Raw genomic sequence first — 60,948 nt, forward strand, 5'->3', positions numbered from 1 at the left:
CTTTCAGAGCTCACAACCCCATGACAACTGAGAAAAAAACAACAACAACAGACTGAGTGCACACCATCTCACTTGACAGACGATACCGCAACCGCTCCCCAGTATGTCCTCCAAGTTAGCAGTGAAAGCCACCCACTGACGTTCAGCTCGCCCTCTTGGGGCAGCTGTGGGGGAGAAGGGGGTAATGTGGGGAGGCAGGGGCCACAGCAGGGTTACTCTCACCCAGCAGCTCTTTAAAAGGTCAGTGTTCTACGCTGTGCACTAGTTAGACATTTGCACAGGGGTTGATTTAGATGCAATATGGATGTGTGAGCATAGGTCAAACCGTTACTGAAAAAGGCAAGGCATCTCTTTACGTAGCTATATAGTATAGTAAATAACTCACTGTTTACATCAAGTGCTGTATGTGTTCTACATGTTTTATTCACTGTGCAAAGATGCTGTATGACTTCCATGACGATGTTTTTAATGAGACTTGAGTTTTAGTTTTTGGTTCAGCCGTATATATTGGTACTGAATAGATGAGAGAAAGTTTAAGTTTAAACCCTTAAACACCAATGCTTACTGAGACCAGCAGGAACCCATCTGGCCAAGACAAACCTCAATAAAGTGCTTCATATTTTCCAAATAAAAGCTAATATACAAGTTTTCAGAATCAATGGAAGGGGCTAATGCGCCCCTGTTCAGAACATGTGTGAAACTCCATCCCATAATGGCTTCTCCCTAAACATGGCATGAAACATCTCACATCACAGAGGGGGCTGATGGGAAGAAAACACACACAAATAATCCATCACATGATACAGACTAGTCTTGTCCTTACAACTTTTGAGTCGGCTTTTAAAAGGGCTTCTCATAAGACTTTGAAAAAGGATTTTTAGGGCAAAGAGACACTCATCTGGGTAACAAGATAGACATGCCATGCACAGACACATGAAAAAAACAGCAATCACTTGACATTTTCCCACAAGCACACAAACACACAACAGTCCTTTTGGTGTGAATCAGTGTTGCCTTGTGTGAAAGGTCACCCTGGGGCTGTTGATGGATTCCCCTGGACTGGTCCTAATGATCCCCAGCGGTCAATATCAGCATCAGGCCTCACTCACCTGTCTGTGCCTGGCGAGACCACAGAGAGACAGCATAAGGCCTCACTCACCTGTGCCTGACAAGACCACAGAGAGACAGCATAGGGGCTCATAGAAATAGAGAGAGTAACAAGAGTGAACATGAAGGGGAGGAGGGGAATGACAACAGACAAGGCAAAAGAGAAACAAACTGAAGAAGTCTATTTCATTTCAGGAGTTGCTTGATGAGCACCCACGGCTTTTGTTTACCTTAAACTCAGATCTCAGGCATGTTGTGCAAAAAGTTAAAGCAAAATATCAGTGGACATCGATGAAAAGAGAGAGGCACAAAAAAAATTGTGGCTTTCATTAACAGAAAAAATATTCCTCAGATTCCTCAGAGTTTGTAAATGTCGTGCCCAGACATAAGAATGCCCTAGCACATTTGGCGCTCTAGGCGAGCTTCACTCCTCAGCACCACAGGTGACTGAGGTAACCTTGGCAACTCAAGGTTTTACTGGATCCGAGCTCTGTAACCCTGCTGTTCCTGCCTCTCTCTTGCAGACCTCTAAACTGTTTTGAACTGTTCAGAGCATTTTGACCAAACAAGATTCAACCCGAAAAGTTGCTTCGCAACTGGAACCAAAGGAAAGTAGTTTTTTCTCCAGTGCAAATGATGATGGCACAGTTTGCTGTCAGGTAATTAACACGATCCGGCCTCTTGCTACTACTGTTTACTTCTGTTGTGCATTGTGCAACACCCTCCGCTATTGAAGCATCCTTGATTACAATGATTCCACTCAAAACTGTTAGAAATGCAGACTGGTATGCTAGATGGCACCAAAGTACAAAGAATCCTGCCCGGAACCTGTTCAAGAACCCGTTCCCTGTTGGTCGAAAAAAAGGGCTATTAGATCTCTGACTATTAGATCTCTTTTCAGCTTTGCCCAACACATGGTCGTCTGATGGTTAGACTGAGACCTGGAGAGGCCTACAAGCCACAGAGTCTTGCACCTACTGTGAAATTGGACTCATCAGAGAAGACGAACTTAGGGACCTCCAGTCAGCTTTGGTTCAATCCTTATGGTCTTTTACAAACCTCAGCCAGGCAAAGTACAACGTTGTCCCGGAAGAAAAACTTGCTTCCTTTTGCTCTGACAATGTTCCCCAACTCTGAGAAGTGTTTTTTCCAGCAGGGCAATGCTCCATGCCACACAGCCAGGCCAGTAAAGGTGTGGATGGAGTACCACCAGATCAGAACCCTGTCATTGCCAGCCCAATTTCGAGACCTGAATCCCATAAAAAAAACTCTGAAATGTGATCAAGAGGAAGATGGATGGTCACAAGCCATGAAAAGAAGCCGAGCTGCTTGAATTCTTGCGCCAGGAGTAGCATAAAGTCACCCAACGGCAATGTGAAAGACTGGTGGAGAGCATGCCAAGACACATGAAAGTTGTGATTTTAAATCAAGGTTATACCACCAAATATTGATTTCTGAACTCTTCCTAAGTTAAAGCATTAGTATTGTGTAGTTTAAAAATGAATATGAGCTTGTTTTCTTTGCATTATTCGAGATCTGAAGACACTGCATCTTTTTTGCTATTTTGACCAATTGTCATTTTTCTGCAAATAAATTATCTAAATGACAATATTTTTATTTGAAATTTGGTAGGAATGTTGCCAGTAGGTTATAGAATAAAACAAAAATGTACATTTTACTTTAACACATACCAATAAAAAGTAAAACCAGAGAAACTGATCATTTTGAAGTGGTCTCTTAATTTTTTCCGCGGCTGTATATTGTAGTGAACCCATGTCCCTTGTAGAAATTATTAATCTCGCCATGTACACATCTATATTGTTATAATAGACAGTTTATGCATTAATGCCACCAATAGCATATTCTTTATAATCGTGTTCTTTTAAACATCTCGCTGTAGGTGATGGAGGGCAGAACAACAATATAGCAGCGCACACATTGAATCAGGTTCAGTGATTGAGCGAACGTGAACAAATATCTCCACCTCGCTGAACCTTCATTTTCTCTTCCTAAATAAATACCATGGAAAATGCGCAAAAACACTGTGCGTTAATGTGCAACAGCAGTTTAAGCAGCGGTCGCAGTGTTAGTAAATCAGGCCCTATATAGGGCGGAGTAAGCACAGATTGCCCAGCGTGATCTGGTTTCATAAATACCAAGTAAAATGCACAAAAACACTGTGCGTTAATTTGCGAACGCAGATTAAGCAGCGCTCGCATATTAGTAAATCAGGCCCTAGTCTCAATTTTTTCCACGTCTGACGAAAATGAGCTTGACATCTTCCATTTCTCTTTTCTCTCTCTTCTCTCTTTTAGTTTAGTCCTGCTGTGCTCACCGCTAAAGCCAGTGAACGGCCTGTAAAAGGCCCCGGCTGCAGCAGCAGCTGCGATCTAAAAAAGCTCAAAAGCTACTCTGAGCACGAGGGGGATGAAAAGGCATAGCAAATGTGATGTGAGTACAGACAACATGAAAGGTGGATAACAGAGGAGGGAAAAAGTCAACAGCAAGCCCTGAATCTGAGTTCAGAGCCTGTGCAGAACAACAGTGGCTGTGCTGCCACTGTGTTTGTGAAGCTCTCTTCTAGAATTCATATGGACAGATCAATAGATCCATCTGCATTCCTGTTTTTCTTTTTCGTATGCCTCTGCTCATCTTGTGGGCTTAGGATTGCAGTAGCTTCTGTAGACTTTGGTAGGTCAGGCAGATGGGATTGCTGTTTGTGTGAAGTTGTTTTGGGGTTTTGTTGTTTCTAGTTCAGAGGATGTGACCATAAAGTTCAGCCTAACCTATTAAAGGTCTGCAGTTCTTTGCAAAAGTGTGTTGATATTTGATCTGATTCAACAGCCAATCAAATCAGACAGAGGTCTGTGTACAAAGAACAGATAGCAAGAGGACCATGAGGAGCAAATCACTGATCCTGGCAATATTGGATTTGAAAAACTGTGCCTTTAAGCAAGAACCCCAAAAGTTGCGTTACGATAAATATCTCTGATATTGTATATTATCTGTGGTAGTGGTGGAAACATGGTGGTGGATAGCCAGAATAAGTCATAAAATGCGCAACTGAGCCATCTGATCAGATTATGTGTCTCATTCGTGTGCAACTATAAGCACTACAGTGGGTTATAATCACATAGAACCTCAAAACTAAATTGAATATTTTCAATTTCTCTGAAGCTGATATGCTTTTGATGGTACACCATAGACCCTCATCAGGACTGCTCTAATTCACACCTGATTCTCATTTCACCTCACATCCGCATGTCATGTCTAAAGAACACTTTCCGTGGAAATCGGTGAAGGTTCAGTTGGAGGAAATAGACGGTGTGTTGGCTGGCCCTGAGAGGTGAATGAGACACTCACTAGTCCTCCTGCTTTCAGGGCAATGCCAAAGGAAATTAAATCAAAGAGGATCATTTGTTTAAAAAGAAATGTATCCCCCCTAACCAGCGTATATGGGTACTGATTTTCTGCCACTACACAGAAGTATTCGTCAAGCTCCCTAAAGCCTCGTCGGTAATCTGATTCTCATCAGCTCCGCAGCCGAGGAAGATGCAACACGAGCTAATGATGCAGAGCGCATTCAAGAAAGGCAGATGGTGTTTCTAAGCAACAGACAAACCTCCCTGTCAACACATTAAAGCTAGTTATTAGCGCACCCTGACAAATTGTTTTGTTTTCAACGTGTTCTTATGGACTTGAATGATTCCCCCCCCCAATCACCACAGACTTTATAGTTGCCCCCATTTCTCTACAGGCCTTCCAGTCTCCCGCCACAAGTGAGCCGGAAAGTTGGGCATTTGAAAGGATGGGTTTGCACTTGTAATCGTCTGTACATGAGCATGTACCACTTTCAGCCTCATTTGAAGCGAAGCGTGGCACTAGGAATGTCATGTTGAGTAAATCAGAACTGCGTGGGACGCAAGCTCCCTTCCTGCTCTTTTCATTTGAGGTGCTGAATGCTCTGTCCAATTGTCATATTCATGTCAAATACATCTTCCATTCAGATTAAAAACCACAATTCCAGTGTATTAGGCAGACTTGGCTAAAACAAATGCAGTTAAAAACAACACAATTGATACACTCATGGTTATAATAAGTATATTAGTATACAGGATGGTGGTAAGCTGCAGTTATAATCAGAAAAAAATGTGTATACATATTGTGTGTGTTTGTGTGTCTGTCTTTATAATACTATTAGTGGTTTCAGTTTTTTGCTTTGTGCAAATGTTAAATCCTGCTGCTCGTGACTCACAGCACTCTACACCACCATGCCTCATCTGCCTTTTAGGTAGAATAGAGCTGTCTTCAGGCCAATACGTGAGGGTGTGATATCCCATAGTATATGTTGCACCTCATTCCTCTCCTTAAGGGAACAGTGGTGTTATGCATAACAAGCCTAAAGTGCTGTAGGCATTCTAGCATATTATCTCATCAATAGTACATGTGTTTGAATGGGCTAAAATTAACCAAGTTCAATTGTGAAAGTTCCAATAACTAACTAAACACATAAATTAAATGGTTTCAGACCCATACTGATTCATGAAAACTTTCACAGTTCACATTTTATGAGTTTGACCCTCTCAAGTGCTCTAGTCATTCTTGCTTGGAAACTGATCAACTGTACATGTATTTGGATAGCGTCAAACTAATCAACCTGATTTGGGAAAGTCCAAATAAGTTTCATACACATACTGATTTGTGGAAATGTTCATGTACTTGTCATGGCCTATATGTATCATAGTATAGTTTTGTCCTCTACATTACAGTATGCTCTATAGTCAGCGTAGGTCTCACTGCAGCAAGTACACAACTAACACAAGAGCAATCCGAGATTTCTGACCTCCAGCAAGGAGGTACACAAATCCGGATCCAGAATCTGGGGATGTCCCAGGACCAAGATCCACCTCTTGTGAAAATTTCAGAAAGATCCGCCCAGTAGTTTCTGAGAAATCTTGTCCACAGACAGACAAACAGACAGACAAACAGACGGACAAATAAATTAACGGACCCGATCGCATAACCTCCTTGCTGGAGGTAAAATTTTCAGAAAGATCCGCCCAGTAGTTTCTGAGAAATCTTGTCCACAGACAGACAAACAGACAGACAAACAGACGGACAAATAAATGAACGGACCCGATCGCATAACCTCCTTGCTGGAGGTAATAACACATATTCCTTTTCAAGGTGAAAGTCAGTTTTGATGGTCTTCTGGAAATCTATAGGTCACAGGAGACAATCTGTGTTTATATTTTTTATTAATGAGGGAAAGGGACGTATGGATAAAGAGCAGTATGATTCCACACTCTGGGTAAACTGGAGGAGGTTTGTCTGTCTCCTGGTGATCTTTATCTCTTCCTGAAGCAGAAGGCCTTAGAGAGAGCTGCAGTCATGCGGGAGAAGAAAGATGGCCTCTGGGAGTTGGTCTTCAGAGAATCTGTAAAGAATGCCCAGAATAAATTATCAGTTGAGATTGTCTCCATTCATTGATTTATGACCTCTGATGTGCCTGTTAGTTCATTGTAGAGTATCTTGTGTATTGTTTTTGTGCAAAGTATTTGGGGAAGTTCTATATGAAACTAATACATTTGTAGTACCAGTCATAAGTTTGGACACACCAAGTTTTTTCTTTACTTTTAATATTTTCTACATAGATTAATACTGAAGACATTTAAATTACGAAAGAACACATATGGAATTATGTACTAAACAAAAAAAGTGTTATATCTACGATGTAGAAAATAATAAAAGTAAAGAAGAAACTTTTCAAAAAATGAGAAGGTGTGTCCAAACTTTTGACTGGTACTGTACATTAACTAAGAACACATACAGTCAACACATACTTTTCAACCATTTTGTTGACTTAAATGTCACTTACGGCATACAATGGAAGAAGAGACTCCATTTTGGCGCTGTGGAGAACCAAAATTTGAAGGAAAAAGGTTAGAGCCATGAAAATGTTCCTTACTTCAACTTCGGTTTTAGTATGTGAAAACAGTTGCTTTATATTTCCGGGCCTAGTTCATATCTGTGGCAATGCTTTAGGAAATTCAGATACAACACATGAAAAAACTTAACTAAAATTCATAGTAATCTTATAAGTATTTATATGTCTCTAGCAAGAGCTGTTCTCCTATTAATGTTAATAGGATGATAGGATTAAACAAATTAATCTAAATTCCTTTTTGTATTGGTCTCTTACTAAGTGATAACATATACCTTGGACGAGAAGAGCCGGAAGCGTTTGGTCCTGGGTACTTTAGGGGAGGAGGACTTCTTCACATCTTCCCTCAGTTTGCCCAACTCAGAGCACGGTTCAGAGAGAAGGAGCCCGTTCTGCTCGTCAGGACAAGAGGAGTTCTTCTTCACATCATCCATGGAGTCTGACACAACCTCATAAATGTGCTGAGTGCTGTCACTGCTCACTGGAATAGGTAAGGTATCCAGGGAGCTACTGGTCAACTTCTCTTCACATGGGGCAGAGACAAAATGGTGAGAGGAGACCTGAGAGTTTGTGACCAAGAGCACTTTCCCAGGACCAGAGGAAGCGTTCTCTACATGGTCACAGTCGGGCCTCTTTGACACAGAGGCTTGGCCTGTGAAGAGAAGGGGATTATATGAGGAAACTGTTCTTAGAGTAACTGTAAAATGTTTTACATTATTTAAATTAGGGTTTGAAGTACAGCATTAAATATGGAACAGTAAACCCTGTAAAAGCTTGTCGTTTATAACTGGACTGCTCACCCTTCTGGTGACTGTCACGGCGGGTGAGACTACGGGTCTGGTTTACCACCAAAGCAGTTAGGGCCTCCAGAGCTTCCAGTTCACTGGTCTGCAGGCTGGACTGGCACCAGAAAGAGGATTCCTCCAGAGCCCCATTGACAGACGACACCTGTCCTTCTCCATTGATCCACCCGTACACTTCATCCAGTTCCCCAGTGCGGTGAGGTGCGAGGGGCAGACCCAGGAACAGCTCCAAAGAGTTCTTCACTGCCCTCTCCATGAAGTTCTGGATCACTTCCGAGAGGAAGATCTTGTGAAGGTCTCGGTTGGTGGCCATTTTCTCCAGAATGGGCTTTGTCCTGCAGTCTGGGATAGATGAGATTCTCCCCAAAAAGGTGTCAAGGAGTTTCTGATAAACATGGCAGCTAAAAGCCTTGGGGAAAATGTAAGTAGGACCCTGCTGGACTGCCATATATATGCTGTCAGCTGTGATGGCCGCTTCCTCTGCAATACTTCTGGAGAGGAAGAGGAGACTCGTGTCACTGATAGGGCTGCTGCTACACCCATCCCTGCTGCTCTCAGTGGGACTCTCCAGTCTAAGTGAGCCTCTCCTGGTCCCCAAAGGTGCAGCTCCCTGAACCTCAAGGCGGAGGACGCGCTGAACAGGGGAAGGCTTCCTGTAGGAAGCAGCATCTTGCATCATAGGCTGCCCCCCTTTCCTAGCAGAGGAGACGATCTTGCTGGCGATTTTCAGAAGCTCCTCGTCCACTTTTCTGTTGGGGGTCTCCTCCAGCAGACTGTGCTCTGCAGCAAGAAGGCCAGCCATCTTCAGGATGTTGGGCTGTCCCCTGTTAAAGGGTTTTGGCTTCCTGGCAACCCCTTCCTGGGCATTTCTGCTTAGCAGAGCTACAGCCTCATACTTGGTGAAGGCAGGCAGAATCACCTCTTTGATGGCTGCCAACACCCAGCTGCTTATCCCATCACAGGTCTGGATCAGCTCGATCACGGTGAAGTGCTGAACAGAAACAGGTCAATTTATAGGCCAATTCCATCTCAATTGGACATTTCATAGATGTGTTAGGAACTCTATATTCATTGCCTAGTTTGTTGCTTACCTTCCTCTGCAGCAGTTTACCAAGGGTCTCTCTATGCCTGTAAAAATAATGATGTTTTATGGTTATGGTCATGGTAACAGTATTTAGCAGACGCTTTTGTCCAAATAGTGCATCATTTTAAACATCCATGTCAAGGTCTTTCATGATCCAATGAATAATCTACAGGAACTCACATGATAGAGAGTTGATCCATGGGTGCGAACGACTCATTAGGCAATGAACCCAAGTGAGACCATGGGGACAGCTGCAGTGAAGCATCACCTGCCCCAATATGACCCTCTGTGTAAACAAATACATTACATTGAGTGTTATCCCATGAGTATCTCCCGTCATTAATGTCTTCTGGGTAGGGATGGATTCAAGTATTCAACAGACTCACTCTTTTGGGTCTGGAGATGGGCTGAGCATTTCCTCTCAGCAGAAAGGATTTTAGTCTTCCCACTGGCACCAGTGGATGGAAGATCCAGACCCTGATGAACACCAGTTAAATGGAATATTTCACGCATATGTGAATGTTTTAATATACAAACTACAAAATAGCAACAGAGTAGCCATCAAAGTTGTTCTGTTATTGGGATACCAATATTGTAGGCTAGAATGTAGAATCGAATATTATAGGCAACAAACATTGTACTTGTTAGTGTTGCAGAAAAATAAACAGACTTTTTTCGCTGTTTAAAGTGCAGCAATTAACGACTTTTCAGTCAATAAAGTTTTGACGAGACCCTTAAATTCAGTAATTTTCAGAATATTTCATATAAGTAAGCTAGTTCTATCCTACCAGACTTACATGGCATGGGTACTTCACTTTCAGGTCTATTTTATCCATACTGTTAGCAAAAAGGTAATTAAAGTTGAGAGATCGTCGTGAGCTTTCGATACTTGAAGAGGTTTGGCAAATGAGCACATTTCCCTGGAAGATACAAACTGGAACATTAGCGTCTATGACATAGCAGTGTTCCATACTCATCCTACAAACAATGAAAATTCTATAAGGACCTCTGAATTACTAAATAATAGAGACAGCATTCTAAATGCAATTTTAGATCATTCTTTCTGTTATAGGCGGAACTCCACTTGGCGCCCAATGAATACTTATAATGTTAAATTGTATGAACTAAATGCCTAATTTGACCTACAGCAGCGGGAAAATAATATCTGAAAGCAATTCAAATTTAACTGGATTAGGAATCAAATAATCCTACTGTCAGGCATACAAAAATAAGTGGGCCTGCTGGAAATCCTTGTTATATAGAAATATAGCCATAAGGATATCATGTGAACAGGAGAACCGGAACCATAAAGCTCTCAAAAGCCAATAGCTGAGCAGAGATGAATAACAGCCTGAAAGTCAACTTTTTTTTTTAAGCACATTTTGTATTGGCATTGGTAGCCAGGTTAGGGAGGTACAGTATATCTACCTAGATATCACGATTAGTCCAACATGCGTGACAATAGAGTACTATTTTGTTTTATTTTTTATCTCAAAGCACACAAAGTATATGCGGTTTGTTGTAATAATACAGTTTCTCATGGTCAAGACTCATGTCAATAAAGCAAGTCAATGTGAACTTAATTGAATAGAGTGAGAAACCTTCACCTGGCAGACTTGGCCATCAGTTCACCGTAGGTTAATTGTGGAAGGACTTGTTTTGCTACACAAAACCAGAGCTTTTCATCTCTGCGTGCATCTTCGAACTTCGTGTGCACTGCGCAGCATATTTATATTTTACATTATGTACAACACTCTAAATTATATTTACAAACACATTCAGTAATACCCATGTTGAAGAAAATATTCTGACATTAAAACACAGTAACCTCACACTGATTCCATCAGCTGTCACACTATTCACAGATCTTAATAATAAATTCACTGGCAGAGAGGGTGTGTCAATGAAGAAAAATGTACCTTTAAGTAATGCTGCAGGAATAACTGGAATCGGCCCAAGACATCTCATCACAGGTACAAAGTAGGAAAGATTAGGGTGGCTGAAGAAACTGTGTTTTTTTGTTTTGTTGAAGTACCATCCTAGTGCTTAACAAGTCTCGTCAATCCCAGGAAGGGACATTTCCTAGTGCAAGTCTCTGAATCTTAACTTTAACATTTGCCACTATTTTCCTGTAATATCTTACAGGGATCTGCTGAATGTATGAAAGACACTTTTTAACAAAGACACTCTGCATTGTTAACAAATCCTCATGGTCAATCATTTTTCAACCTCTTTGGCAGTGTAAATGCTTTCAACATTTAATACATTTGCATTCAAAAGTGGCATTTCCCATGACCCTTTGGATGTTTGTATGCTTCAAATACAAACACTGATCTGCTGAATGTATGAAAGACACTTTTTAACAAAGACACTCTGCATTGTTAACAAATCCTCATGGTCAATAATTTTTCAACCTCTTTGGCAGTGTAAATGCTTTCAACATTTAATACATTTGCATTCAAAAGTGGCATTTCCCATGCCCCTTTAGATGTTTGTATGCTTCAAATACAAACACTGATCTGCTGAATGTATGAAAGACACTTTTTAACATAGACACTCTGCATTGTTAACAAATCCTCATGGTCAATCATTTTTCAACCTCTTTGGCAGTGTAAATGCTTTCAACAATACATTTGCATTCAAAAGTGGCATTTCCCATGACCCTTTGGATGTTTGTATGCTTCAAATACAAACACTGAATGAGCCCAAAGTGGACCCCAATTTCTAACACTTCTAACACTGAAGACAGTGCATTGTTAGTCATATTGTCTCACCAAGTAAGAGAGCTAGACCGTGGACAAGCTTCGACCAATGAAGGAGACGTTGTCAGGCAGCATGTCCTTCAACACTGGGATGCTATAGCATAGCAAACACATCCACCACTCATGAGCTTTCCAAAGTGTTCGGTCTTTTAACGAACAAGGACTCTTTGAGACAGTGCATGGAGGTCTGATGTTCAGAAGCCTATCATCAAACATGTGATTTAATTATCACTGTTTAACCACAGCCTGGTCATTGTCATGGCAATACCTAAAGGGGACACCCCATGTTATCTGGAACACACGACTCAAGTAAATAAAATTGTGGCATACGTAGTAAAAATGCTCAGTCCTTTTACACTTTTAACTGGCATGCCAGTTTGTAGAGCTGGTTCAATGCACCATCACAAAGCAATAGCGCTTAGGGCATCCTAATGGCATAAGTGGTTCTTTCTCCCCAGGCATCAGAGCTCAGGGCCAGGGTGCTGCCGACCCAGGGAGGCGCTGACTGCATCACACCAGCTTTCTTCTCATTAAAATCTGCTGGCAGTCGAAGATCAAACGGAGTAGATACACCGTCATGTGGGGCCTAGGCCTTACCTTGGCTCCCCCTGAAGTTGCACCCAGAGGACGGGCACAGATGGTGGGGCAGGACACGGAGCAGGGGCCCCTGAGGCTGAAGCCCCTTGGTTGAGCAGAACTAGAAAGTGAAGACGAACGTGTGCTGGACAATGACGCTCAATGACCAGTTCCAAATCGCTTGACATGTTGGTATGGCAGTAAGTTTCTTTTTGAAACCTGGTGAACGACTGAGGTGTTCAAATGTTTTTAAGTTTCATGGAATTTAGTTTTATATGAGCGTTGACTCTCTCTATGCCTCTTGTATATGGGATATAGTTCTACAAGGTCCTCAGAATCATATCCAATACACGAAGACTTCTCCTGGGTTAGGTAATGCACTCAGTGGCTTGTTGTCCTAGGCACACAGATATGGTTCCGCCTTATAGAACACATTCCGTGTGAGTAAGGGTAAGATCCATGTTCTCAGCCTTTGATGTAAAAACCCTCTGGTCATCTGAGTGGCTTCATGAAAACATTCACACAGAAGTTTAAAAAACCACCATAAATGGTCCACGTAAGGATAGCATTTATGTATTAATTTAACGGTCAAGTGACTGAAGACTTTCAGAGAGCCTCTTTGCTAACCAACCGAAGCACACTATTAGTCTTTACCATGTATGGGATTGAGAACCCAGAGAGGGAGAGCAGGCTTGCTGGATTGTCATGGGAACAGTGGTGAATCCCTCCATCAGCACCACTCACGTGAAACAAAGTCATCAGTTCACCCACTGTCTCGCCTGCCCAGAAATTGCTCCCTTGTTTTTGTCAGTTATGAAGAAGGGGCCACCACTGATGCGAAGATGGGGAGCAGCTGTGGGTCCATGGATGCTCATCAGAGGGTGGTGTCAGCGTAAAGAGGGGGACAGAGAGGGTGGGTGAGAGACACAGAGTACATCCGTGTGAGTTGGATTTGTGTAAAAGAGCCTGTATGAATAATAATAATGAATTGCATTTATATAGCACACTTTTAACAAACAAAGAAGTCTCAAGGTGCTATGCAAAACAATCAATCAGTGTCACAAATCATAATAAATCGAAGACAGTTAATCAGAAAACAACACAAGCTTATTTCAGAGAGTAGATGTTTATTCACATATGCATGTGAGTTCATGTGTATGTAGAATAGAATAGCAATAAAAAAGCCTTTATTGTCATTGTATTTGCACACAACGGAATTGGGACTGCTGCCCCTGCTGGTGTGACAAGGGACAACATATAACACAACAATATTACAACTAGCTAAAAACAGTACAAGCAGTATATGTGCGTGTGTATGTGTATATGACTGCATGTGCCTCAAATCACGACTGAAGTAGCCCCTTATATCACTGTTTCAATCCCCTGAGCCCACGAAAAGAGCCACACTGTAGCCAGATCACACACTCCCCAGTCCCCTGAGCCCACGAAGAGCCACACTGTAGCCAGATCACACACTCCCCAGTCCCCTGACACAGAGCTTATCCTCCCTCACGTGTCTCCATGAGGCGCAGGGACAGACAGGGGAAGCCATGAGCCGTTTGCGGCCCAGAGGGAGCAGTCCTCTGGATGAGAAGAATAGAAAGCGCCCTGCCACCCACACCCAAGAAGAGATAGAGTCAGGGTGCCCCACATGCACGAGCGAGCAGTCGGTCTGCTGGAATGGAGACGTGGGACGACGCAGGAGAGAGGTATGGATGTGTGCGAGTATGAGAGTAGGCTGATCCACTCAGCTCGTTTGATGCATTTGTCATCTAACTTGGCAGGCCAATGCAATGGTGCGCAAGGCCACTCCCTGAATAAAGCCCTTCCATAGAGCTGATGGAACAGGCCTCATTAGGCTACTGTGTGCCCACATACAGACCCAAGTGTTTGTGTTGTCAGTTTGAAATGTAATCCACCATGAACAACAATAATGGTTGGACATTCTGCATACATGTTTTAAGGAGCAAATCAAAGGGAAATGTTTGCTTGCTTAAATGTGCAGATGGAGTTAGTTGTTTATGTTCTGTTCACACTCTATAGACATAAACGGAGCAAGGAGATATGGCTGCTCCAGTTCCATGGAAATGTACATGGCATATTCAGATGAAGATGTGGAAAAGGAGAGAAGAGGTGAGATGGGCTTTTGGGGAAGGGAGATGATGGGCTTTTAGGGAGGGGAAGGGGGGTTAGCCTACTTTAGAGGGAGTTAGCGTCTAGGTCACCTGGTAGGTAGTTAGAACGCGATGTGCAGCCCGTTGGGTTAGTTGTAAACTGAAGTGTTCAATACATTTGCACGCTTGTAAATCCAACTAAGCTCTGTGTACGTTTCATGTTACCCTTATATTTGAACCCTTGCATAGGCACTAACGGAAATGATAACAAGTCCAGGTAGCTGCATTCATTATGTTAAATATTTCATATTAATTGCAAAAATTAACTAAAAATTCTAATTAGAAATTCTTGGTTTTCCCTCAGAACATGTTTCATGTTTCACTTGGACCACTTACAACAATACAAACAGTAAACACTGAAAGTAGTCTTAGAGCAACTGGCAGACATTGTGGAGAGAGAGAAATCTACAGAGAGCTTCTATAAATCGAGACATCAGTGTCAATGTTTGCATGATAATAAAGACCTCTTTATGCTGGCTGCTTGTATTGGCTTTTAACATATACATTATTGAAAGTATTTCATGCAATATTTAACATACATGTATTCAAAAAGTTAGACTGCAATCAATATTACAGTTGACTGCATTTTTGCCATGTCTTTGTATAATGTATAAACTGCTCTTTGTAAAAACAATACACATTTTTGAATGTTCAAAAGGGTATTCACATGCATATTTAATGGCTTGCCCTTACATGCTGTCTTGTTCATACTCGACCAGAGAACATTAGGCCTCAGGATCTCTCGGACATAAAAGCATGCAGAGAATGTAGGTTGTCGTGGTGAATCACTCAGGAACAATTTGATGTTCATTGTTCCCAAGGCCTATAAAAAGCACCTGAGTACAATTTCCTACATTTCCCACCGCCCCAGCAGAGCTCTCCTGCAGTGGAATCCATTAACACAGGAGTACAGGAGCACAACACCACCTCAAAATGGAGTTTTTGTAGGAACTGAAACGCTAAATGAGATTGTTTTCGCCACACCTCCCTCATATCAATCAACTGCTTACTTTAAACTCATTACCACCAATTGTTCGAAGTGCTATCAAAAGGTTCCTTGATAAAGCAGCTTAGCTTGAGTATGTGACAGAGGCAGGCTAAGATATCAAACAATATGAGAGCTATTATGCTAATTATCCAAAATGGTCCATGCCATTGTTGTACCCATGCAAACTAACAAGCATGACTTCTAATGACAGGATTTGGCGTCTGCCATGACATATTCCACATAACACACCAGAGGTGAAAAAAAAGTATCATTGTGCAAACAAGTCAAGTCAAGTCAAACTTTATTTGTATAGCACATTTCATATTTACATAGACTCAATGCGCTTATCAGGTAAAAGAAACACAATAAAAAATAGTTAAAAACATTTAAAACCCAATAAAGTAAATAAAAATGCAAAAGATCAGTAAAAAAAGAGCGTAAAAGAGAAAAATCATGAATTATATGCTACAGAGAATAAAAAAGTTTTAAGACCCTTCTTAAAAGATGATACGGATTGAGGTGACCTTAGTTCTATCGGTAGATTATTCCAGAGGATTGGAGCACAGTAACTAAAAGCGCCATGATCGTTTTTTGTGTGAATTTTTGGGACATTAAGAAGATATTTATTGGAGGACCTTAAGTGACGGGTTGGGTTATGAAGAGATATTAGATCAGAAATATAGGGAGGGGCTAGATTATTTAATGATTTATGGACAAGAAGGAGTATTTTGAATTCAATTCTTTGTTTAACTGGGAGCCAGTGAAGATAAAAAAAAACAGGCTATGAAAAAATATGTCTTTGCTGTTTATCCTCTTGGTCTTCCACTGAAATTATTCATAAAAATCTTACCTTTTCATTGAGGTAAAATAAGTGGGAAAAAAATGTTGACATTAAATAAATATTATTCGCATAAACATGTGTGCCGCAATTATTGGCACCCCTTAATGTAATGTTTTGTGCAGCCACCCTTTGACAAGATAACAGCTCTGAGTCTTTTCCTACAATGCGTGATGAGGTTGGTGAACACATGGCACGGAATCTGAGACCATTCCTACATACAGTATCTCTCCAGATCCTTCAGATTCTGAGGTCAACGCGTGTAGACTCGGCTTCAGCTCATCCCACAGATTTTCTATGGGGTTAAGGTCGGGGGACTGTGATGGCCATGGCAAAACCTTTATTCTGCGGACGGTGAACCATTTTTGTGTTGATTTTGAGGTAATACTTCGGATCATTGTCCTGCTGGAAGGTCCAACCACGGCCCATTTTAAGCTTACTGGAGGGGGCTGTTCATTTAATATCTGCTGGTAATTGATGAAGTCCATGATACCATGTATCCTAACAACATGTCCAGGGCCTTTGGAAGAAAAACAGCCCCACAACATCAAAGATCCGCCACCATACTTCACAGTGGGTATGAGTTGCTTTTCTGTATGGCTATCTTTTTGTCTACGCCAAACACACCTTAGTTGTTCTTTGCCAAATAGCTTTACTTTGGTCTCATCTGACCATATAACTTCCATTGAAAGTCTGACCTACATTTGGCAAACTGTAGGCACTTTAGTTTGTTGCTGATTGACAGCGGAGGCTTTTTTTCTGGCAACCCTCCAAAACAACTTGTGGTGATGTAGGTGGCGTCTGATGTTAGTTTTGGAGACTTTCTGAACCCAAGACTCAACTAACCTCTACAATTCTCCAGCTGTGATTCTTCGAGATTATTTTGCCAGGTGAACCATCCTCCCCATGGTGCATGGGGTCAATGTACACACACGTCCTCTTCGAGGCTGATTCTTACGTCTCCTGTCACATTAAACTTCTTAATTATTTCCATGATAGTGGAAATGGGTATTTTCAACTACTTAGAGATTTTCTTGTGTCCATTTCTTGATTTGTGCAGCTCAACAACTTTTCATGGCACATAGTCACTGTGTTCTTGGGTCTTTCCCATAGTGATGAATGACTAATGGAATTTGGCCTGTGTTACCTCATATTTTTACGCCAGTGGAACAGAAGTCATGGTTGACCTCTTAAGAGTTCCTAATCAAACAGGTGAACTTAAAAATGTAAAACATGGCTAACGTCAACATTAATTTTCTTTCAATAATTTTACAAATAAGCTACGATTTTTGTGAATATCTTGAGTGAAAGACCAAGAGGATAAACAGCAAAGACATATTTTTTCATTGCCTGTTTGCTCATATTCACTAGGGGTGCCAATAATTGTGGAGGGCACTGTATCTTTTGTGACACAGTTTGTGACACAATCATGGCATCACCTTGCAGTGTGGCCCTCTGGAGCTGCTTCCTGCACAGCAGCAGCAGCCGGGGACCTCTGGGAGCCTTGGCTGCCCCTCCAGCGCTGCCCTCATCCGCTGGTGGCCTGCCCCAGGGCACACTTGACCGCCCATGGCAGCGTGAGGGTCTCGCCCGTGCTGTAAGGCCTGCCTCCTGGTCAGCACATGGAGCTGTGGATTCCCCTGAGTGGTGTGGTAATGCCCAATACGGCTTTCCTCTGCTCGCTCTACCGGTCCAGCTGTGTAGCCCATAGCTAGGGAAAAAAATGGAAACTGCTGGCAAGACAAGAGGGAAAGAGAAAGGGCTAGTGACCTTATATGTCTGGACACACCTCAGTGTCAAGCAGCTTGGGAATGTAAGTGTTTGTGATGCGAATATGATATCACATGAATGTGACTTTATGGATGGAATCTAAATAAGTCAAGATATTTTTCAGCCAGTAAAATAAAGGATGTAAGGTTTAAACTCTATTAAAAGCAGCTGTGAACAGCTGTTTGGATCCCTGGCCACTGTATCAATCTCTTTGTATTTCTCACTCCTTGAGGGTAGACAGATTGAGAGCTGAAATAAATGCACATTGTACTGGGGCCTGCCGTCTTAGCCTCTGAGGCTTCAGTGCTTCACAGCTGCAAGTCAAATAGTAAGCTTCAATTCTCAAACGCATACACACTTGTCAAATCAAATTGACTGTATCAAGAATAGTTTGGCCTGTTTCTGGTTGTCTGCTTTGTGATTTTAATGTTGGATAGTCAACTAGTAACAATCAGCAACTGCTTGTTTCAGTTGCCAATAAGTCATCTGAACCCTGATTTTGGTCATCAGTTAGCCCTGCACGCAACATTAAACAGTAACCCTGTGTACTGAAATCAGTGACTGTAAAAAAAAAGTCACTAACCCTCCATTTTCTGTTCCATTCTGTCATTTGAAACAATTTCCTTGGATACAAGCCACATGACATTCATTCATAGTTCTATATTGATGGTAGGAATGTTTTACTAATAAAACTTGACTACAGCATTCATTCAGTCAGTCATCATTCTTTCTACTTTTGAACAGACTCATCTGACATGGCTCTTTGGAAGTATCAGGATCCCTTCATCTCATTGGTCCCCTTGTCCACTCTGGGATGCCCAGAGAGTCAGCTCCACCACACTGGTCTTAAGACCACACAGACCCACAGGACACGGAATGGACTGGCAGACGTTGGAAATGGCCAGTGCCCGTAAAGTTTATCTATGGAATCAGAACAGAACACAATCATTAGATAAATTACATTCCCCTGAATTTCTCCCGTAGAACTAATATGACACTTTACAAAAGGGCATCTTTGAATCAACAGATCGAAGCTACCCCATGCAATCCCATGGTTGTGTTGTTTTGAGTTTCACATATGCCATATTTTCTAATTCATCCATGGTAAAGTGAAAGCAAAACTATAAATAAACAAACAGATTCAGTATGCCTCAAGCACTGAACCTCATAGAAAGCTGAAAAACAATAATCGAAATGTAATCACATAAGGCAGCAGAGAACATCTGCACATGTGCAGAGAATCGCCCCCCTGCACACATTTGACGGACACTGTCACACAGGACCATGACAGAGGGGACATTCAGGGGAGATACACACACTGCACAGCCAGTCTCCACGTATCACGATCTTCATTAGGGCAACGGGAGTCAGGCCAGGGAAATCAAACCTGCTCAGATTCAGCGTTCCGGGGAGCCTTCCCGCTCAGTCTGTACAAGCTCACATTCCCAAGCTAGTCACTGTTCTCTACAATGCTCCGACAGGAGAGAAAATAAAGAACGGAATTGATAGTTGGAGCACTGCTGTCTGTCCCGAAGCCGAAGGCCAAAACTAGCCCTGGGATTAGAGATGTGGAGTGGACTGAGGGCTGTGTAAGGAAACATTATGGTGATTATTAACGTAGGCTCCTCATCTCTGGGGGGTCCAGGTGAAAGGCAGAATCAAATGGCCAATTGGGTTAGCAGACAGCATTAGGATTCAGCTCTCTCTGCTTCCATATTCTCAAAGAAGGGTGGCGAGGGCTTGGACCTATTACATTACAGTCTACTGGCCTGTTAATAAGCACCCGAATAATGTGAGTGTATAAAACCTGCATTGTGCGGACAAGAACAGTACCGCACCAGAGTCAAACTCATAACCCTCAGGCACGGGACGTGGGCTTGCTAGCAATTAGGCTAAAACCCATGGGTGCTAGCGTCTGTTGCTAGCACGTCTCTTAAGGTGTCCCGGGGAGTGAGGTTTACTCTCAGCACTGTGCCCGCTGGCTACCGTTCCACCTGAATATCATGGCTTCACAGCAGGTGGCAGATCAGCATAGATTTAATGGTGGTTCAACCAAATCAAAATATATATATAATTAATCTACCTTTGTAAGAGACCACAACCATGGCAGCGCCCCCCCTAAAAACAGAGAGTTCTGTCAGCACACAGCCAAAAACACAGCAACAACCGTTCAATAATCCTCTGCTTTTTCCAGACTCGTTAAAGCCCTCTTAAGACTTTCAAAAGATTAAAAAACTCCCATCAGAACCGCATTCATAACATGGAGGAGCAATGAGGAGGGGTGTTCTTGAAGGCAGGAAGAGGAGGGAGGATTAACCTCCAGTCTCTCGGCTCTCCCTCAATAAAAGATTAGTGCCTCACCTTGACCACCTGTCAGACGGAGGGAGCGACAACCGTGGCTTTGGTAATTACACGCTGCGGCCAAATCTCCATGAAGTCAGCAGAGGGTCAGAAATGAGTTTGGGCACCTCCAGTTTTACCGCTGCCTCAGCTGCAGGCCTGGATTAGAAAGGAGAGGGTTTTTCTTTTTCTTTTTTGCACTTCATAGTAAGGCAAACAGGAAATATGCTCCGTGGAAAAGACTGCTTGTTCGAAAGAAAACGTAGCCTACTTCTACTGCCTCCGAAAGCCCTAAACGGTTCTCTGCTGGTTCTTTCTCTGTGGAATGCTTTTGGGAGTAAACAGCCACCCTCCTATACACTTGTGCTGTTTCACCAAACATGCTGGTGTGGGAATCAGAGCATGTGATGGATTATGCTACACTGCCCTTCCCTTTAGTAGCATCTCATCTGTAGGCCTACTTTACACATCAGTGTTTCCCCCATCACTGCGATCACTCACACAGGGGTCTGTCTCTATATCATTTGAGGAGGATCCCACTGCCCCCCATTCATTGTGAAGGGAGAGAGTAGCCTCCCATTACTGCCTCATATAATTCCTACTGTCTACAACAACTTTGTGAAAGAGCCTGGCAATCAGAGCATACAGTGCACTGTAATGAGAGTTCTTGACACACATTGATATACACATAATCACAGACCCACACTCACACTCATCCACCACCCGACATGTTCTACAAATCCAATGATCTCACTCCATCCTCCAACACTGTTTAGGTCTGAGCACAAGAACTTCCACTAGACCAAAGGCCACAGCTCAAAGAGAGCTCCTCCAATAGCTTCCCTTGTGAGTCCTCCCTTGATGCAAGAGGCACACACACTGTAACTCACACAGAGCATAAATGCGTTCAGATAATCTGTGGTCACAGGACAGCAGAGAGCCCAACCATTATTAATTATCTGGGCTTATCTAGTTTCATTCAGAGGTGGTGTTTTGCTTCTAATGAGCTGGACTACTGAAAGGGAATGGGTGGTAAGACTAAGATAATTGTTGATTTGAAGAGGTCAGGGGAAAGGTGATGAAGCTAATTTGAGCTGAGTACCTAAACTCAAATGTTTTCTGTTGCAACAACCATTGAAGAATGTATTACCATTGATAGAACCACAGACAAAGCAAGCACACATAGCAAAGATGTTAATGATTATGAATACATTACTAAATCTGCTAAATGACTAAATGTAAAGTAAAAGCCACAAAGTTACAGAAACATACACCCACACAGTTTTAGTCCGACCATCCTTCCAGCGAATCTATTTCCGATAATTCATGTTTTCACCCTTAATTGGCCATAAGTGGCTCAGGTGGATGTTTGTCTTTGTGGCCACATGCAGTGATGGGGACAATTGCTGCCTGAGTTGAGAAGCACCTGTTTCATCGCCAACTAGCTGTTCTCCACCTGCTGATGAATCTGTCCCAAGGGACACATCCCCGGGAGGATCCAAACACTCTCTGTGCCTATCAATATTATCTGACCTTTCATCCACTCTGATGCGTTTTTCTTATGTCTTTGATGTCCGTAGCCAAGACTGTAATTTAAGAATATCGAAATAGTTTTTTTTTTTTTTAATGAAATGCAAGACTGTTCTAAACCTTCACTCGAGCCTCTTATCTGGCAGGTGTCCAATAGCTGCTCTGGTAAAAGCCCAGTTTTGGGCAGAAAATGTTCCTGTGTAAAGTGACCTTGGAGGAACACCTCACGACCTGACGTCTCACTTGTTGCCTTAGAAAGAGGTTGCTTAAACAGCTCTAATCACCTTAGACGTCTCACTTGTTGCCTTAGACAGAGGTTGCTCAAACAGCTCTAATCACCTTAGACGTCTCACTTGTTGCCTTAGACAGAGGTTGCTCAAATAGCTCTAATCATCTAAACTTTGCAAACAATTAAAAGAAAAAATACTTACAGAAACAAATGAATGGATAAACGCATGGTGGTTGTTTTTTGTACACTTTTCAGAATGCCTAAACGGTACACACGACTTCAATGTGAGTTTAAGGCTCAGCTCAGGATCCAGTTTGTATCCTGCACTGAGTATTGTTCATGGATGAATATTTTGTTATATTTCGAAAAGTTACAAAAGTAACACTGTTTGTGTGCTAAACAAACAGTGCTTGCTTTTGCAGTTTAAAGCAGGAGACCATGTCGCTGTCTGTTGCGACAGGAAGTGAGCGAGAGTGTTTTGAGCTGTGACATACACAGATGTGCAGATGAGAGCAGTTCAAAACCCTATGAAAGCAACAACTGCCATGATCTCAGCATTCGTGCAGGTCATTTAGAGTAAGAGAGAATAATGCAACATTGGATTCTGGTACAATCATCACACATTGACAGTACTTGCGTCATTCATTTTCACGGGGAACTGCACATGGTTATTAATCCTGTCTTTTTATTTGCTTGACTGAAGAAACCTGATGAAAAAAAGACTCACGTGAACAAAATCATCTTGGAAGCAGCAGGTGCTTGGGGGGGGGGGGGGGGGGGGGGGGGGGGGGGGGGGGATAGACAAACCCATTTACAAAGTCCAAAAACGACTTCCATTCTAAAACACATTTCCACTGCCTCTGCCAATCAACCCTGGGCAGGATATGCTACAACTCTACCTGTGTTCAGCAGTGGAAGAGGACACAGACACACACAAACACATATGCAGAAAAAGACACACGCTCACCAACAAAGTAGCGGAAGCCTGACACCTTGAGGTATGTTGGTAAACTACACACTCAACAACAGATTCACTAATACAGAAACATTGGGAAATGGTTTTATCTGATGGTATATAATGGTTTTATCTAATGGTATATAATGGTTTTATCTTATGGTATATAATGATTTTATCTAGGCTAATGGTATATAATGGTTTTATCTAATAGTACTGTATATAATTGTTTTATAGTTGACTGGTTATGGAGATCCTCACAAATGTATAGACACTCGGGAGCACTCAGTCAGATGGTTCCATCAGGTTATTATTGCACATTCAATAAAAAGCCGTTCCGAGTGTAAGGACTATTTCCAATCCGGTACAACAGATGGCACATATAAACATACTGTACACATGTGTGACAAATGTAGCAAGATACACATATGTGATGTGTGCATTAGGGTAACTGACATGGTTACTAACTGGATCCAGTTTTAATACTGGCATTAGAATATAGAATTCCTTGTGCGATTGGTTGGGGACTTCCTACAGTGGCCAATCCTCTCAGGGTCACATGCAAGTACTCAAAGCCAGCAACCTAACCAATATACCAGCTGCTCAACCATAGATCCTGTGCAGCAGGACACAACAACAATGCCAAACTCATGCGCCCCACATTTTGTACCTGGCATCCGTAAAGGCACTCCTTCACAGTACAACATGTGCTGTCTGTAAACACAATAACATGTCTGCTCAACCAATAAAACCTGAGCAGCAGGATACAACAACATCAACAAAGCTGCTTTCGTGAGCATTTCTCTGGGGAACTCTAACAGGCATCTTCCTTCATCGGTGTTGTGAATTAGGCCCACAACACCTCCAAAAGGCCTCTACAATGGTGTCTGACGTCCCAGACCCATCCCCTTCCTTATACTCACGATGGGTTAGAACACATGCCACTACCAGAGACATCAACAGATACACCTGAAGATGCACCTTGACAAGATTTGACTTACCTCAGTTTAATTCACGACCCCAAGTAGGCTGTGAGCGCCTCAGCCACAACCACTGGCTCACTTTTTCAGTAGCCTCAGTCAACTCCTTTAAAGCTACTTTGAGTGACCGTCCTCAAAAACCAAAATCCAACAGAAATATTGTGGTTGATTTAGCTAGCAAGCCTCTACCATAAACTCCTCAAAAAAAGTTCGGAAACGTTTCTTCACTCGATTATCCCTCCCCTTTAATAATACCAATTGGTATTGTAATGTATATCGTTGGAAAGCCTGATTAGTCACCTTTACAACGAGGTACAACTTGTAAGGATTGTGCATTCGTGGAATGAGCAACACAGCTAACTGTGTGGGTAGCGGCCCACATTTTTTTGCCAAAATCCCCTGCAATATTCTTCTGTTGGTATTCACTCTTGTTTTGTGTTGTTTGGTGGATTGGATGATTCTCCCACAGTATTAAGGAAAAAACAACACATATTGACCATTTTTACACTTTATTAATTTTACACTGTCAGGGACCTCAGTAGCATGTGGAAGATCCATACGCAGCCACAACAGCTTGGCACCTCCTGTGGGATGGCATCCCATTCCTGAACCAGAATTTGTAGCAAGTCAGCCAACATGGTTGCGTTGGTCACTCTGGCACGTACTGCACGCCCAAGCAGATCCCACAAGTATTCAATTTGGTTTAGGTCTGGACTCACGGCAGGCCTTTCCATCCTCTCCACTCCCAAGTTCTTGAGGTACTCTGTGATGATCCTGCCTCTGTGGGGGCGAGCGTTGTCATCCTGGAGGATGGAGTTAAGTCCCAGATTCTGGAGATATGGGGTCGCCATTGGCTCCAGAATCTCATTCCGATATCTCACTAAATTCCAACAGAAGAATATTGCAGGGGATTTTGGCAAACATTTTTGGGATGCTACCCACACGGTTAGCTGTGTTGCTCATTCCACGAATGCACGATCCACATCCTACTGAGGTCCCTGACAGTGTAAAATGAATAAAGTGTAAAAATGGTCAATATGTGTTGTTTTTTTCTTAATACTGTGGGAGAATCATCAAATCCACCAAGCAACTCAAAACAAGAGTGAATACCAACAGAAGAATATTGCAGGAGGTTTTGGCACATTTTTTTGGGCCACTACCCACACGGTTAGCTGTGTTGCTCATTCCACGATTGCAAGATCCTTACAAGTTGTAACTCGTTGTAAAGGTGACTAATCAGGCTTTCCAATGATACACAATACAATATCAATTGGTATTACTAAAGGGGAGGGATAATCGACTGAAGAAATGTTTCCGAACTTTTTTTGAGGAGTTTATAACGTCACTGGTCTTGTATGTTTTAATGAGCAAACACCCAAACACATCTCGCAGCTTCTGTCTTCACCCACCCACTGACTGAGGTTCTGCAAAGTGGGGAGGACATCTTAAGTGGCTCCAACAATGAATGTGGCGAGCGTCCATAGCCCAAAGTTCTCTCCAGCTGATCTTCCTCGTCTCAACACCATGCCAGTTCATCCATTGCCAATGCTTTGCTTGAGAAGCTGCTGCTGCTAGTGTCGTTTCCACTTCTTGCTTGGGAACAATCTCACTTAGTCATTTAGCCCAAACTCTGATTCTTGACTACTCAGACCTTTTCCATACAAAGGTACAGTACTAAAGAAGATATGTTCTGGACTGATAGGTCTGAACTGCTCTATGTTGATTTTATTCTTCTCCTTTGGAATAATAATACCACCTGCAAGACACCACTTCCTTGGAATTGTTCCTATTTTCCATACAATCACCATGAGGGTCCATAGATATTTCAAAACATCATGCCCTCCTTTATAGGCACTATAAGGCACCCGTTTTGGCTGTGAGATGATGCAGCCCTTGCACAATGCACAATCTCTTGCACCTCTCTCCACCTGGGCGGGCCATAATCCATTGGTGGACCTATCTTACCAACTGGAGGAATGTCTGCCGGTAACACAAGATACACATGCCTCTGATTGTCTCTATGTTGAAGATAATCCCCTTCGCCCGTCCTTTCAACTCTCAAACTTCCAGTTTCCTCTTGAGTGAAAAGTATAAAATAGGCACCATGATGTGAAGTAACCTTGCTTCCATGTATTATGTATTAACCACACAAATTATGAATTGAGAAAATTTAATCTTGCCCCCATGTTTTTTACTAAAAATACACTTTTTCCGTAAATTAGTCATGTCATTCAAATCTACCCAAATAAGCTATGGTTAGCAAAGAGCTGTGCCTGACAATCCACAAAGTTTTACTCAGTAGGAGCCCTTGGCTTAGAGCAGTAGTTCCCAAACTCTTTAGGTCACGCGGCACCACCCCATGCCTGTCCCCGGTTAGGTTCAGTAACAGGTTCCATAGTAAGAGTTCAGTTTAAATAAAAAAAAAAAAAATGAATCTGTGGAGTTCCAACTGTACCTCCAATGGGCTTCCGGACAGTAACCTGATGGTTCATGGACATCTGTACTCTTTTTTCAAACTAATGTTCTCACTTTCATGACAAGCCCGCTTTGCCGGACTACGAAAAGGGGCCCTCTAGGTACTCACTATCATTTTTTATGATACAGCCTAATGCTGGAATCTTTTAAATTAATTTCCCCCTCATCAATTTGTTGACTGCAATGCCAGGCTTAGTCACAAACTATGGTACATTTGTAACAGCATTTAAACTTCCCTCTAGACCAGGGGCCGTATTCACAAAGAATCTTAGGGCTAAAAGTAGGTCATAAGTGGCGAATTTAGGAGAAACTCCTAAAAATAATGGGCGTGTCAGTCTTAAATGTAGGACTCCTATTTTTTTTTACTAAGAGCAATTCACAAAATATTTTATCCCTAAAAGTAGCACCTAAGTCTAGGACAGCTTAAAACTCCTCATGAGGACTCCTAAATCACTAAGACCTATTCACAAAAAATCGTAAGATGGCTGCAGCCGACTTGGAATTGATAAAAGACATTGCTTAAACCGTGAAGGTATTAATATTGTCGTAGAATTAGCGCGGGATGCAATGACGCCTTTAAACAACGATGTGTCCCGAAGTGAAATGTTTGGAAACATAAAGATGGCCTATTTGGCTTCGCGGAAAACGCAACTGACGACACTGGGAATCATCAGTCAGCCGTTTAATTCATCAAACTATCAACGCACTGTAGACCCCACATCATCCAACAGTCTATCCAGTTGCTTTTGGACAATCGCCTATTACACAATATCAAAGTAAATTCCATGGCGATCGCAGGAATGTCCAGTGACGGGACACACATTACAATAATTCGTCCACCGTGGCCTGGATGTACCGATGACTCGTGCATTTCAACGGAAAGCGGTCGCAGGTTTTTGAGAATTTACCAGTTGGATGCCGCTGGGGTGACAGTGGCTATTGGTCCTGGGACCAGTAGGCTTTCGCTTAGGCTATACGTTTCACGTTCGTTTCGCTTTGATCAATTAAGATTGGAGGGCTTAAAGGGCCGCATGTGCTGATATTTGAAGTGGTCAAGGGCTGGAAATATAATAGCCTTACAGTTTGCTGGGTGCTTTAATTATTACTGCCTTGATTACATGCAATTGCCATATTTTATATTGATCGCTTTATATTTCTCTTAACGTGCAAAGTGTCATTCCTGTTGGATGCACAAACTTGTCATCATGCGTGTGCATTCTGCTAACTGCACTGTCCATAACTATTTAATATGACTTAATTTGAAGCCTAGGTTATTCTCTTATTTTCAGTCGATATAGTGGGATTGTTAGAGAGACGTCACAAATGAGTTTTTAATGAGAGAGCCTGTCAACAACCAATCACCGTCCTCACCCCTTCTAAACTCGTGCATGAGAAGCGACGTCATCCATAGCAACGGAGTTTTTATCTTAAGCTTAGGAGTTGGTATTATCCTTAGTATGAGTAGGTCTCAGAGCCGTTGTGAATCACTTTTAAGAAATTACTCCTACGTAAAAGGTTTTAGCGCGAGTTAGGAGCACTCCTAGTGGTAAGATAAAAGGCTTTGTGAATACGGCCCCAGATCAGTATGCTATGTAGGCTATTCTATAAAAAGCCTATTACCTCCTCCCACACACCAGGGTATTACTGCAAAAATACATATTTCACCACAAAATCATTGCATGAAATTCAGGTTTGGCTATGCTGGTTAAATGGAGAAGAAGCAAGAGGAGCTCAACACCAATACAAACTGGTTGGAAGTGCTGTATGTAACTGTCCCAATGGATTTGTCCCAATGTCACCTTGCTGTATGGAACTGTCCTAATGTCAACTTGCTGTATGGAACCGTCCCAATGTCACCTTGCTGCATGGAACCGTCCTAAGGTCACCTTGCTGCATGGAACCGTCCTAATGTCACCTTGCTGTATGTAACTGTCCTAATGTCACCTTGCTGTATGGAACTGTCCTAATGTCACCTTGCTGTATGGAAACGTCCCAATGTCACCAGTTGGGCTACAGGGCTCAGTGTTGTTTATGGTTGTTTGTTGGTTGCTTTCAACCATTTGTGAGACCATGTCTATTCTGGCAAAGCCACACACACATTCACTACATTAGACTCCATTGGCATCTGTCTCTTTTTGTAACATTGGTAATGGGCATTGATCTACTGAACAAGTCATCAACCAGTCAACATAATCCAGCATCCATTGTTCTAACAGATTTTCACATCGCTTCAGCAGTTCATGCTGATTGCTGAACAGCCAAACAGAAAATCTATATCAATTTTGATATACATATTAAACAACTCTTGATATTATATATACCAGATATATGAGTAGCATATATGTACTACTGAGTATGGAGGGTACTTACTAGCGCCACAGGCAGGCAGTAAGGCCGTCCTAAGACCAGCAGTGAGAAAGTCAACTGGGATAGAACTTTCAGATTTCCCCTCCAGAATGTTACTTCTGCGCTCAGGTGAGCACTGGTGTGTCGTGCATGACCTCCATACAAAGTGAATGAAGCGGAGGAGACGCTGAAGTGTAGTGGAGTGCTCTTTAGAAAGCGCTGGTTGCAGACGAGTGTCAGGTGCAGAGAGCAATTTCTTCACCAGGAGGGGTCAGATCATCCAGCAAGACCAGAATAATAGAGGTCCATCTCAAACAGCAGTCAGAATGAGACCAGAATGGGAATTTACAGGACTGGTTGCTCAGATCAGACTATTGAATGGAACATTTTATAAAGCCTGTTCTATAAACCAGATTAAATTTGGCCTTTTGGGCTAGGCAACGTTTTACCAAATTGGCGATCATTAAGAAAGTCTGAATGCATGTAAACGCTGTCAGTTGTGTATTACCTGTCTGTGAAAATCAGGAAAACAGAAATATCACTGTTGAGATTTAATATTTTGTATTGCAAAGGTTATACATCAAAAAACAAAAAAGCACAAGCTTACAGCAATGTCTTAAAGCAACCTGCAGCTCAACTGTTTTTCCACTGATCCCATATCAGAGGAAAAAGAGGCGATGAAACTCCTGCTGCAAACATTGAGAAATGGACCACATACCTTTAATAATGCTGACAAACAAAAGGAATTGCTTCAGACATCGACTGCAGGCCACACTGAACATTTTTTTCCCCCCAAACTGAAAGGGCAACAAATATTATACTGCAGAACATTTGATCAATCTAAAGTGTGCCACCTTCATACTATATTAGGTGGTTGTGATGTTCACAGTCCAAAAAATGTAGATGTTTTTCAAAGGCAAAAATAATTTTGCATTTTCAGAACCTCCCGGTGGCCCTTGGGGGGAACCGCAACCCGATGGGTCTCAAGAACGCCAACTACTGTAGATTGTGGATCATCTCCTCTTTGGCTATGAGGTGAGTGGTCTTGTTGACTAGAGCCATTAGGGAGTTCAGTTTTTGGGACCAGTCGTTCAGCAGGTCGTTGGGGTCCTTGGGCCTCTGGAAGTTGATGATGCCAGCAAGCCGGTCCACTTTAGCATAGATGGTCTTGTTGACCACCAGATTGGACAGAAACTCCTCAGACTCCTACGAGACATGAAGAGATTCCAAGTAAATATATATGGAAGAGGGCATCACACTGGGTGGTCCTTCCCATTTCAAACCTGGATGATGTAGCATCTGATCAAATGCATGTATTTAGGATTACACATTAAAGCTGCAATTCAAAAACTATAGAACTAGCTCTCTACTGTAATGAAATCACATTTATAGCACAACTGTTACGTTGCTACTTTTTGACTTGTCATTTTGTGTGAAACAGACCATAGCAGAATTTGTCCGTTGTCACTCACAACCATCCTCACTCAGATGTGCAAAGCAGCACCAGGGTAAAGCAGGCCAGATGAAACACAGAACTCACATCAATGGAGAGGTCAAGCAATCCTGCCATCCTCTTCATGGTAATCCTTGTGTAATACTTGGCCATGATTCGAATGTTCTGAAAAGAGAGTCACACATGGCAAATGACCATTATATTGATTTTTTGGGTTTGGTTGACATTCAATACCCATCTGGTATGTTTGGCACGGTCACAGATGTTCCTGCATTCCACTACAGACTTGCTCACCCACTGACCCACTGACCCAGTCCAATCACCCATCATCTCAGAAGAACCCTACAGAGGACTCACATGTTCCACCATCTCAGAGGAACCCTACAGAGGACTCACATGTTCCACCATCTCAGAGGAACCCTACAGAGGACTCACATGTTCCACCATCTCAGAGGAACCCTACAGAGGACTCACATGTTCCACCATCTCAGAAGAACCCTACAGAGGACTCACATGTTCCACCATCTCAGAGGAACCCTACAGAGGACTCACATGTTGCACCATCTCAGAGGAACCCTACAGAGGACTCACATGTTCCACCATCTCAGAGGAACCCTACAGAGGACTCACATGTTCCACCATCTCAGAAGAACCCTACAGAGGACTCACATGTTCAACCACCCGGTTCTTCAAGTCCCCCCATCTCTTCTCCCCCTCCTCGGTGGCGGAGAAGACGTCAGTGGCGGGGTTGTCTTTGGAGCCTTCCCTCAGCTCTTTCCCGTAATCTTCCACGACGGAGGCCCAGCGCATCAGCTCCATTGTGGTGAACTGCTTCAGGAGCTCCCTGCAGAGATGAGAACCATATCCTCAGAATCTTAAAGCCATTAGGCTGGGCAAATGTGAACACTTTCAAATGTATTACGCCCAGAGAGACAGAAGGACTTAACTGAACAGGTAACATTTCTTATTTATATATAACTAATAAATAAAATGAACACACACAAGGATTTGCTGAAGTGGATGAGTAATAAGGAGTAACTTCCTTCACAACGGTTTGCCCCCTTGAGGTTCTTACTTGTATTTGGGAATCTCCTCCAGTTTCTTGTCAGTGTTGATTCTGTGGACCAGATCCGATTGCTCGTTGTCGTAAGGCGCCAAAATCACATAGAGCACCACACTCTTCAGGGCCTGCAACATTGGGTTGGTTATTTATTTATTAATTATTATTATTTATTTATTCAATGAGTTATGAGGTTCATTTACAAACGGTCATCAGTGATTGTCAATGTCAACATCTATAAGATGAAAAGACGATGTATAAAAATCGATTAATATAAATCGATAAATATAAATCGATTTTTGTGTTTTCTAGAACAATTTCAGGGTATTCAGAGAGAATTGTACTGAAGATTCTGTTGGCCATACCTGATGCCATTTGGTGCTGTCCTCCAGGATGCATGGAGTGTCATAGATGGCATTGTAGTGCTTGCAGATAGACACGTACGAGCCCTCATGCTGATCCACTTCGATCATCAGGTTGTAATACATCAGCTTTAATTCCTGTTGATATATATTTAAAAAAATGTATGATTACGCCCAGAAAATAACTTGTGTGTGCTAGCAACCAGAGAGTAAATGTCGGCTATGAGGAAATTAGTAGAACATACACACACAAAAAAAGAAAAAATGACATTCACCAAAGGAACCCAACCTCAAATGAGAGTACACGCTCATATCCCTCTAAATCAGTTTTCTAGTAGTTCCTTTCAATTCCTTGCCGTGAAGCTCCCTCACCTCTGTGCCCTCGTCCTTGAAGAACTTGGTGTTGATTTTCTTGCTGATGATTTGGGTGCGGATGTAGTCCTTCACAGCGATGCACAGCCTCATCTGCTCCAGAATGAACTCCGCCTTCTCCTTCTTCTCCATGGAGCCATACGTCTCCACCTAAAGCAGAAAGAAGTAGACCTCACACTGTAATGGACGGTTGAATGAACACCCTATTCTATCTTTATATGCATTCAAAAACATGAAATACACGAGATGAGTCTTAACATCTGAGGTTTAGAGAGGTTTGTAAATGCAACTTCTTCAAAAAATGTTGCAACAAGGCAAGAAACTATAACTGACAAATCAGAAAGACGACACATCTGGTTTCCACTCTGGTACACACCAACAGTATGTGCATCAATTTAAAAATACATGGAATGTATATGTCAAAATAGTACAAAGTGCTATTTGCATAGCCTACATGCAAACAGCATACGTGAGCAATTGCCAGTCATCCTGAACAATGCTAAAAGGATTGGTCTACTGCTTTTTAAGTGTTTCACTGAATTACTACAAATGGACCATGAAAACAAACCATCAGTTTCAAACTGTGTGGAGAATGTTGTGTTAATGATGAGCATACCTGCAGTTCCTGAAGGATGGCGGCAGCCTCTTTCACCTCACCATTCGCCTCCTTTATGTTAGACAAGGTCTTGGTAAGCCTGGCACGCTCGATTTCCACATAGATCTGTGGGGGGGGGGGGGGGTCAGTTACTACTGCGGTTGAATGAAGGACATCTTAAGCATACATGTAAACTTCAAGGAAACAAGTCAGATTTAGCCACAGCACTGTGTTCACCAATTATGTATGTTCAAAAAAGGACCGTACCTTTCCAGCTGTGACTGTCCGTAGGGTGTCAATAAGTCTTAGTTTGATAGTAAGGTCAGTCACACCTTCGACATACTTGCAGCACTCTTGCACCATCTTTGCCACAGCCTAATTAGAAAAAACAAAACAAAAAACAAGCAAAAGATTACCAGTAGACCGTCAAAACAAAACCCAAAGCCATTATCTAATGCACGTCATTATTATTTACTTAATTATCACTAACGTCAAAAGACGAGTATGCATTTACTAGGGCATGTAAATATTTGTACTGCAATGAGCAGATATGCCATTATTTTTGAAGTGTTTTAATCCAGTAGGATATTTCAGTCTACCCTAATGGGATCAGTATAAACAACTTTATTATATTCCTACCTGTTTCAGCTGACTCCTTCTCTTTGCCAGTAGCATAATGTTTTCATTGAGGGCATCCCAGTCTTTTGCCTCATGGCACATCTGCACGATAGCCACCAAAATCTTAGACGTCGACACCATATCGGAGGCCTGATGATAAACGAGGGTAGACATAACGAGTCCAAATGCTCAATCACTGTACTTATGACATTTTCAAAGTAAAAGAGACTGACGTTGTAAGAGAGTATTTGCTCACCGTTCTTGTTTGTTTTTCTAAAGACAGGAGACTTTCAATGGCTTCCTGAAGACGTCCTTCCTATAAAGTTCATTTAAAATGTCATCAGGTGTTATACATAAACATAAGTGCATACATGAATGTTTCACCCAGGAATGTAAGCAATACAAATAAGTGTAGTGACCAGACAACGCTGGCTCTGACGGCTTATTAACTAACGAACATTGATATGGATCCTATGAGAGTTCGCTGTAGTTGAGCAGCTATCGGAAGCTGTAAATTGGAAATTGACATCCAATAAAGTGCTTAGACGTCAATTAAACAGAGGGTTACTGGAATAAGTAAGTGTGAATGGCAACCTAACACTAACTAGTTTACTTTAATTGGCAAAATAAACATTGTAAAGGTAATTCCCACAGGCATTGAACATGACAAGGATGAAACACCGAACTAAGTTAGCTATCGATAGCTACCTAGCGTTAGCTAACCATCATGCTTGGTTGCCGGATTTATGGTGGGGTCCACGTATAGGCATGTTGTCGTACTTCTCTGAATAAATGTTTGTCATTTTTATACTATAACCATAGAAATATTGGCAATGGTTGCCTTGACCAATACAAATAACGTTAAGCTAAGTAGGATAGTTAGCCAACTACATAGCATGCTAGCGCATCATTAATGCTACACCATGACTCAGCCGAGCTCTTCATTTCATTCAGCTTACTTTTGCCATTTTTTCGCATTCCGGGACTCGTTGCTCTACAGTAGAACTGTAATCAACTTCCATTTTAACCATCTTTCCATCGGACCGCTCTGCTCTTTCATCCGACATTGTGAAACTTGAGAATAATGTCTATTCTGTATCTGTAAATGGAGTTCAGTTGCTCACTACCTCAAACTGAACGCTTAGCCTCTGTTGTGTCAATTTCCCGGAAGTTCGGTAAAATCAACCAATGAAAAGAAAACGTTTTTTTTTCTTCTTTCTGAAGGTGGTTCGTGGCGATGGGCAGACTATCTATTGCCATATTACTGCCACCAAATGGACCGGAGTTTGAAATGTCTACCTCTGCGATGTGCACACCACATTTGGAACGCTACGTATTTGCCCGGGGCGCTAAGTAACTTGAAATAATCTCTGCCACTGAAACCAGACTGCTCTAAACACCCATACGAATTTAAACAGCACAGTCTAGGATTGCCCGACTAGTCAATATAGTCAGAAGTTTACAACCTAATTATGCAGTGTTGAGTATGTAGCTGTTATGATGAAAACACATTTGAATTTAAACATTATTCCCGTTGTTGTGGTGTGAGCAGGATTTGAGTTTTGAGTGCTTGGTGCTTCCTCATAAGGGACAGGAAATGACGAAAAGACATCAGCTTTGTTCAAGGAAGTGGTAAACTGATTATAAACAGTACACATGGAGGGTGTGTCCGTGTGAACATTTTTTAAGTAAAGGGTTTTCGAGGGAATAATGGGGGACACGGCGAAAGCTAAACGTCGAGATCAATTAAAACGATGGTCCGGATCAACTACAGACAGAGAACCACCAGTGCCCAGACAAAGGTGGCGAGGAGATGTTGTGGACACGGGTGAATCGGAGGCCGTAGGCGTTGAGGAATCGGAGGGATCTCAAGATGCGGATGGAAACGGATCAACCACCGGAGAACACAAAGGGTCAACAAGGCAGACTATGAAACGAAGGTAAGAGAAATACAACAAGTATCTCACAATCAATTTATTTTTGAGTCAGCGGGATAAAATTACGAGGTTGTTATTGCCGCTAGCGAGTTAGCCAGCTAGCACTCCTAGCTAGCTGAGAACTTGAACGTTACTGTCGTTAGAACACACGCTAACGTTACATATTGTAAATTCTACAAGTTAGAGAGTAAGCGGCTGTTTGGAATGTCTTAGCTACCTTATGCGTCGTGCAGACATATGCCATATATTTGAAAAGGATCATTGCTAAGAGTCGTTATTGACGCTGTCAGGCTGATTTGACGGGAAGCATTCGACATTTCAAACACGTCGACAGCTCAAGATTTGTCAAGACAGGATGAGAGAGTGAAGTGAGGCACATATTGGTGCTGGGTTAATCTCTTCTGCTCAAATACTAACCTAATTGATTTAAACTGGCGTGAAGGAAGAACAAGTAAAGTATTACAATTTCATTCACATAATTACATATTAACTGAGTAAATGGTTTTTAACTTCCTGTCAAGAGTGTTGAGTATAGTTTTGTCAATAGAAAAAAAGACACTAGTGTAGAGTGTTGTGTACCTGTAGCTTGGATTTTACATCAAATAATGGAGAGTAAGTTCTTGTGGTAGAAATTAAAAGATTTTGCATAGAGCTTTGATGGACCTGGTATACTATAACCTCTGCCGATTTCGTATGAACACGTTACATCATGGCTTCCCCAGGCGGCGAGTTCACTTTGAGAGGACCGCCGAGTTCTTGGCTGTCTGTGCCAGCGGTGACACGGAGGAGGCTCGGGAGATGCTGAAAGAGGCTCGGGAGATCCTGAAAGAGGCCAAAGGACAGCATGGTGTTGAACGCGAGATCAACGGAGGCATCGTCAACTGTTCCAATGCCGATGGAATCACCGCCCTACACCAGGTTGGTAATCACTGAATTTCATTGAATCAGAACTTTCTAGCTCATTTATTTAATGCATTTGAAAGATTGCTGGGTGGTGTATGGCTGTGATTTCTGCTTCAGCAGCTTTGTGAATGTCTTGCCAGCCTTTCCTCTCTGCAGCTAACTCTCTTGATGGATTTCGTTCTAGGCTTAATCTTACTCACCTGATTGCACTAATCAGATAGTCCTCAGGATATGAATAGATGTGTTTAGGTATGGTTAGTGCGCAAAAAATAAACCCCAAACATGGTGGAACAATCTTATCCCTACACTTGTTCTTAACCTTTGAAATCTGCTGCAAGTGTCATAACTGATTTATGCACAGTTGCTATGTGTGTACTTATTTATCTATTTGACTGCAGCTGCCCAGTTAGTCACCCAACTGTCTTATTATTCCACCCAATATATTTATATAACCAGTGCATTCACACATTCTTTTGTCAATTCCATCCATGCAGTTTTTTTTGCAACCGAATCCCTCACTAGAGTCCAATGTAGTCACAGTGCTTTTAAACGGCATGAGGCTTGTGTGCTAACGACGTCCCTCACCACAGGCGTGCATCGACGGGAGCATGGAGGTTGTGAGTTTCCTCCTGACCCAGGGTGCCAATGTGAACCAGGTGGACAGCGAGGGCTGGACGCCGCTGCATGTAGCTGCCAGCTGTGGTAACCTGGAGATCACAGAGTACGTAGAGCACGCACACAGCTGAGACAGAAAGATGACATGCCTGTTGTGTGGTGTTTATAGGCCTTGTTTATTTCCTCTGTTGTTGATGAACTACTATTGAGCTCCACTGTGCCTGTGGGTAATTTGGAGAAATTGAAAGGGATGATGATCTCCTGCCTGTCATGTTTCAAAAATGACTCTCCATATCCTCCTATGAGTGCATTAGAGAATGTCAACGTAGTAAACATATTTGCCTTTGGGTGTACAAAATGCATGCAAAGTGTAATTTTAGCGAAAGGCAGGAAAATGTTTCCTGATAAGACCACAAAGCTACCTTGCTGGACTTGAATGATCCTTCATCTCTCGTTCCTGTGTGTTGTGCAGATTCCTGCTCGATCTGGGTGCGTCGTTGAGCGCGGTGAACTGTGACGGAGACGTGCCTCTGGACATCGCAGAGGACGAGGCCACCGAGACGCTGCTCCAGCAGCACACGCAGAAGCAGGGTCAGTTTCCGCGCGGCACACTCCAAACAGCCAGGCTGGGACTAAACAGGGATTCTGCTTTGCAGAAAGGCTGTGTTTTAAGGGACTCTATTTAACAACCACTGGCTGACGATTTATTGCCTTATTAGGAATACAAATCAGTCCAAAAGTCAAGCTATTGTCTGGAAAGTAGTCCATATTTGTTTGTGATTCAGTTTATTTGACTGTGGAAACACACACTCTCACACACTCATACTCTCACACACACACACACACACACACACACACACACACACACACACACACACACACACACACACACACACACACACACACTCTTATTCATGTCGACGCACAGGCACAGTTAAAGGCTAAAGAGAAGGATGCACCCAGACCCGTGTTTGTTATTGTGCCATCACATGCGTGTCCCTTAAAAAACAGCTCTGCTGTGTTCCTTTCTCAGTGCTACGATTGTGGCATGTGTTGTCCTCAGCTGAGGTGACAGACAACAGAGACGCACAAAAACATCCATGGTCTCCACAGGGCCGATGATATTTCATAATCTACCCTAAAGCATAACTCCAAGAATCCAGAGAAAAGACAGTGCAACTGCTTACTAAAGTAAAAGCACATCTGTTAGCTCTGATCATTGCTAAGCAGGTGAAAATTGAAGTCGAGGGTCTCGAGTGTTGGTGAAGCATTATGTGTGGGTACTTGTGTTAGCAGTGAAGTGTCTCAATGTAGCCATAAAACATGTTTGCTCCATGGAATGTGTCATTATGAGCCTCCACTGACTAGTCCACTGACTAACATTCTTGTCGCATGCCAAACATGCTCCTTAGGTGAGATAAGATCACTGGTCACTGTGTAGCAGGTTTAGTCAACACTGTTGTGTATGTTTTGTAGTTTCTAATCATTATAATACAGGCTGTATTATGTAGAATGCAAGCATGAGGTCTCACAAGGGAGCACTGATGTCAGGCAGAAGATGACTGTGCTGTAATTGTATATTGCTATGTGTTACGTCTTCTCCCACACCAGACTACATGTCAACACCTGACCACTGAACAGTTTACCACAAGAATGTTTGGAATTTTGGAGTAACACATTAGAGGTGTCTTCACAGAAAGCGCTCTCCTTTTCCAGTTGCCATTTTATCTGTACAAGCTCCTGAGCTGCTGGCCCTACTGATGACTATCTAACCAAATATATACATGTGTATGTATACAATATAGCATATTCCTTACTGTCTACACAGTGTTTGCTTGTTAAACGTTTTGGTGGGGCCACCCTGAAATTTCTTCAAGCAAACCAATAAGGGCAAGGTCCTGCCATGGTAGCTATTTTTTTTAATGCTTAGTGGGATCAAGAGTAGTGGTGGAGTATTGACAACAAAAATGTAAGGATAATATGGCTGTATGATTGAGTGCTAGGGGACAAGGGTGACCTCTAACGAGCTGTAGGGAAACTGGTGATTTTATGGTATTTCTAAAGTAAAAGTTCTTCTAAACCTCTCTCTTTTGCTCTTTGTTCAGGAGTGGACCTTGTGGCAGCCAAGCGGGCGGAGGAGGAACAGATCATGAGCGATGCTCGCCTCTGGCTGACGGAAGGCCTCCCCGCAGACGTCCACAACCCCAGGACCGGTGCCACGCCCTTACATGTGGCCGCCGCCAAAGGCTACATGGAGGCCATCAAGTGAGTGTCCCTGTCCCATCCAATCCCATCCTCTTAAAGGAGTCCTTCTCTCCAGCCCGAGCTGACGATTCCTCTAGCCTCTAACCTGAAGTGGTTTTACCCTCCCATTCGAAAGCCACAGCAGCATTGAGTGTTACCTCTTGTATTTGCATGTGGCTTCTGAGTTCTCAGCTCTGGCCTGCTGTGTGGCTCCGCTCAGAGGAAACGCTGCTGTTTTAGCGCAGGATACGCTATTATTCTTGCCATTCAGGAATAACTCCTTGCAACATTGTTGAGGCTTTGTCAGGCCTTATTTATGATAGCTTCATGGTCCCTGGGGGTTTGTGGCAGGTGTGGGTCTGTGTCCAATGTCCTCCCCCACTGAGGCCAGTTCACCGTTGGCCGAGGCGGTGGAGTCAATCACACACACACACACACACACGCGCGCCAAAATGAATCCGTTCAGGCGATGTGCTAGAAAAGGATAGACGGCACTGACTCGATTGCAACACTTCTCTTCCCGCGTAGCTAAGAATAGCCGCTGTTTACATCCTCACGCTCCAAGCGAGAGAAAGTTCCTGAGGAAATGAGCATAGCCCCCTCCATGAGCGCTCCGAGGGCTCTCGCAGTATTCATCATCTTCTAGAAATCCAGTTTGGACTGGTGCAGCATGGATCTGCTGTAAACCACATTTTTTTATTTTGGTAAATGTTAGTCTTTGCTATGTTTAATTTAGTGTAAAGTTCACTAAAAGTACTAGAAGCCCATGCTGCGTGTACTAGTGTATTTTTAGGAAGAGGTATGCCTGTACATTAGACTGTCCCATGCTTTGTGATGTGAACACTGACTGATTGTCCTACGGATGGGCACTGTGTGCGGCCCACCAAAGACCACTGGTTGCTTGCTACTAGTTGCAGATGAGATGTTGCCAAGTGCTGTGACATGTGTTGTGAGACTGTCCTTGGGTCTCTGTCCCTGCTATGTCCCTCATCGTCCCTCTCTGTCCTTCTCTGCGATGTCCCTTCAGGCTGCTGTGTCAGTGTGGGCTGGACGTGTCGGCGACGGACGTGGACGGATGGACTCCCCTGCACGCAGCGTCCCACTGGGGTCAGGGAGAGGCCTGCCGGATCCTGGCCGAGCACCTCTGTGACATGGAGGCCAGGAGCTCCGCAGTAAGACTCGCAGACTGGGACGGGGGGGTTGTTTATTATTAAAATATAAATGCAGCATGGAACAATCTCAAAGGTTTAACTGACTTACGGTTTGTATAAAGAAATCAGTCACTGCATTCCTGCATTCAACAGTAAACTATGGCTTACACATGTCTATGGTGACAGAAATTAATTTGTACACAAAATTGTAGGGAAGTAAACTTTTTCTGAGCATGAACAAATTAAATTAAACAGTTCATATTTTACACGTTTCCCTTCATGGAACCAAATGGAATGTTACTTACTTTTATATTTTTTTGTTCATAGATAAGTAGGTAGTTAGGTTCGCAGATAGATGGGGGATAAAATTAAACAGGGAAGGGAGAATTGATAGTACAGTATAGTATAGATCATACAGAACATAGATGCACTAGAAAGACGGAAAGATAAATAGAGAGATGGACAGATGGAAAGGTAGATTGATGGATATTGTAGCTGGAAGGCATAAATGGTTTAAGACTGTTCCAAAGTCAGTTTTTTTTATTTGGCACACACGACAGTTACACACGTTCATTTTAGGGTGGTGACACAGGACACACACACACACACACACACACACGCATGCAGAAGAGGTCGTAGTGAATTAAGGCACTATAACTGGCACTACAAAAGTGTAGGTTGCACATGATGTAAATGGTGCCTTTGCATATGCAAAATACTCTGTGTTTTTCCCCTCTCGTCGGATCACAGTTGTCTGTCTGTCAGCTGGCCATTTCACCAGAACGAGACCTCGTTTCCGAGAAGCCGTTGCCTGGCCTCTCTGTGCAGACGGGGGTTATGAAACTGTGTAGGCAGGGTACAACACTAGGGCAGAGGAGAAGTGTAGGCAGGGTACAGCACTAGGGCAAAGGAGAAGTTGTGGCTTTAACAGTATAGAGCATAGCATGTGCGTGTCAATAAAGAGCGTGTGTGTGTGTGTGTGTGTGTGTGTGTGTGTGTGTGTGTGTGTGTGTGTGTGTGTGTGTGTGTGTGTGTGTGTGTGTGTGTGTGTGTGTGTGTGTTTGTGTCTGTCGTGTTTCCGTGTGTGTGCGCCTGCTTGCGTGTGTCTTTCAGGGCCAGACCCCATTTGATGTTGCTGATGACAGCGTGGAGGCCTTGCTGGAGGAGTTGTCTCAAACCCAAGCTTCTGTGAGCCTCTCTTTACCACTTCATCATTTCTCTGAAACAGATGCTTTTTTTCCCTTTTCATTTCGCCAGCCCTACATTGTGGTAAACATGTGACAATGTTATTTTTAGCAAGTTCACTGATGCAAGGAAATGTACTGGCCCCTGTTTTAAGGAAGTAGTTGATGTGGGCTGATATTTTGATGTAGGTTATTGTCAAATAAGTTCTAGCTCTAAAATTCAGTTGGTTAAATTTCCCTCCAAATTCCATTAGGGTGCTATGTTTGGATGAAATTTAAAGGTGGAGTACAAGAACAACTGCCTGCAATAGTGATAGAATTTTGAAGACACAACCAATAAGATCATGCTTTCCAGTATTCCTGGGCAATCTGTGAAACCTATTTTGTTCTTTCAGCTGGTTTTTGCATTAACTTTCTATATTTGGTCTGGGCTGCAAAGGAGAATTGAAGAGGAAAAAACACATTGTGATTTGTTGTGTAGAGAGTATTTTTGACAGCTGCTACATGCTCTCTTTTGAGAGCAAAGGTGTATTACACTTTAGCTACTGTGTATAACAACAACAACAACAATATCAAGTGTGCATCTATATTTGTATCTATATAATGTATAATTTGTATGTATATAAGATATCTATTTCACATATATATTATTATTATTGTTTGATTATTGTTATATATTTTTTATAACGCACGGTTTCCAGTGGCGAGACGAAACGTCGATCAACGATACACAAAATGCCTCAGGGTCGACGGCTGCCAACGTTGGGAACAAAAAGCGGAGGTCAGTGGCCTACGTTGTCGTGTTCTGTTTCCTTACCAAGCTAAGCCGTCCAGGGGTGTGTTTCCTGACAGGGTTATTGAAATACTAATCGTTTAATGATCGATAGGTCATTTTCAACATTCCCTCTTAGTAAGTTACCATGGTGGTTGTTCAACGGAAATGCATTGCAGATTAATTTAGAGAACTGAGGAGTTTTTGGTAACAAGTCCTCCCCCCCCCCCTCCCTACAGGACGTCTGTGTGCAGGATGAGCAGCAGGGATAAGATGAACGTGCAGGACCAGTCGAAAGAGAGGGGCATCTCCGGAGGCCTTGACATGAACGAGGAGCGGGAGAGCAGCCCAGGTAGTCCCACCCCAATCACAGAGTCTTCTCAATGCATACAGAATTAATGATGAAACACAACTTTTGGCACAAGTGCACGCACATACACACGTGTTCTGTTGACAACAGCTGGTTTGGGTTGACCAGGATGATCAAAGGGAGCTGGGTTGGAAGATGTTGAGTGAACTGGAAAGATTTTTTGTTTTGGGTGGCACGCCATACCAAAGGTTCTCTTCTGAGGTTTTATTTCTAGAAGCTTGCTGTTAATAAAAGTGGAATGGCCTCTGGGAATAGCCTGAGGGTGTCTAGTAGAACAGGGAGTGACAGTGACGGTGTCAGTGAGAGTGGCAGTGAGAATTGACCGATCGCGAAACTCCTCCCTAGAACGGCCCTTGTCCAATCATACCTTAGCAACCGCTGCTAAGAGAAGAAGGTCCGACAACTTTGAGGTCTGAGCAGCATGGTTAAACAGTGTGCCTACGGGACTTGTAGGTATGACATGAGGTACCCTTAGAGATTAGATGGATACGTCGTTTTCCCCCGCTTCCCCAAAGCCCAAAACACAGGCGCAAAGGTGCCAGCTGTGGATTAAACAGTGTGGTCACCCCACACCCAACTCAATATATCGAAAAATGCACATATGTCTGCTCCAGTAAAGTAAATTAAGCTGCTTGCTGCCAGCTAGCTATCGCTAGGTATGATGGCTACCTATCTAGTTGAGAGAAAATCCCCAAACGGTTATGGTTCATGAATACTTGTATTATTACCACTAAAATAACATAACTAGTCTCTCCAATAAAGTGTTCATGTTAAAAAATGTAAATGTAAATCTATGTGACCGTCTAAATGTCAACGTTACTGTCTGTATGATTGCACGCAGAGCTGTCGAAGCCATTGATAGCAAACGTGAGCATTGAACAAAACTTTTGAACAAACACTTTGTAGTTTGTATTTATGCTTGATACAACATTGAACAGAACTTTTAACGAACACTTTGTATGTATGCTGCTGGCGTTCGCAATCGTCAGCTTTGATAACTCAGCGTGCAAATTTACAAAAGGTTTTACTGACGGTAACATCAACATTGCATTGATGGATAGTCACCATCCTAGCTAGCTACATACCTCCAGAGTCTCTCGCCAGAGACGGAATAAATAATAAGAATAATCTTTGGAGGTTATTAGCTAACTTGAAATATTATATACAGATCTTACCCAGTGGTGAAATAACATGACTAGTCTACAATGTTGTGCTGGTTGCATTTCAATGAAGAGGTCGTAGGGTTTCTATTTTTTTTTTTTTATTGAGACCTGTATGCCTTTGCTTCAATTATTGTTGTGTCCACTTCGTTGTTGATCTTAATATTTTGGATATATCCTTCCACTGCATATTGCAGTCCCTTTTGGCTTGATCTGGAGGATACCGCGGAGGTATTACTCCAAAAATCATCACTCATACTGACAGTTATAGCGCTTGTACCCGTACTCGCCATGGCTTTTAGGTGGACAGTTCCGTGAAATGTGTCGGACGTAGCAACAATAACTAGGGGGCGGAGCCCTGGCGATCGGTCAATTACAGTCAGAGTGAGAATGATAGTGGTCAACATGGGCAGCAGAGCTGTGGATTGACAGATCACCCACAAAAACCGTGTTAGAATGTATATGTTTACAAAAATATAATCACAGAATACCTCCATGAGATCAAAGACTGTCTTGTCCCTTGAATGTTTTCTTTTCTGTTTCTATCAAGACATTTGTGCAACATTCGATCCCTGTGTATGTGTTGCAGAAAGTTCCACTGTGTCCAGCCCAGACAGTGAAAGTATTACTACCTCTACAACTAGCCCTGCTGAAAAGGTGAGAGACACTGAGCAGATTGAACAAACACACAAGAGCCTTGCATGCCACAGAGGTTTTTTTTTTTTTTTTTACCTCGAAGCCAACACTTCCTGTAGTGTTCTTGCAGTCAGGTTTCAGTCTCAGCTGGCAACAGTATTCATGAAATGTCTATCTTCTTAACAAGACAGACATATCTTATCTATAGTTTGTTCTGACCTGCATAAGCCCCTGCCTCTAGCTCAGGCTAAATTAAATATTACTGTAAAAGGAAATTCTTTTAGGAAGGAAGAAAAAAAAAAAAAAACACCTCTTTCCTTGAGGCTGCTCACTGGGTAAATTGTTGTTGATGTTGTTGTCGTGCAGACGGCCGACGAGAAGGAGTCGGATGAGAAGGACCAGGACTTGTCCAGCCGGACTGCGCGGGTGCAGCCCACCCCTCAGAAGCGGGAGTCACCCGTCGAGAGCCCCAACAATGCCATGGCTGACCGCCGCAAGTAAGACGCCGCCTCCGCAGAGGAGCCCCTCAAAGAATAACAAATGGATAATGATGTATATTATCCTTATTGGGATTATTGTTATTGTTGATTAGTAGGCCTCCCCGTCTAGGGTTGGAGGGTACAAAGGGTTTTTCTTATTAACCAATAGAACAAAACAGGAAGCAATGAATGAAATAATGACCTTTAACAAAAAGACCAACACGCAGCTGTATGTAAACTCGCTCCCAAACTGCCCGACGATTTAAAAAAACTTTAAAGTATTTTAAGCGCAGCACACAACAGTCATAGCAATGTTTTCTGTAGGGGAGTGGAGGGGACCTCTTCCAGATGTTTATCCTTGCCCTCGTTGTGCCACACCAACACTGACAGCGGAAGTAGATTGAGTGCACCTGATTCAGATAAGGCCTAATGGCCTCCTGCTAGGGTAACGGGAGCAACAGAAGGCAGAAACAAGGAGAGCAGGGGAGAGAATTCCCATCTGACTGTGCTTATTGTAGCACTCATCTCAACAGTTCGCCTCAGACACATATGCACATATATCTTACACAATTAGATAAGCAAATCTATTGACATACATTCTGTGACCTATCTTAATGTGTAAAGTTCTATACAAACTATAGTATGTAAAGTGTTTACAGCTGTCAACATCAGCAAATGAACCGTCAACAAGCGAATGTGAGCAAATCTGTCTGTTTCCCCAGGTTCCAGGCCCCGGCGCGGGACGAGGAGTCAGAATCCCAGAGGAAGGCCCGCTCTCGCCTCATGCGTCAGTCCAGACGCTCCACACAGGTCCAGCTCATATCCACACAACATTTGTTTGTTTGTTTGTTTGTTTGTTTGTTTACATTTGAAATGCAACACAAATTGCAGGTTAAGATTTACGCACGCAATTTCCACCACTGTTGGTGAGCTTTTTGTCTAGGCTCTATTTTTGGCTGTGTGATTCTTTGGTTATGGTTTTTCCTAAACCTTTGACGGCTACAGTCAGGCCCACTGAGCCTGAACCGCTGAATGGGGTTTTGTTTGTGGTTTGATTGACAGGGGGTGACGCTCACCGACCTGAAGGCGGCAGAGGGGACCGTTGTTCGCCCCGTTGAATCCCCCCGAAGCATCCAGCCTGTCTGCCCCATCGTCACGGTGACGCCAGCAGAGAGAGGTGAGGAGAGAGGTTGGTTCTCCACTTGGAACTGGCTGATGTCAGGCGTTAACAGAACAGTATTTATAGCCACTGAACCAGCGTGTCTGCTCAGTTGGTAGGTGGCGCTGATGTCAAAGAAACAGGCTCTCCAGACCGCTGCTGTAAGGTAGGGTGTTTATGTGAGACCAGCAGCAGTCAGTATGTCCTTGAAAGGAAGGAAGTTGTGCACTGGAGGAAACTCAATATTGTGAGATCATATCTGGCCAGTCTTTTCTCTGTCTGTTGCATCACCATATGTCTATGCTCCCTAATACCCTATCATGCGTTGGCGAAGTACTCTTCATAGGCCTGGTGTGTCTGCATCTCTGTGATCAAACTTTACCCTTATGTTAGTTGGTTGGATGAAATATGGCGGCTGAAAGTTGATGCTGCACGGCATATTTAGCAGATGAAGTAAGGCCGGCACAGACAGACCTGGCGGACCAGAGAGGAGAGGCTGTGCTCCCTCTGTAACCAGGGAACAGCAGAGACAGAGCTACATTTCCTGATCCAGTGCAACCATTACCAAAGTCTTAGAGACCATTATTTTGACAAAATAACACAAATATTCCCAGAATTCCACCATCTAAATGATCTGGACAGTCTCTGTGTTCTACTGGGAGAGAGGGAGGACTGCTGTAGACTGGCAGCAAAATATGTATCAGCCTGTCATGAGCTCCACAGTAATGTGAACCCCCTCTACCACATAACCAATATTTATTTTTTTAATAATTGACAATTAACCTGCTATATGTTTATATACCACATTGTTACTATCTATGACTTTTCAAATGTATTTTTATTATTATTATTTATTTGTATTAATTGTGATTGTACATTTTATGTAAACATGCTTTGGCAACGTTGTATTGTATGCAGTCATGCCAATAAAGCCTTTGCATGTTTCACTCTATTGAGCATTTTCCCTCTTCATATGGTTGCTTGCCGCAGACACAGATCCGGTGAAGCAGGAGGCCACAGAGTCAGAGAATCGCCGGGAGCGGAGGAGGGTGAGGAGGGAGAGACGCTCCACCGGAGTGGTCCAGCTGTCTGGAGAGGTGATGGGCACAAAACACACACTTAAATATATACATCTGTTCAATGATCCACTCTTTTCCCACCCTGACCAATCCGTGCTTTGCTGTGGTGTAGGTTGCCATCCCTTCAAACTAACTGCTCATTTACTCACTAATATGTTTACAGACGGATGACGGAGATGCCAGCGAAGATGCCCTCTCAGACAACACAGCCTGGTGAGCCTGTGTGTGTGTGTGTGTGTGTGTGTGTGTGTGTGTGTGTGTGTGTGTGTGTGTGTGTGTGTGTGTGTGTGTGTGTGTGTGTGTGTGTGTGTGTGTGTGTGTGTGTGTGTGTGTGTGTGTGTGTGTGTGTGTGTGTGTGTGTGTGTGTGTGTGTGGTAACATGTCCCTCTCTGGTCTCTCCCACAGTGAGCCGCAGTCAGAGGACTCCTCGACCGACTACAGGGTGGTGAGTGTCCATCTTTTGCTCTCGCTCACACTACCGCCAGTCTCAGGGCACTCCCTGTTTTTCCTCACAGAGATATTCGCCCTCCTAAAACGTTAAATGGCTGCCCTCTACTTTAAGTGCTTATTATACGGCTCCTCAGAATGTTCCAAAAAGTTACATTCATTTGAATGGGCCACCCCAAGGTTTGGAGGTCTGATATTTCTTTATATCGACCACTGCAAGAAATGAATGACTGCTCCATTTGTGCTGCATTCGTGTTTAGTGCTTCTTATTCTTTCCTTTCATTCAGCAAGTAGTCCGGTAGTTTAACACCCCTGCTTAAGTTTGTAGTTGTTGGGTTGGGTAATTTTTAATTTTTTTGGTTAAACACCCAACACGTTGCTTATCTGTGTCATGTGTTAATTAAATGAGTAGGTCGTTGCGCAAAAAGGAAAATGATTACATGTTTGACACTTCCTGTTTCCCCAGCTGTACACGGCGGTGCAGGCGGAGAACGAGCTGCTGCGAGACAAGCTGCAGGAGACGCAGCTGTTGCTCAGCCAGAGCAAGGTGGAGCTGGAGAGACTGAGACAGGTGAGCCCTGGAGGAGGAGAAAAGGGGAGACATGGAGGAAGATGAACTGGGGATGGTATGAAAGAGGGCAAGGTAGAGGTGGCGGGGGAGGAAAGAGGGAAAGCTGGTAAAAGCCAGATGGTGGATGAAGAAGAATTTTTCAGATCTTCCTAGGTCTTTCTAAAAGGGGTCTAGGAGCCAAAACAAAGTTTGGTTTTCCACCATCATAAGTGGGTGGGTGCCATTAGACACCCAAGCCAGAGCAAGTCTGTCTTTCCTCAAGGCCATCCCCTTCTCCTTCTCATGACCTTGTCAAGTGTATGGAATGGGAGTGTTCTCAGATGACGCCTCCCAAAAAGATCACACATGGTCATGCAACCTCCCTCCAGTCGTTGCATGTTCCCGTGCCAAGGCGGCGTTCTCTCCCCTGGGGCTCTCCCCACAGAGAATGCTGATCAGGGCTCATGTGTGGTGCACGATATTAACATCATCGGTGTTGTGTTTGTGTCTGTCTGTCTGTCCATCCGTCCGTCCGTGCACGGCAGAGTCAGGAGAACGGTTCTGAGCGCCCTGCCCTGCTGGAACTGGAGCAGTTTGTGAGTTCCCCACTTTCGCATCCTCACTCCCATCATACCATTGCCCCACCCACCCCCCATCCCCCACTTCCCCGAGCAGGCGTCGCTGGGGAAGTAGGAGCCTGAGCTTAATGCCCGTGTCTAATGTCACACACTCTCTCTCTTTTTTTGACCATCTCGGCCCCTTCTTTTCAGGAAAAGAAAGTCCTCCAGAGGAAGGCAGCAGAGCTGGAGGATGAGCTAAAGGTAGCTAGTTGACGTTTTTTTTTTTTTTTTTTTTTTGCAGTGCTTGTTTACACGTTTAACGTATCTTTCTAAGGTCTTTCTCAGTTTCCACTTTCTTTCCCCAGGTCTTGGTTGATCTTCGTTCGGACAACCAGAGGCTGAAAGACGAGAACGCAGCACTCATTCGAGTCATCAGCAAGCTCTCCAGATGAGCCTGCCCACGAGTTTCAGTTTCGGGTGTGAACAACGTGAGCCAGCACGTACTTCATCTACATACCGGGGACGTGGGGCAGATGACCCCTGTGACCCCTGCAAAAACGACCATCTCTATCTGTACACGCACTGACATCATAGCACATACTCTCCATCTGGGTTAAGTTTCTCTCAATCCCTTAACGAGGGGGAAAAGTTAAATGGGGAAAAAAGAAAAAGAAAAAAAAACTACTGTTATCCAAGCTATGAGCTGCACAGCCTCCTCTGTGCAGTAGGGCACAAGTTGGAATTTGCAGGGTGCTTTTGTTCTGTTTTTGCTGTTTCTGTTTTTACTTTGTTTTTTGCTTTTAAATGCACTGTGCTTCAGATATTTTCCTAACCTCTTGATGGGAATAGCCCTGGTTAAGTTTAAGGTAACAGCTTTTTTTTTTTTTTGTACTGGTATAAATTGCTTTTAGGTCTACTTGCCACCGGCTATTCTCTACTTACCACAAAGTGTATGCTCCAGTCAGCCTACCTACTGTACCTTCATGGTCCTACCCGGACGGTGGCAGGTTTTTTAGCACTGAAAGAAAAAAGATGCCAAGGAGACATGGTTGCGATATTATCGTTGTTTAAAAAGACAAAAAAACACGTACATGTGCCAAAAACATTGTATGCCCATTCCTGTGTACTTCAGCATGTCTCCGTGGGAACAGGTGGGAGTGTCGCCATGGCGTTTCTCAGGAGACAAGTTTAGGTCAACACTGTGCCCGAGCTGACCTCTGTCAGGCAGACCGGCGCGTCGCATGGTTTCTCCACTCTGTCGGTGAATGTGTATTTATGTTGTGTATAGGCCTATCTCTCAGAGGGGACTTGTTCTCTGCCAACGGTTTAGTGGTCTGATGTTTTTATTTGATTTTCCCTTCAGGAGGAGGACAGAGTGCTAATACTGTGACTAAGGCCTACGTGGCATTCCACACACAATGGGTCGAGTCTATCGGAACGTTTACCGCCCTTTTTCTTTGTTGTTATTTTTAAGCGAATGCATGCCAAAATGTATTTTGAAAAACGACATGTGCCTTTCTACGTATCTGTTTTAATATTTCTATTTTGCTTGGATAAAGAAAGATTGTCAAAAGGACAGGATAGTGCTATAACAGAAATGTGTCATCAGTCATCTCATTCCCATATCTATGAAAGGTGAACATTTTGAAAATGCAAAATAAAAAAAATCTGTAAACTGTTCTGTTAAACAAACCTTGTGGTGTTGAAAATGACTCCTACATGACTGCTACAGCCTCACTCATTTTAAGACCTTCTGCAGGCACACTGTTCATATTTGTTTAATCCAGGGGCTCCCAAGGTGGGGGGTGGGGGATGGGATTAAAGCAACCAACTACAAACTGGTATGCTATCTACCTAAAAGGCATGCAAAAAAAACTTGCAAACACCACCGACATCCCAGCTGACACTGATAGAAGCTTGCCAACACACTAACTGGTGTCTTTTGGCAATGTCTTTCATTTTAGCAGGGGGTTCCAGCCCGTTTCACAGAACTACATAGTGCATATCTTGAATGGCTAGTGGCAAAGACATGTTTATCTGTCCTTCACATGACCATATGCTATCAAAATTAATTTGAGGATAGTACCAAAACAAGTTGCCTTTAAGACCATACTTCAAAAACTGTCAAATTGTTGCATAGTGTTAGTTTAAACACTGCAGTTCAAACACTTACACCTACAGTGCCACTTTAAAGTATGTGGACCACTTAGGAGTTTTCTGTTGTTTTACCATGATTTTTCATTTTTTTCATCACCAATTTTCCATAGAAGGAATGTCAGGTTTATGTTTATCATTTGCATGTACTTTTTTTAGAGGGAATTGTTTGAGTAGCCAAAAGACTACATGAAACATGGAATTAGTCCATTTCAAAAGTAAGTGAACCCCCAGCTGAATTTGTAAAGTCAAGCAGGTAACAGATTCAGTGAAACTTATTTGGGTGCTTAATTAGTCAATTAAGCAAACCGATCATCTGAGACATCCTTAGGGAAAGGTTTGGGCAACACAGATTAAAAGAGAGAGGAAACCAACCAAACTACTGTAGTGCCAAGGTGTACCCACACAGATCAACAATGCCGAAAGGAAACGAGATATCCGAGAACATCAGGAAGAAGGTTCTGACAGCCCATCAGTCTTGAGAAAGCTATAAGACCATCTCCAAAAGATTCCAGCTCCATCCATTCATCCAAGACAAATAATTTAGAAATGGAGGGCATTCAACATGACCGCATCTCTGCCTAGAAGTGGACGCCCATCAAGACCATCACCAAGAAGCACCAGAAGAAGAATAAATCAGGTAAAAGTCAACCCACACATCACCCCTAAAGAGTTTCAGACCTCTCTGGCAGCATCTGGGGTAAATGTACATGGGTCTACAATTCCATGTTTCATGTAGTTTTTCAGCTTCTCAAACAATTTCCTCTAAACAAGTACATGCAAATGATAAACATAAACCTGACATTTCATCTATGGAAAATTGGTGATAAAAAAAATGAAAAATCATGGTAAAACAACAGAAAACGCTTAAGTCCTCAAGGGGTTCACATACTTTCAAGTGGCACTGTATAAAAATGTTAAGGATTTGTGAAAATGAATGAAGAAAGAAATTATGTTTTGAAAGCGAGTGGCAAAACTGGATCACCGGCCTTTTGCTATCTGGGTAACACAATGGACATGCATCTAACACTAACATTGTGTCAAGAATTAAAAAATTAATTTCCCATAATACACTAGCGATAGGCTGTTTTGTGTATCATTACCCATTATTCTGAAACACTGTTACAGTACTGTTATAGTTTTTTTTTCCACAAATGAAAAAAGCACCTTGTGCTGTAGTCGACAAGCAGCGATCTCTTTCATTTTAGTTTTAAGTTTCCATTTCTCAGTTGTTGTTTCGCCTGCTTCAGGGCAACCATACACCAGATTTTCGATTATGAACCACTAGTACAATAACGTTGATATAAGACCCAGAAATTACTGATTTAATCAGGATAATTAATAATCAGTTCATGTTTATTGCATTTCAGCAGAAACAGCCTAGATATCTCTGGAGACGTTTGGCCATAGTCAACTCGTTTTAAGCCACTTATTTGCTACTTTGAAAATCATTACTTCATTACAAAGGACATGCGATGAGTCTGAAAACATGAATTTCTTTTTGTGAGATTAGCACTTCATTTTACCCTTACGATAAAAATATTGGGTTGAAAAAATTATGAAACAAATGGATTTAATTTGGTCAAACTATGTATGCTATCCATTATTTTGTTTATTTTAAATGCTTTCAAACATAAAGGCCATCTCCCAAGAGCGCTGTCAAGCTACAAAGCCCCATATCCAACGGACAAAAATCGGATTGTGTGATGCTTAGGTCTACATGTTATGACAGGTCTTGTCCTTACGGTAGATCAACAACATTGCGTGTTTGTTGGCATGAGTGTTGTTTCTGAAGAAATGACAAGACCGATAAGTTTCGCTTTCGATTCATTACAAGACTTATAAAGAAGATGACTATGATTACCAAGGTCACTTGCCACAGTGTCATCGCAGATGAACGTGTTCAAGAGTCTGAAAAATCAATCAACCACAAGTGCAAAGTAAGTGGAAATCTTTTTAAAGAAAGGAAAGTAAAACCTGTATGGTAAAATAATTATTTATGCCATGTAGTTTAAGGAATATTATTGTAAATCATAATACGTTCCTTTTCTCAGCTGACGTTACGCCTTCGTTTTTGAATCACTGTTAAATTGCCGTTCATATTAGACCCAGAAATTACTGATTTAATATAGCTTATTAATGATCAGTTCATGGATATATGTTATTGCATTACTGCAGAAACAGCCTAGATAAATCTGTAGTCGTTTGAGAGGTTTGGACATGTTCAGTTGTTTTATAGCCACTTGCTACTTTGAAACCCCTTTCATTACAAAAGAATTGCGAAAAGTCTGAAAACATGAAATTCTTTTTGTGAGATTAGCACTTAATTTTGCCAGTATTATTCCATGTTTAGCTTTCTTTATAAAACCATAATATTCATAGATTATGTAAGATTAATTTCATGCTACACAAGGATGCATTTAGGAACCATTGTTTTTTTGCATTCTCTATAGGTCTCCACTATACCCAAGACCTGTCTCAGTCAGTTAAAAGATATATGATGGTAAAAGGTCATCGGTTGTGTGAAGAAAATGCATGTTGAATACTGTTTAGAATCAGTTTGTGTGTGTTAAGTATATAGTGTGACACTGAAAAATGTCTTTATAAATATCTTACGTTCTCCAGGTTGGATGAATTACACAGCATCTGTCCATTTGTGTGTCTAACTCTCTCTTTTTCTCCCTCCCTCTCTCTCTCTCTCTCCATCTGTCTCTATGAATCTCTCACTCTCCCTTCCTCTCTCTCTTTCCCTCTCTCACTCTCCCTCCCTCTCTGTCACTCTCCCTCTCTCTCTCTCTTTCACTCTCTCCCTCCCACTCTCTCTTTCTCTCTCTCTCTCTCTCTCTCTCTGACTGAGCCTCATGGCATCACAACGCCTTATGGCAACATGACAATGGCGAAAGCCTATCAGTCACTCAGGCCTCTGGCCTGGAAAGCCTATCAGTCACTCAGGCCTCTGGCCTGGATTCTCTCTTTCTCCCTCCCTCTCTCTCTTTCTCTCCCTCTCTCTATGAGTCCCTCTCCTCTTCTCCATCTCTCTATTTCCCTCCCCCTCCCCCTTCCTCTCTCTCTCTTTCTCTCCATTTCTCTCTGACTCTGCCTCATGGCATCACAACGCCTTATGGCAATATACAAACTGGCGAAAAGCCTAAGTCAATCTCAGGCCTCTGGACTGGATTCCTGTGTTGTGATGCACAATCGTTGGAATCCGCCAGTGGAGTCCTGAAAATCCAGATTCATGTGGACATGAAAGCTCTGAACGGAACCATGGGCTAAGTCCTCCTCTTTCTCTAATTTCTTTACATTACATTATTTACATTACAGATATTTAAAATAGATATTTAGACGTTACAAATTAAAACTAAAAGTGGCTGTAGTGATTGATCTGCCTCTGCTTGCTGTCTGTCAAGGACAAATCCAGGGCTTCCTCAGGCATCCAGATGTCAAACTCTCATTCCTGCCATGAGATGGAATGGGTAAGCCACACTGCCACAACTGCACAGTCGACGATTCTTGTCAAATCAAATAATACACCTGCCTTCAGTGCTTCTGAAGCAATGTGTTGATTGGCTGGAATTGCTTATGGCTCACTCTGAGCCACTGTACGTTTCCCATCTACATAGCCAGGACTGTGTACTGTGTACAAGACTGTGTAGGAACACCAGAGTTTTTGTTAGCACACATATACACTGACAGCTACAGGACTCTGAGGAGTAATTAGCTAAATTTGTCAAAGTGTACTGAATCATAGTTGTAGACCCCACCTTTAATGAGTGCATTCTTTCTTTACTGAGAGGATGAATCTTTTTTTTCTACAGGACTCAGGTAAAGTGTCCACTCATGTTTACCCACTGAAGCAGTCATCTGCAGGTGATCTGGATGACATCATAGACATGGTCCAGAGGGTGTGCCTGAGTGAGGAGATGGACTGGGTGCGTGTTCACATAGAGCCCCTTACTGTCGGGTTACAACCACATCAGACACCTGACCACTGAAACTACTCTAGACTCTCATTGTGTCCATAAAGATGCATTGTTTTGAAGGTGACATGCCATACAAGCTGCCTGATATAGTTCAGCTCGTTCAGCTTTGTGAAGAATCCGCTTGTACATTTCTGATCACAGACACCTCAGATGGATCCTGTAGATGACCTCACCCAATCATTCCAGAGTTTGCACTTGGCTGTCACAGAGGAGGAGGAGATGGACTGGGTATGCAGATTTAAAGCAGCTCTGCAGTCCGTCCCATAAATATACTGGGTTATCCCTTGATTTTGCTTAGATGTCAAAGGATGCTTCCACTGCCTTGATAGAATCTCTCCAGTGTAAATAGTTTCAATTGTACATATTTAAATGTCTGCATGTCTGCATTAGTATGTCAAATGCAAAATATAGTAAACTGTAACAAAGATGTCCTCGAAACAAAGGGGGTGGGGGGTGTAAAAAAGGTCTGTCTGAATACAATAGAATACACAGTATATAAAGATAGTTATGTTAGTTATTGTTTGTTATGTATGTACTGTCAAATGTCTGGCCGGGACAAACCCATGGCATCCTGAGGTCAGACGGTACTCTGAGCCAGTGTATGTTTCCCATCTACAGAGCTAGGACTGTGCACTGTGTACATGACTGTGTAGGAACACCAGTTATTTTATTTTTTTTGCACACATACGGAACTGACAGCTACAAGACTGTGAGGAGCAATTAGCTGAATTTGTTGAATTGCAGTTGTAGAGCTCACCTTTAATGAGAGGATACATTATTTGTTTCTGCAGATGTCAAAGGATGCCTCTACTGTCTTGATAGAATCTCTCCAGTGCCTGAAACTGGGATCAGTTGAAGAGGAGATGGTGGAGATTGCTTGATGAAACAATAGATTGCTTAATGAGATAGTAGATCGTTTTGTTAAGGCTAATTGTCAACTGAGGGCTGTACATTTGTAAATAGTTTTAATTGTACATATTTAAATGTCTGTATGTCTGCATTACTATTAGTATGCAAAATTGAATAAATTGTAACAAAGAAGTCCTCCAAAGAGGGGGGGAGGTGGTGGGTGAAAAAATACATTTTGTTTAGCCAAACTATGTATGCTATCCATTCTTCTGTGTATTTGAAGTGTTTTCAAACATAAAAGCCACATGCCAAGACCGCTGAGAAGCTACAAAGCCCCATATCCAAAGGACAAAAATGGGATTTTGTGATGCTTACATGTTATGACATGTCTTGTCACTACTGTAGATCAAGATTGCGTGTTTCTTGGCATGGGTGTTTCTGAAGAAATGAAAGGCACAAGACCGATAAGTTTCACTTTCGATTTATTACAAAACTTAATAGAGATGCCTATGATTACCAACGTCACTTGCCACAGTGTCATTGCAGAGGAACGTGTTCAAGTGCCTGTAAAATCAATCAACCAAACATGCATCAGATTCTGGAGAATTTCTACCGCTGTACCATTGAGAGCATTCTCACTAACTGCATCTCAACATGGTATAGCAGCTGCTCTGTCGCCGACCGAAAAAGACTGCAGAGGGTGGTGAAAACTGCCCAACGCATCACCGGTTCCACTCTTCCCACCATTGAGGCTGTCCAGAGCAAGAGATGTCTGCGGAGGGCGCGCAGCATCACCAAGGACGGCTCACACCCCAGCCACAGACTGTTTGACCTCCTCCCCTCTGGGAGGCGCTACAGGGTCCTCCGTTCCTGTACGAGCAGGCTCAAGAACAGCTTCATCCCTGTGGCTGTCACCCTACTGAACTCTGCTCCACGGGGATAGCTGGGGATGGGTCCCATGGGCCTGGTAGGCCCGTTTGGTAATACATCCCTGTATATACGATATTGGTGCCTGGTAAGTACAAAAGATAGTTAGTTTGCATGCAAGACCCTGTGTTGGTGTACTATAACTATAACTAACATCAATGTAGCGGTTTGGCGAAACTATGAACAACAATACCACAACAGTAATATCCAGTTAACAAACCAAATCAACGAATAAACATTGGCAAATCATATGTCATCCAAAGCTAAGCCATGTAGCGATTATCCTATGCTAGCTGGATGTGCCCAGTTGTTGTGCTTTCAATCTTTGGGGGAAAAGTGGTGCGCTGGCGTGTGGCTCCAGCACCTCTGATGCCTGCTTTTGAGCCAGGCTGGACAGCGTTTGATGATTTGGAACATCAGGACCATCATCCCCTCATCTACAGACAACAGAGAGAGAGCCAAAGCACATATGATTTTGAGACAGAAGAGGTTCGTTCAGTGAGTTAAGGCAGATTGTTTTCAAGAGACCTGCAAACAAGAGAAAGGAAAATCAGAGATGTCATGGTCAATGTCTTACGACAAGAGAAAGGAGAGGGAATAAAACAATGATTCAATTAATAGAGACATTATGTCATTTGTTTAGTTATTAGTTGTTTATTTAGTTGATACGGTTATAGCATTTCTTATAATTTGGGTTATTCTCAACCCACCATTTTTACAGAGTGCAGGCTCTGGCCCTTAATGTTTACTCAGAAAGCCATTTTACGTAGGAAAACGTTCATGCTCATGGTCACATCCCACAGGTTTCTGTTTTTATTTTGTATAAATTTAGATGTGACCCATCTAAATGTGTAACCCATTCAACACAAAAAGATGAGATCAATATGATGTAATTAAATATTTTCATATTGCTTCAAATGTGTGGCGTGTTTCAAGCATTTCCAAAGTAATTAGCAGTGAAACTAGCCAATTATGGTTTCAGGAAAGGTAAGATACTTCATAATAGCTTCATTTTAAGATATTGATCATTAAATATCTGTAATATGACATTTATGGGGAATTAAGTGGCACTACACGCTTCCAAACACTGAACACTTCTCTGTTCAAGAATAATATGTCAATGTTTTTAAAAAGGTTTTCTGATCAAATTCACAAGTAAAATAATAAGGGGAGGGGCCAACAATGAGATGGCCAGATTCAGAATGTTGTGACATCATCGATGGAGCCATTTACAAAGTGGAATGCGCCAGAGTTCTACTTCTGCCAAAGTAGAATGTTTGTGTTCAAGAGATCCATTACTGACATTTTCAGAGAGACTGCAACCCACAATTCACTTTTGAGAGATATATTTAGCTTATTTTGGAGAACAGGATGGCGATGATTTTTCATCCTTGTGATCTCAAGTATCACTTCTACTGCGATGAAGGTATGTTGAGTTCCTAAATGTTGACCATAATTGTCAAATTCCCTTAATTCATTCGATGTATTCATGAATACCTCTTCTTTCTTTAGGGGTACAGCAAGTATTGCCACTGCAGACCCTTGGCACCTTTGTTCATGGCATGGGTAAGTGTTTTCCTTAATTTTCGATCTTTGAATAACCATTTTTATACCTGAAAAATTCTGAACACAGAACTTCATCTTCAGTAATATGTTTGTCTTTTTCTACAACAGCCTTCATACCTGGTTTTGAAGCCATTAACTTGCCAAATGACAATGGATCCCAGCCACATGAGGACCTCTCTGGCTACTGCATCTACCTAGTCAACGCTGCTCAACTGCAGTTCCTGCTTGTGACTGACTGTGCTGGATCAGGCCTCCAAGACCTGCAGGAGGTTAATAGCCTCCCTGCAGAGGCAGCATCCTCAGCGAGCCAAGAATTCTCCGTGCCCATCGCTCCCTCACAGAGAGCAGAGAGAGAGGCCATGAGGAGAGAGGCCCAGCGGCAAAGAGAGCAGGCTGCCAGGATCACTAGCTATGGTGTGGACTGTAGTGTGCTGGCTGAACGTGAGCACATACCAGTTCAGTGGCCAGAATCAAGCAGCTCCCCTAATAGCCTGCTGGATGAGGACCTCAGCGGTTCCTTTAAGAGGCCTGACTGCCAGAGGTCACCGCCTCACACCCACGCCCCACAACCATCTCTCCCTGGAGTATCCCGTGCCTTCCATTGTAGGGAGGTATCTAAGCCCATCACCGGCTCACAGAGAGCAGACAGGGAGGCCATGAAGAGAGAGGCCCAGCGGCAAAGGCAGCAGGCAGCCACAATCACCAGGAATGGCACTAACTGTAGTGTGCTGGCTGAACTCAAACACCTGCCCATTAGTTGGCCTCTGGAGTCACCAACAGCCACCACTGTGGAGGATCTGGTGGCCACAGGCCAGCCAAGAGTCCAAGACCTGCAGGAGATGAAGAGTCTCTCTGAGGTGGCAGCATGTGCACCAAGCCTGATAATGGGCAGGGGTGATGCTGATGGGTCATTGGTCCATCCAGTGTCTCCAAAGAGACCCCACCATGGCATTGCCAACCTCCATGCTGGCATGACGGGAGGCCCCGAGTCACCACCTCATATCAATGCCGCTCATCCAACTCTTCCTGGGGTGTCTCGTGCTTTCCATTGTAGGGAGGTGTCTAAGCCCATCACCCGCTCACAGAGAGCAGAGAGGGAGGCCATGAAGAGAGAGGCCCAGCGGCAAAGACAGCAGGCAGCCAGGATCACCAGGAACGGCATGGACTGCAATGTGCTGGCTGAACTCAAGCACCTGCCCATTAGTTGGCCTCTGGAGTCACCGATAACCACCACTGAGGAGGATCTGGTGACCACCGGAGGACGACATGGTAGACAGGAAGCCAGGAGCCACATTCAGAGCAGCGGTGACACTGCTGTGCCACGTGTGCCCCTTGCTTTCCACTGCCCAGAGTCCTCTGTGCCCATCGCTCCCTCACAGAGAGCAGACAGGGAGGCCATGAGGAGAGAGGCACAGCGACAAAGAGAGCAGGCTGCCAGCATTACTAGGAATGGCATGGACTGTAGTGTGCTGGCTGAACGTGAACATCTTCTGGTTCAGTGGCCTGTTGAGCTACAGCTAACCACAGCCATGGAGGACCTGGTGGCCAAAGGTGACCAACTTGGCCAGTTAGAGGCCAACAGCATCTCCCAGCCTCCAGAAACGAGCAGCTCTGCAAATACCCTCTATGAGGATCTAAGGGTCAAAGGTCAAGATTACAAGAATCAAACCAAGAAACTATGTTTTGGATGGAAAGCAACCGCTCTGGTGAAACCTAGTTTGAGACCAGCATGCCGACTTCAAATTCCCATTGTCAGGAAACAAGCGCTGATGCCTGATGGCAAGAACAAATCTAATGCCAACCTGTCCAAGAAAAGCCATGATAACAATTGTAGCAAAGTGAAAGACAGAAAAAGAAAACGTGGACCTGAAAGAGATGAAGAGGTGTGCAGGGAGAATCCTCTAAAGAAAACTAAGCACCTTGCAGACAGCACAGCGCAACCTGAAGTAGGAGATAGAGACAAGTTGGATGCCTGCAGAAAAGAACACGTCTCTAAGCAGCTTATTGTACCCACTTTCGGTGCCCCGCACAGAAAGCTCACGCGGAAGACAGCCAAAGTGGCTCCCTTCACCTGCGCCCCTTACCCTAGATGTGCCCCAGGCAGGCACAAGGCTCCCCTTGATCAGGTCTCCCACAAGCTTGGGAACAAGGATGAAAAAACGAAAAGAGCAGAGACAGGGAACCCTGGACCACACCAGAAGGCTGCAGTGCTGACATCAAAAGAACTGCAGGCAGCTAATCCCAGGACACTGACCCGTGGCCAAAGAGTAGGGCAAAATATGCCCCCTACAGGTAGTATGGGGATGCAGCGCAATCCCAACCCAACCAGAGCATGCGGTAGGAACCCCAACCCAACCAAAGCATGCGGTAGGAATCCTGGGCCTCATAAACCCAATGCTGTTCTGGTTCATGGGCCTCATAAACCCAACGCTGGTCTGGTTCATGGGCCTCATAAACCCAATGCTGTTCTGGTTCATGGGCCTCATAAACCCAATGCTGGTCTGGTTCATGGGCCTCATAAACCCAACGCTGGTCTGGTTCATGGGCCTCATAAACCCAACGCTGGTCTGGTTCCTGCACCTGTGGGGTCTGCTGTCCAGAGTGCAAACCTGAACCCACTCTGCCATCGCCAGTGTTCAGTTAACAAGCCAGGTAAAAGACTTCAGAATTACTCAACCCATTCTGATCAGAAAGGACTCATGCAACAAACCCGAGTCCACCATGTCAGCACCAACCCCCACACGACGGCCACACAACGCACCTTCTTAAAGCGTGATGGGCCCAGGGCACCACCTCATACCCAGGGTCCTCAGCAAGCTCCTCCTGGGGCATCTTGTGTTTTCCACCACCGCAAGGTCTCTA

General features: G+C 43.1%; 3 protein-coding genes across 6 annotated transcripts; 2 read left to right on the forward strand and 1 right to left on the reverse strand.

Moving 5' to 3' along the window:
* Positions 1-29,439: 29,439 nt before the first annotated feature.
* psmd12 (proteasome 26S subunit, non-ATPase 12) lies at positions 29,440-34,498 on the reverse strand. Its single transcript, XM_080839853.1, has 11 exons — positions 34,321-34,498; positions 33,618-33,677; positions 33,383-33,511; positions 33,011-33,118; positions 32,765-32,869; positions 32,149-32,298; positions 31,780-31,914; positions 31,430-31,542; positions 31,024-31,198; positions 30,442-30,519; positions 29,440-30,107 (listed from the first exon to the last, which is right to left on the reverse strand). Exons 1-11 carry the CDS (start codon positions 34,426-34,428, stop codon positions 29,898-29,900), a joined length of 1,371 nt encoding a protein of 456 aa, XP_080695979.1. The 5' UTR covers positions 34,429-34,498; the 3' UTR covers positions 29,440-29,897.
* Positions 34,499-35,045: 547 nt separating this feature from the next.
* ppp1r12c (protein phosphatase 1, regulatory subunit 12C) lies at positions 35,046-50,224 on the forward strand. Of its 2 annotated transcripts, none has more exons than XM_080860748.1 (20): positions 35,046-35,301; positions 36,021-36,216; positions 36,792-36,922; positions 37,289-37,407; positions 38,922-39,081; positions 40,088-40,232; positions 41,325-41,399; positions 42,097-42,176; positions 42,407-42,519; positions 44,287-44,354; positions 44,700-44,830; positions 45,535-45,622; positions 45,875-45,989; positions 46,962-47,068; positions 47,214-47,263; positions 47,456-47,495; positions 47,964-48,068; positions 48,593-48,643; positions 48,818-48,868; positions 48,973-50,224. In XM_080860748.1, exons 1-20 carry the CDS (start codon positions 35,072-35,074, stop codon positions 49,057-49,059), a joined length of 2,142 nt encoding a protein of 713 aa, XP_080716874.1. In that variant the 5' UTR covers positions 35,046-35,071; the 3' UTR covers positions 49,060-50,224. The 2 variants fall into 2 exon arrangements, with proteins under 2 accessions (XP_080716874.1, XP_080716875.1); XM_080860749.1 differs by having other exon boundaries at positions 46,968-47,068.
* A 2,416-nt stretch (positions 50,225-52,640) lies between these two features.
* On the forward strand, positions 52,641-55,796 carry LOC308367494 (uncharacterized protein). Of its 3 annotated transcripts, none has more exons than XM_080841428.1 (6): positions 52,645-52,701; positions 53,215-53,264; positions 53,665-54,237; positions 54,580-54,693; positions 54,886-54,972; positions 55,536-55,796. In XM_080841428.1, the coding sequence occupies exons 3-6, from the start codon at positions 54,202-54,204 to the stop codon at positions 55,623-55,625; spliced, it is 327 nt and encodes a 108-aa protein (XP_080697554.1). In that variant the 5' UTR covers positions 52,645-52,701; positions 53,215-53,264; positions 53,665-54,201; the 3' UTR covers positions 55,626-55,796. The 3 variants fall into 3 exon arrangements, 2 of the variants coding, with proteins under 2 accessions (XP_080697554.1, XP_080697555.1); XM_080841429.1 differs by having other exon boundaries at positions 52,670-52,701; positions 53,673-54,237; XR_013968714.1 differs by lacking the exon at positions 55,536-55,796 and adding an exon at positions 55,043-55,056 and having other exon boundaries at positions 52,641-52,701; positions 53,215-54,237.
* Positions 55,797-60,948: the final 5,152 nt, after the last annotated feature.

Source organism: Sprattus sprattus (genome assembly GCF_963457725.1).
Source record: "Sprattus sprattus genome assembly, chromosome: 1".
NCBI classification, from domain to species: domain Eukaryota; kingdom Metazoa; phylum Chordata; class Actinopteri; order Clupeiformes; family Clupeidae; genus Sprattus; species Sprattus sprattus.

What these genes read in the sequence shown, in the direction of transcription:
- LOC308367494 (XM_080841428.1), top strand. Translation starts at nt 54,202, where the DNA reads ATGTCAAACTCTCATTCCTGCCATGAGATGGAATGG. An exon ending in TGAGTGAGGAGATGGACTGG is followed by an intron (nt 54,694 to 54,885) that starts GTGCGTGTTCAC and finishes TTCTGATCACAG; the next exon opens with ACACCTCAGATGGATCCTGT. An exon ending in AGGAGGAGGAGATGGACTGG is followed by an intron (nt 54,973 to 55,535) that starts GTATGCAGATTT and finishes TTGTTTCTGCAG; the next exon opens with ATGTCAAAGGATGCCTCTAC.
- psmd12 (XM_080839853.1), bottom strand. Translation starts at nt 34,428, where the DNA reads ATGTCGGATGAAAGAGCAGAGCGGTCCGATGGAAAGATGGTTAAAATG. An exon ending in CCATCCTTCAGGAACTGCAG is followed by an intron (nt 32,299 to 32,764) that starts GTATGCTCATCA and finishes TTTCTGCTTTAG; the next exon opens with GTGGAGACGTATGGCTCCAT. An exon ending in ACAGCACCAAATGGCATCAG is followed by an intron (nt 31,543 to 31,779) that starts GTATGGCCAACA and finishes CCAATGTTGCAG; the next exon opens with GCCCTGAAGAGTGTGGTGCT.
- ppp1r12c (XM_080860748.1), top strand. Translation starts at nt 35,072, where the DNA reads ATGGGGGACACGGCGAAAGCTAAACGTCGAGATCAATTAAAACGATGG. An exon ending in GAATCACCGCCCTACACCAG is followed by an intron (nt 36,217 to 36,791) that starts GTTGGTAATCAC and finishes CCCTCACCACAG; the next exon opens with GCGTGCATCGACGGGAGCAT. An exon ending in CTCTCAGACAACACAGCCTG is followed by an intron (nt 47,264 to 47,455) that starts GTGAGCCTGTGT and finishes TCTCTCCCACAG; the next exon opens with TGAGCCGCAGTCAGAGGACT.